Genomic DNA, 60,948 nt, shown 5'->3' on the forward strand with positions numbered 1-60,948 from the left:
AGTTTCTGCAAATTCCAAAGACAACTCATTCAGATTTCATGTGTCTAATAAAATGAACGCTAAAAGAATATTAATGGTTCTTCAAAAGATTTACCTGAAGTGAATTTGAAGTGATGTTGATACGATGGAGCACAGGACAGTTAGAGACCATTATTGATGACAGCATGATGCATCTTAGATTCAAATCAGCAAACCTGCAGGATAAATATGCAAGATTAAAAAATTTCTAAACAAGTAAGAGAAATTCTCCTCCCCAATTGGGAAGCTTTCTAGGTTTTTTCCACAAGGGAGGGGGGACTGGAAGAACATGAGCATACTTGCGACAATGTACTAGTCTAATATTCTGCAAGCGTGGAAGATCCAAGTTGACAGCAGTAAGTAGACTGCAATTGTCAAGCTCCAAAACCTACAATGAGTAATAATCAGATTAATATGTTTAAGGCATTCAGTGAGACAGCACAAAAAATACCAATACTTGAGACCAGATTTATACCTCAAGCATGTAACTATGAGATATCGCAACCATTGAAGCCGAAGTGATGCCCTCACAACTGTGAAGCTTAAGAACCGTCAACATTGGCAGTCTTACAGACTTCAAAAGGAAAACAATGCACAGAAGCATGTCAAATAAAACTAAATCCAAAATATTGCTAATAAAAAAAGGGCAGCGGAAACCATTACAAACTAACCTCAAGGGATATATTTGGACAGTATGACGCATTGAGAACATGGAGATTAGCACAAGTAAGAGCAATCTCACGTAGAGTTTCATCACTAACACATGAACAATTTGACATATCTAAAGACTCTAATTGAGGGCATGAAGTTGCCGCTGAACGAATTGCAGCATCTGAAAGCTTGTGGCAAGAGCCTATATCAACATCATGCAAAAGAGGGCTATTAAGAACAGCCTGCGCCATGTTACTGCGCTTCAATGACAGAGTTTCGAGTTGCGGACACCTGCAGAAAATCAGATTTAGCACAAAATGTAACCAAGCAGACAGTATGTAACAATTCAATTATAACTAAAAAAATCACCTGATGGATATGCGCATAACACGACATTTTGTTAATTGAAGATGACAGAGTCTATCATGGTTTATAGGTATCTCCTGGATACCATTCCCGAGAGTAGCATCATTGATGATCAAGCTTTTCAACATTTGACAGTCTGCCAAGGAATGGAAAAAGATGTCCCCTAGTTGCCCTTTACCTAGGATTAAAACCTCAAGATTCCTGAGAAACAAAAAAAAAATTAAGTTACGTGAACTGGAAACTATATAAAAGAATAAATAGAAGAGCATAAATATTTAGAAAAGCAATTTACCTCAATGAAGAGATAGCTTTCATGACAAGCAAGTGAATAGCAGGGGTACCAGAAATATTCAATTCAGTGGCATTGGGATACCGCCAACATACATCCTCAACTGTAGTTGCATATAAAATGAGTAATAAGCCCACAATTTTATATGATATTAAAATTCACACACATTAGAATTTACAAATGGAAACTAAAATTATACAAACTGAACAAACACATTAACCATGTCGCATAAACTATGAGTACTAACCACCCAACATTTAATCTAATAAATGAATACTTCCCAAATGCATTATCCATATCATATGCTATGTCATAACACAAGCAGTAAAATTGCATACAGAAAAAGAGGGTGACCCCAAGCCAACAAGGCTCCCTGCTTTGCAAGGGCATACAAAAAACCAACCAAAACATGGAAAACCATTACACATTTTAGAGGGGGAGAAGACAACATTCGGCCCAAAACACATCAGTGACCAGTGGAACAAATTCTCTACTTACTTGGCAGTTAGCACAATAAATCTTCAGTTTTTATACTTAATAGCAGTGAACCACAAAAAAAACAGTAGAACTCACATTGATCCACAGATATACTTCGATTCTCAAAATTCAGACACCTCCAGAAATCTTCATGAGCACTAGCAGATCGCCACTGCCTGCAGACTATTGCAGCTCGGCAAAGATGAATGTGGTCCAAGAAAGAGAAAACCTGACAATAAGGAGAATATGATATTAACAATAGTAATTATAATAACATAGTTGGGACCAAAAGTGATAATAGCCCTTCATTATATGCACTTTACGCGAGGCTATGCTTACCATATGTAATAGGTCATCTGTAAGATCCATCCGAACTTCTAAATCTTCTGTTTTTGAGGTGCCACTATTATCCCCTTCATCATCCTTACCACTTCCAGAATCAAAGGGACCCTCCTCACCACCATTATTAGTAGTAGTATCTTGAAAGAATGTCTCACTCTTAAATGGAACAAAAGAGCTCTGATTTATTCTGTAGTCTCTGTCTGCAGATGAACTGGAATTTCCCGCACCTGAAGACATTGCCATTGCATAATGGAAATCACTGCAAGAACAAACGTTGCGGACAATCATGAGCATCTTTATTCCCAGCTGACAATCAGATTATACTGAAACCAAATAAAAGATAAGCATATACCACATACTCATTAGGTTAAAGTAAATTATTCCCAGCTGACAATCAAATTATACTGGAACCAAATAAAAGATAAGCATATACCACATACTCATTAGGTTAAAGTAAATTATTCCCAGCTGACAATCAAATTATACTGGAACCAAATATTCTAAAACATATAAACCTCTAAACTATTAGTAATGAAACTAATCAGTTAATCTTACATCCCCAATTATTCACCCAGTAGCTATTAAAGGTCAATATTTTTGTAACCCCATAGAAAATTACCTAAAATCTACCAATCAATCAACATTGAGAGCAAAACCCACAAAAATTAGAGAGAGAAAGAGAGTTACAGTGAGAAACTCACTGATTAAAGGATTGAACTTTGGCTCGCTTACGGTGCGAATCGTGATCACCACCATCGTCTGCAGCCGAGCTACTCTCGCCTTCGGAAAGCCGAGGGTTCCCAATTGAGGCCCTCAACGACGCAAGAGCGCCAACACACACAGACTCGTCCCACTGAGCACCGCCGCCGCGCATTGCCTGAACCATCCCTTCAAACAATCTCAGATGGTCGTCACGGCCGCGCTCATTCCCCACCAGCCCCAAACTCTGAGCATTGCCGTCAATTTCGTCGCCATTCCCAACGGCGACCTCCGAATTGCCGTCATTTCCGAAATCCCCCTCGTTCATGATCGCCTTCGCCTCGCTATCGTCCTCTTCGGGTTCGTCTCCTTGGGTGAAGCATAGGCAGCACCAAATCTTCATGCACTCGAAGAGCAAACCCCTCGGGACCTCGGCAAACCCTAGCTCTCGATCCGACGCATCTCCATCCCCCTTCCGACTCCTTCCCAAAAATTAAAACCCTAATTGTCGCAGAAACGGCTTTTGAAACCCTAGAAATTTGAGGACCGTCGATTCGAATTTTTTTGATTTGGATTTTCAATACGAATTTCAACACGAATTGATCGATATCTACATTAATATACAGACTTGAATTGGGAAATTGAGAGGAAGAGAGGGAATTTCAGCGGATCTGACCGGGGATCCTCCTGAAAGTGCTTATTTGCGGCGAGGTGCTTTTTTAGTGTACCCTCGAAAGTGCTTTTGAAAATAATCTCTCTGTTTATTTTTCTACTTGGAAATGAAACTGCAGGTCTTGCAATAAGAGAGTCTTCCTTACAAAAAAAAAAAAAAAAAAAAAAAGGAAAAACAGAACTATTTATAGTGTAAACATGACGACGTCGTTCCCCTTTGTCTTTATTTTTGTAACTTTCTTATTTGCTTTTCTCTTTCCTTTTCTGCTATTAGTTGTTTGGGCCGGCTAGTAATTTTTTACAAAATGACTTTTGAAAAACTGTTTTGTAAAACGGAAACAACAAATATGATTTAAATTTTGTTGGGAATTTGTTTGACAATTGAGTCCGATAATGATTTTAGAGAATTAAAACATTGAAAACGCATTTTGTACCCAATGTCAAAAAATAAAAATAAAAATAAAAATTTGTGTTTTGTAGTAATGGTAGATGTGGTGGTAAGGATGATGGTTGAGATGATAGTGGTGTTAGTAGCAATGGTGGTTGAAGTAATGGTAATAGCGGTGACAATAAAGATCTTACTATGTGAGCAGTGGTGGGATATATAAGCGGTGGCAATGGCGGTGTAGAGGGTAATGGTGAAAGGTGCAATGGTGGTGGTGGCGGCAGTCATTGAGATGGTGGTAGAGAATGGTTGTGTTAGCATTGCTTATGAGAGACGGTTGTGAAAATAGTGGTTGAGATGTGGGGATGATGGTGGCGAAGATGGTGAAGGTGGTGGTGGCCATGGTGAAGGTAATGGATGGAGAACATGGTAATGGTGGTGGTGCCAATGGTGCTACGAGATGGTGGTGACCGCCATAGTGTGATGGTGAAGGTGGTGATGGTAATGGATAATGTGGTGGTGGTGGTGGTGGTAGTGGTGTTAGTGGTGGGTGTGAAGGTGATGGGTGAGGTACATCTGGTGTTGATCATAGTGAGACGGTGGTGATAATGTCGATACCGATGATGATGAGATGGTGAAGGTGGTGGTGGCCATGGTAGCGAGGGTGATAACGGTCAAGGATATGGTGGTGGGAGGTGGTGTTGTCAAAAATGATGGTCATGTTGGTGACATTGGTGATGGTAATGATGACATACATGATTTTATTTTTATCAGAGCTCTAACTTAATTTGTTTTATAATGTATCCTTTTTTTTTATTATTATTTTGAATGTTTTTGAAATACATATAAAATATAAAAGTAGGCTAAATATTGTTTTTTGCATTTTTCGTTTTTTGAGTTTATTTTCACAAAAGAGTCTGTTGAACCCATTTTTAATCCATAAAAAAAAAAACATTATTTTGCAAAACGTTAACAAATGTACCCTAATACGTTCATTGATTTGTTTATTTTTTTATTGTCAATTTCTTTATATATTTTCTTTTGTCATTCCATGCTTCTTACATTTCAAAAAGACGTAGAGAAATATTATCCGAACCCAATTGACTTATCTCTACATCAAACTTAAAATTCTTTAAAACTTCAACTTTAATTGCTGTTAGGTAAATAAAAAGAAAATAAAAATTAGAACTTGTTGGATGGCTTCGGCCATCAACACCTCTCCATATTTTCGGTGAACCCAATCGAAGTTCCAGCAACCATTGATGCTCTCCTTTCTCTTACTCCTTTGTCTCTTGTTTCTTTATACGAACTTAAATCCAATCAATCGGAAAAGAGAAGCCGGTATGAAGTGGAGCTATACAGTGAAAGATAACAGAACAAATTATTTAATCTCAACTCTGTAACTTGGAGTTATACATAAAAACCATGAAATTCAAGCAAGGAAAACTCAATACAACAAGAGGCAAACAACAGTTATATGACTATGTCCTTATTGGACGGGAATTGCCGAATAGGAACTATAAGAGGTCACATTGATGACTGATTGGAGTTATAGATGGTTTTGGGTTTTCAAACAGGAATTTAGAGCAGAATCATGTTGGGGCAACCGCTGACAGCGTATGGTGATTCTTATTCTTTTAAGGTATAATAGTTGTCAACAACCTTAAGGAAATTTTTTGACGACGTTTGGTTGGGTTCGCTGAAAGGAATGGAGGAGTGCAAATGTGTGGCAAGATTTGGGTTAGAGAATGGGTGTGGAGATAAAAACACAAATTATTATTTTATTATATTTATTTATTTTAAGGCCAGGTTTGACAGTTTGAAGGATAACATTATTTAATTAAATGTAAAAATAAAATAAATGGGTCCAAATAAAAATTCCCAATCGTTAATGTTTATGTGATAAGGGGGGGTTAATGCTCTATTTAAATCATTGTTCTTTAAGAAAAAGGAGAATATATGGAAATCTAATATTGTGTCCTGATTTTCCCACCTAAAAGAAAAATCATAGAAGGGATATTTGTTTGGTCAAAATAATCTGGTAGCATTTAATGAGTAAGAATATCTAATTAAAAAGAAGAATATGTCAACACAATGCCTTGAATTTGTCTTATTTCGTACAATGAAAAATGAGAAAAATAAATACTATATAGGCTAAATTTTACATTACTATTCCAAGTAAATTCTCATGTCAAACTTAATTGATTATATCAACTAATTTTTAGTTCAGTGATTCTTAATTTCTGGTATCTTACGTTTAATTCAGGCTCTCTATTTATTTGAAAAAAAATAATCTCAAACAATTTTGCAACAAATATTTATTATAACTGTGTACAATTGCTCACACAGATTTAATAAAAATTGGTGGAGCCAGAAGCAACCATCAAAATACAGGAAGAGTGTTTTGTGGGGGTAATTGGACAACACGTGGCACGACTGTTCTTCAAAGCTAGATTAATTTCAACTTTGATAATTAAAGAATGATGAAGCATTACCCATATGTGACATTGAACATAGTGATAAACTTGCAAATAGGGGAACACGTAGGCCCCAATGGACATGATAAATTGTGGCAAAAAGATGTTAAGAAATCCACCATGTCTTTAACCCTAAATCTTAAACATAACCTAAAGCTTGTCCTGCCCATCAAAATGGTAGACAACATTGGACTTGCCCACAAAAGGTTCACATTTTCAAATATCAAAATTCACTTGAATCTTTTAGAGCCCAAGCCTTCACTAGCTTAAAATTACAAAACAGGCCTCACACAAAAAGCCCAAATATTTGATGATGGGCTTGGTCCATTTCTTTAATTAGCTTCAAAATGGAAGTATTAGTTGTGGCTAATTGAAATTAGGATGTTAAATACATGGGATAGTGTCACGTGCTTAAAGGTAATCTAGGTTCAAGCGTCAAGGATTTGTCCTTGACATTTGCTACACGTAGCGAGGAAGAGATATAAGGTAGCGAATAAATGCACAGTGCTGCCCCTTCATATTTTCTCAATTACATTAGATCTACAACAGTGGTGGTGGTGCGTGATGAACAGTCATCGGCCGCTGCACTCGCTGACGCCGGAGACGGCAGGGGGTGGAGAGGTCATTGGGTTGGATCTTCTCAAGACAGGGGCGGATGCATTGAGGGGAAGGGGGGCCAGCTGACCCCCCCAACTTCGGTGAACGTCCATAGATACCTTGGTTGTTGACCCGCCAAACTTTGGTGAATGTTCATAGATACCTTGGGTGCTGCCCCTTTGAAGATTAGAGTTGGCTTCATACACCCTCCAACATCATCATTTTTGGATAAACATATTAATGGGATGCAATGATATCAAACATTATTAGTGTGTTCAAGATAAGTGTGTTTCTTTGTTAAGTATTCATATACGAGCAGTCTTCGAACATGTTAGTTACCCTCGCAAATGAAGCATTAACAGGTGTGCAATATGCCTTTCCAAATAAATTTAGGCTTACCAATACTCGATGAAATGACGATATGCATGCTATTTTTGATAAAAAAAAATTTGCGCGCTCAATGCACTATTCTTACTGACCCCTCTAATATTATTTCCTAGATCCACCACTGACTCCAGATATGATTTTTTTATTTTTTTAATCCTGATTCGGTTGAGACATATATGCTTTAACAAATCACATTCGAACATGCTAGAGCATAGATTAGCATTGGAATGGTTTGATTCCCTTCCATCGTAACAAAATAAAAGTAAATAGCCGAATATTTAGCTCTTCGATCCGTGGCTTTAGTTTCCACAGCATTCTCTCGATACTTCTCAACTTTCCATGCTTAATTTTCAAATATTTGCAGCCTTTTGCATGGTTCAAACCTTCAACGTAACATGTTGTATATATTATTGATTTTAATGCATGGTCTGAGCTTTGATACAAAACACACACTACTTTTACCCGCGGTAAATACTAAAAGTAAAACACGTGATTGCATTTGCATGGCAAGTTTACAAAGAACGTATACGATGCTTTTTTGCATGGGAATTTAATTAACCAAGGCAGTTCTTTTTCTAATCATGATGAGTTTAAATCTTTTGCATTTATTTTATGTGTAGTTTTTATGTGACATTTATTATTGATTGATTCATGTTAAATTTATGAAAATTGAGTTAAGAAGAGTTAAATTTATAAATACATGTTAATTAATAATAGAGGTCACAGAGAGACTACAGATAAAATGAATCACAAAAAGACTACAGATAAAATGAATTCGAAACGAAAGATTTGAATTCTCTAAGCACATATTCGATTGTAGCTTACAAGAAATCATGATCTTATAATTGCCTTCTAAAGCCTGATACGGGGCGCACAGTACCACAACTTTTCTCTACTTTTCATGAGAAAAAGAAAAAAAAAAAAAATTAAAGGGAGAAGAAGGAAAAGTAGAAGATAAAGAGAAACCAAGTAAGATTTGATTTTCATTGAAACCAAAACAAACCAAAGCGAAGCTCGAGGTTTGGTAAATAAGATCCAAATCGATTGGGAGAAAAAGTGGAAGTTTTTTAATTTTTTTGCATGGTGTGTTTTGATCTTTTTTGCATGAAAAGAGAATCTGATGCCCTAACTACACGCCTAATTAGCAACACTTTTTTTTTCATCTCTTTTTTGTTGAAACGAAGACTAGTGGCACTTTGGACAAGTTGAAGTCAAATCATCTCGAACTGAACATCAAAACCAGTTAAGGTTATCCTAGATAAGACATAATTAATTTTGAATTAAATCGAGTGGTTTAAAATAATTAAACAAGTTCAGCTTGTACATCAGGGCTTAAGGTTTAAAACTTCAAAAAGGAGCAAAGGCAAATTTAAAGCAAAAGAAGAAAAAAAACACATACATATCATTTAGAGATTCTTAGTTATTTTTTATTTTACTTATGTAATGAGAGAGATAAATACAATAAATGGTTATAAGTTAGAATCTCACATGATCATGATATTCGTGAGAAATATCGTAAAACTTCAGGCATAATAATCACACACATGACTTCAATGTCATGGATAATTGAGTTAACCAAAGTGATGATCATGACCACATTTCAATATATTACCGGTTCTAAAATAGAATCTCAGATTATCACGGCATTCGTGATAACACACATACGTCAATGTCCTGAATAATTGATTTAACCACACTAATGATTGTGTGATATATAAATGCTCACCAAGAAGATGTGTATATCTGATTATTAGACAAATTGTCTGCTTAACGTGGCATGTAACGTCAGTATCATGGATAATTGAGTAAACCAAAGTGATGATCATGGCCACATTTCAATAAATGAGCATGATGGTCATATATACTTCCACATTTTCATCATCAACTAAGAAACAAATAGAAAGATGATAAAAAAACTTTGCTCAAAACTAAACCTTTACATTAATTTGCTCCAACAGCTTCTTTGTCGAATGTCGATTGATAACAACGGTACTGACCCACCAGAAGCAATGAAGCAAAAAATTTAACGAAAAAAGAAAAATAGATGACAACAAAATTACATTGGACTGAACCATCAACAGAGACTATTTATTCAACTAATGCTAGGGTTGAGAACCCTCGAGAAAATTTTTTGTCCAGGAGCAAGGATGGCCATCGGATCGAAGCACATCTTCCGCTCTACAAATCTCGACCATCGATCATTTCCGAAATGTCGCTTCCAATCCTCCGAGGATATGTAGTGAGGCAAATACAACTTGAAATCGAACCCTTTCTTGGTGCAGTACTGTATAATTTCTTGGTTCTGAGCCACCAGATTCTCAGAGGAGGGGCCTTTTGGGTATGGTGGAGTGAAACGTAGCAATGCCACTATGTAGAAGATTTCGCTTTCTGGTAGCACCACGGACGTACGAGTATCCCACCTGATCACGCATAATTAAATGTTATTTAATAATTAATCAAATCTAATCTAGTTGCATAATTAGTTTATGACATCTACCAAACCACAGGGGTTTTTCTTAATTTAAAAATTGGAGCTGGAGCCAGACAAAATTATGGTGTTCATCGATATATATTCTCATTTGAGAAATATCAAATTTCCTTGTCGTTTCTGAAATGGCAAAGGATTTATGGAATATAAAATCCTCATTTTCCATAAAAAGTACAAAAAAGAAAAAATCCATATGACCAACATGCCCCTTGAAGGGCCATCCAACACATCTTGTCAGGTTAAAAGAAAAGAAAAGAAAACTAATAAAAATGGTTTGAAAATATTGAGTTTTAATTAAAATAACAAAAATGTATTGTAAGTGAATAGTATCAAAAATGATATTTTTACAGTAAAAATATTATTTTCGTTAAAAATAAATAATACCAGAAATGTTTCGTTAAAACTTCCTTAAAAAAAACCCTAAATTTACTGCACTACCCTTTAAATCCAACCTATGACTTAATTTTAAGCAATAGAAAATTAAAAGGAGAAAATTAAATTAGTATTTTTCGTTTTTACTTTGGGTGGGGCCCACTATATCTTTGTCCTGCAAGTACTCTCCTACGTTTGCTTATACGCTAACCCAACCCAAACAGCTCAACCAAACCACCTAACCCTGACGTATGTGGTAACCTCGAACACAAGACAGTTTGGCTTGTGTACGGTCGGGTGCAGAGCTAGAATAGTACAACCATCATCAATCCTTCTGATTGGGGTCCCACTTGATGACCTTACAAGTAGAAAATATTTGACCTGCTATCGGAATCTTAACCATCCGATTTAAAATGTTTCACCGAGTTAGTCAGCGTATCTGATTCGGAAAACTATGTTCATGATGTCAAAATTAGGCATAAAATGTCACCTTATTTAGTGTACCCAAATAAAGTATGAATCTTCCTAAAAAACAAAAAAAAGGAAAAAAGTATTATGCTACGATGGCGCGGATGTCATATAATTTTAATTGACATATACCAAAATCGACATGAAAAAAGAAGAATGTATGACTGCTGATGTTAACACAACTTAAAAAACTATGTGGTCTTGAATTTCCGTTAAGAATTAAAGTAACAAATGAAGATGATATCCAAGAGGTTGGAAGTCAACAAAGAAAACTCCGTCGTATCAAAATAATGAAGAAATTTTTTTAGGGGATAATCTCATTGATTGATTGTTCAAACACTCTAACAATGTAACTCAACACGCATACGACAAAATAACCCATTATGAAATCGACCCAATTAGTGTGATTAGGCTGCTGTATTGGATATTTTCTCTACCAAAAAAGCAACGATCTCAATTAAGTAGGAGTGGGGAGTGGGGACGTTGAGGAAGGGAAAAACATACTTGCTTCGCCGGAGAGGGTAGACAAGCATGGGCCCGCCGATCCCATTCTTGAGGATCTTCTTGAACACAGTTCGATCGAAATCAGCAATATCTGATTTCGACACGAACATGTTCAACCAAGGGTGAGGAGCGTCCCAGATTCCATTGGCCTTGGCGTGTTCCTCTGCGCGCTTCACACGCAATAGAAACTCGACGTAGCTGATGTCCACCTGGAACTTCAACTGCTCAACGAATCCGAGGCCTCCAAGCAATCTCTTCACGCCCTGCAAAATAATTCAGCAAATAACGTCAAACAACGAGGGTAACTGCGTCATTCCGCACCACACGAGGGACACACATGCATGATTTACAGATTCCAGAAAATGATGGCTTTTTGGCCATTTGCGGAACTGCAGGGACCATGCCGTCAGCCAAATCTCAATCATGGACGCCTACTGGCGCATATATTTACCATTTTACCCTCCCGAGAGTGTCATTTGAGTAATTAAGACGCAACATTAAGGGGCGTTTTTCATGAGCACCATGTCATACAATCCAATGGAAGATAGTAAGATACACTACTGTCGCATTGTCACTCTCAAGTCGAACCACACGACGAACGAATCAAAACTTTCTAGAAAAATGAATTATAATTTTATTTTCTCAAATTTAAAAATTAAAAAAAATATGATTTTGTAAATGGCCTTGTGAATCGGATCTCGAATTTAGCTTCAACTTACTACGTTTCTGATTTAAACTATCTTTTTCTAAATCCAGTAAGAATATGGTTTTTGATAAATAAAATAAAAATAAGTGCTGATGGCAAAGGGGAATAAGCCGTCCTTGCATCGACAAGCTTCGTACACGTGTTTCAGCAAAAAAAAAAAAAAAAAAAAAACTTCGTGCACGTGTGAGACTGGAGTGCACAGAGGGGGCGGGGCTGTTTTGACTTTTTCACTGTCCCGGTGGGACGGTTTTGCGCGGGACATCCCACTTAACCCGCTCGAGGTCAAAATTTTCGCGGCTGCGGGGCCCACTTAGCAACTTCTTAGGTCAAAACTCAGTCACCACCGCATGGGCCCTATGGATAAACTGTACTTTGTGGGACCCCCAGAACCAGCCCCATGACGCAAACTTTAATTAAAGTTATTATACACCTATCTGATAAAATCGTACGGCCAGAAATTGCGGGTGCAAAGTTATTATCCTACAGCAAGAAGCATGAGATAATTGTTGTTTGTAGTTACCGTATCGACAGTTGAGGGGTGGTCAGCTTTGCGGTAATGACGAGCGAGTTCGAGACAGTAGAGGATTGGCCCGGCGGTTCGAGGGAGATGTGCCGCGTCGAATGTCTCCTGAGGATCTAGCGGCACCGAGGGACGCCCGTCCGCCGGGTTATCGCTGTTGACGAATGCGAAGCCTTCAACGTAGTCGAACGAGTCGCCGCCGTCGTCCTGCCGAGTTACCAGCAACTCGGCGTCCCGGGTGAAGTCGTCAAACTCGTTGTACACCAGCCTTATCCATCTCACCTAATCACATAATTAATTAACCTTAATTACTTTACGTAAATGTTAATGCAGCCATTTTTAAAACTAATTTGGGAAAAATAAAAAATAAAAAATCTGAAAATACTGACCATGTCCGGGGCTGGTTGGAGAAGAACCCTAGCTTTGGTGATGATACCGAACTGACCGAGTCCGCCGAGCGCGCCGAAAAACAGCTCCGAGTTTTCCGTTTCGGAGCAGTTAAAAATTTCGCCTTTCCCTGTAACGACTTCTAACTCCGTTACGTTCGACGTTTGCGGACCGTAACGGAAAGCCTGACCGCTGACGCCCGCGTTGGATAACGTCCCGCCCACCGTCAAGCTCAAGTAATCCGTCCACGACCGCGGCGCCATCCCGTACTCGAAAACGCACCGCTTCAGCACGTCTTCCCATAATGCCCCTCCCGACACGTCAGCGTAGAAGGAGCCATCCCTGGCCCTCACAACCCGGAAATGCTCCCCCAACGACCGCATGTCCAAGACGAGGCCTCGATCCGCCATAGCCTGGCCGTTGATCGAGTGGCCGTTGCCGCGCGCCGCCACCGTTAGATTCGACGACCTCGTCGCCGCCTTCACCACCCTTGCCACATCTTCTACACCCGCCGGCCGAAGAAAGGCTAGCGGCGAGATGGAATTCATTCCGCCAAAGTCTCTGGCTGCATCCGCGCCGCAGTCGGCGACGCTGCCCTGGAGGTCCAGTGCCTTGGAGAGGCTTGAGACGCCGCCATCGGGCCTGGATTCGGAGTCGTTTTCGGGGACGAAGCACTCCACGTAAGCTATCATCTTTGCCGGAAAAATAACAGAAACAGAATTTCTGAGGCGCTTAAGCTTCGATTCCGCTCTCTCTCTAGAGTTCGAACTTTCTCTTTCTAGAAAGCTTGGTTTGTCCTGTGTCAGACAGTAGAGAGAGAGAGAGAGAGAGAGAGAGGGAGAGTAGTAGAGTAGTAGTACTCTTTTGCTTGCTTTGCTCTCTGTGGTGGTTACGGTTTGAAGTTTACGCTTAAATAGCGGCTGATTCGCGTGTCACTCCCCCTGAGAAATTAAAAATTCATTTTTTAACTTAATTATTTAAATATTTGATTTTTTTAGGCGTTTCAGCGTTTGAGAATTCAATGGAACCTATTTTTTATTTTTGCACTCAACTTAAAAATGTCTTTAGTGGAATTTCAACTTTACCATTAAATAAAAAAAAGAATTTTAAAAATAAAATTGTTATTAGCATTTTAAAAGGGAAGTATTATTGACACTCCAAAAATCTCATTCTACACTCCTCACAAGTGTATTTTTCTTTCTAAATATAAAAAGTTTGGAGTGTAGAATAAGAATTTTGGAGTGTCAATAACAATTCCCCTTTAAAAATCTCATTATATACTTCTATTTTCTTTCTAATTATAGAAAATTTGGAGTGCAAAATGAGATTTTTGGAGCGCTAATAATAACTCCCTTAAAAAATTAAAATTTGTAGGATGGCTTAGCTACCATCGGGAAAACATAGTGCAAAGGAGGTTTTCACCATTGCACCTTTCCATTTTTTAGGGCGAATGCAAGCGAAGCTCCCATGAAAATTGATGATCTCCTTTCTTTCTTTCTTGTTTCCCCATATGAACTTGGATCCAATCAATCGAAAATGGGAGAGGCTAATTTGAAGTGGGGTTAATGATAACATATTGGGGAGCCATGTTCGGCGTCTAATAGAGTATGATAATTCATATCCTTCTTGAGGGTATGAAATGAGAAGGAGAGAGAGATAAGGAAAAGAATTGACGAACAAACTCATTGGAAAAATTTGCCAACATTTGGTTGTATTTGGTTTGCAGGAAATAATGAGAGATGGGATTAGGGTTATTGGGTAGGGATAAAAACACCAATACCTATTTTATTTATTTATTTAAAGACAAATCTAAGAGTTGAATGGAGAAAATTGTTTAGTTAGGTGTAAAAATAAAATAAATTGGTCCAAATAATTTTATTAAAAAAATTAATTAATTGAAAAATTATTGAAATCAGGAGGTATAGGTCCACTTTCCTGTTTAATTTGTACATCCTCTGTCTGCCACTTTCCGCATAATATATAAAAGAATTTAGTTATTGGAATTTTGTCAATTTCGAATTTTTGTTTTGTTCCGAGCTGGTAGCGCATGATTACTCGGTTAAGTGGTTATTAGTGGAAATCCTCTTTCGTATGCCCTGTTTCATTTTCTATTATTATTGTCATGTTTTGTTTTGTTGTACAACTTGAGGATGTAAGTTTTATCTAATTTATTTATTTTTCCTTTTAAAAGAAAATCAGTTGGCAATTTTGTCACACCAGTTTACTTTTTTAGGAGACTAATAAGACTCACAAACACATTTCAATCTCTCTAATCATCATCGTGTGATTCATCAGTATCAAAAATTGAACCTAGAATGTGCGGTGTGGAATACATAATTGATATTCATCCATGTCGACATACAGTATTGATATTCATCCATGACCACTGAGTTGTTATTTATCCAATTAATTGTTGATTAGATTGACATTTTATGACACATCATCGTACTAGAATTTTGATGGATAAGTTGAGGGGATTGTTTGCTTTTGTTTGTCTCTTTGATTATAATGTAGGGACTTTAATGAAAAGTTTCCAGTACTGTTCATTTTAATGAAAAATCACATTTTTACACTAAAAAGTCAATCTTGGTACTATTCACTTTACCTTTTATTTTGTCCTTATCGTTAAAACTCAAAGTTTTCAAGTCATTTTCATTAGTTTTCCTTATAATGTATGCTTGGGCTGGTAATTTTTTGTACATACATACCTTTGATTTTAGGGAATTGTTAAGAAGATTATATTTTTAAATCATATTTTGTAAATTATATGATGTGGACGTTGGTGGTTTGATTATTTTTTTAATGGATCAAACAAAAAATCTAATTATCAACTATTACTTCATACGATTTTAAGATGCTCGTTTGAAATACTTTAGAGCAGTTCCACCGAGGAACCTTTAGGCCGGCATCCAGCCAATCCACTCCAGCTAAGCAGATAGGCTGGCACCCAGCTCAAGCTGGTCTCTAGATCGGCTTAGAATGTGTTGAGCCCTTGCCCGACCTATTTGCTTTACAAAAATAAAAAATAAAAAAACAAAATAGGAATTTGGTAAGAGAAATTCTGCGCTACCTACAAAAAATCGGGTTGTAAAATTTAATGAGAGGGTTGTTGTTATTTAATGATGCATGCATGTCACATGCAAGTTTTAATTATTCGTCTATTTTGGCCAGCATTGTAACTTTTGTTTTACACGATTAAACTGAAATGTGTAAAACCCTAAACCTAAATTTAATATTCTCAGGTCCTTTTGCCTCTTGAGTTTTAAAATACTTTAGGTTTTAGCCGTAGAAAACAAGCGTAGCGACGATCTTTAATACGTACAAACTTCCTATTTTTTTTGTCTCATAAACTATACGCATATCTGACATCCAATGATGAAAATAAAATATGGTTTTCTATTCCTCTTTTCTTTTTTCGTAAGCATATGTGAAAGTTGTAATTTTACCAGTTAACAAATATGAAAAAAAAAAAAAAAACTAAGGAATCAGGAAACTTTGGAATATGTGAAGTAAGGAAACGGAATCGTACTAACTAGTCCTACCGAGTTGATTCCTAATTTCTGGATTACAAATCTTGAGGAACCACAACATAGTGGATCAATGATTGGGTAGGAATTTTAGATCCGTATTCTATACGACACGTTATGTGTTTGATTTCTAACGCTAGTGAATCATAAAATAGTGTCCAATAGGAGGTTGAAATGCCTCTGTGAATCTTTTCGACCTCAAAAGAGTGGATTGCAATGACGAAACTACCAGCTGATCCCATTTTTAAAAGAGATTACAAATCTTGAGGGGCAACCGACATTGTTTCAATTCCATATGCGCTAGAAGGCACAAGGTTACTTAGGAAATAACTATAGAAGCACATAACTCAAGAATCAGAATGCTTCTAATGGTTCAAATTCTTATTTTGTGTAAATAAATATATATTGATTTTTTATAATAACATGATTGATGCTCTATGTATGAGATTTTATTCCGTAGTTTTTTCAGTTTATATTGTTAGCAGTGGAAAAGAATTTATCTATATAAGGTCACATTAAAATAATGCCAACTTTCGCTTATTTATATAAATTAATTCACAACTTAAGACTCTGTCACTATGCGAAAGGATTAGCAGATGGACTTGGTGCTGTATTTGGGGGACACTAGGCAGATAGTACAAGGGACGTTTGATGAGTTCAAGTTCATGAGCCAATATAATATTAACCTATTACGCATTTGCGTTTTCATATTCTATATTTAATCGCTTAAATATTTTATTTTTCATTCAATTGTTGACATTGATATATTTATATACACACATGTATATTCCCATAGTCAACAAAAGTAGCACGCCTTCCTTAATGCTTGTACACTACCACGGCTTTCGCTATAAACTAACTAACTATTATATGACGAAAGATTTTATTAGGTGAGTTTCATTTGCTGGTTTAATAATAATATAAACAAAAGTAAGACATCGACCTAAACAAACAAGTGGAGTTGAAATGGTATTTCAATGACTAAGTAATTGCAACCGAATAAATGTTTTGTTTTATTTTATTGGAATAATAGAAGAAAATTTTAGGTTTTCATAAGCTGAGCTACATGTAAACTTGTTTGTCAGATATTCAGAGACACAGGTAATTGGTTTACCTCTAACCATACCGATATTGTCTCAACTTAATCACTTATTAATAAGTGTTGAGTTTTATCATAAAAAACTTCAGTGTTATTAGGAGTGAAACCATACACTTATATATTGTATTTTATTTGTTTAATTCTCCGATGTAGGACTTATATTCAACACGCCCCCTCACGTGGGAACACTACATAGTAGACCACAAGTGCAACCAATCTCACATTAAACATTAAGCGGGGAAGCATGGTGTACCTTATCTCGATAACTTAGGTACGACACGAATCTTGACCCAGAGTCAAACCCACCCTGATACTATATATGTTAGATTTTAGAGAGACATGTCATTGACCCACTTCTAACACACTGATATTGTCTCAACTTAACCACCTATAGAAGTTGGGTTTTATCACAAAAAGCCTTAGAATTATTAGAATGAAACCATACACTTATATATCGTATTTTATTTTCTCACTTCCTCATTTAGGATTTATCTTCAACATTGCCAGGGTCCAACTTTCACGTGGCTTCATGTAATTAGCTTACAAAGTTTAAATTTAATATAGTGATTGACAAACATCCCAACCAACGAACAATAATATTTATATTCTACTTTTATTAGAGGATATTTAAAGTTCACAATATTTATTTCTGTGAACTCGATATTTGGTTGTGACACACTCTCATTCTCTGTAAAATAATCCAAATTTAACCTTTTTTCGTAAAACAAAAGCACCATTCCAATATTCTGATAAGCACCAATTGAACTTGGTTTTTGAAAGAAAAAAGAAGCTGAATTTGAAACAAAATGCCTCATGCATATGTTGTGACCATGCATTTTGTAAGCTTCAAAGTAGATGTTAAATAATTAAAAAAATGTTCATTAAGTCAACAACTTATGTTATATCTCAAATATTCTATACTTTGCAGTTTGCATAATTAAAATTGTTCATTAAGTCAACAACTTATGTTAGAGATTCATAAAGCTAACATATCTCAAATTTATAGTTGAAATCTTGGAATATTATTCAATTATTTATAATTCATTGGTTCTAATCTTTTTTTTTTCTCGAGTAATGTTAGGTGGACTATATTTGTAAACTAAATAATGTGTCACCAATAATAAATAAGTATGTTAAGCAACACTTAAGTCAAGGTAATGCTAAGGAGACCAAATGTGTAGACTAATTGTAAACTAAATGACATGAAATTTGATGATTAAATTATTACTTAATTGTTTGTTAGCGTGCTTATTTATTATTAGTGACACATCATTTAGTTCGTAAATTATTATTATTTTTTTTTAACAAACGATATTATCTACAATAAAGGGGTGGGGGAGTGGGCTTAGCTTTACAATGGGCTAGTAATAATGTGGTTCATATTCACCTTTGGCGATAATCAAACCTAAGACCTCTAACTTAAAAGTGAAGAGAAATACTACTAAACCATAATACTAAGTGGCAGTTTGTAAATTAATCTAGCTTCCTAGCAATACTCCTTAAGTAATAATTCAATCATTAATTTTCATGTCATTTATTTCACAGAAGTTAGTCTACAAATTTAGTTTCTTAGCATTACCCTTTTTTCTTTCTTTTTAATTTTGCATTAGAAGCAACACCTGTAACAAAATTAGAGGCCGAAGGTATGGAGTCGTTGCGATGGTTGGGCATTCGCAGTTAGTACATTGTACCTGTAATAACGGATTATAAACTTTGTTTTGGTCTAGGGTTTTTGTCAATACATAACGGATGATATGTTTATGCTGCTGACACATTCAAAGTCAAAACCTTCCCAAAAGTCAACTTAATTAATAAATAGTGAAGTATTAGCAGACTGATTAGTGTGTGATAATGAAAGTTGAGCTAAAAATGCAGTGGACTTAGAGGCAAATTAAATTCATATAATTAAACGAAACTCGTTAAATCATGCAGTATTAGTGGAGTAATCCCATAAAGGTCAAATATTAATTTTCTGAATGAAATGATTATTTTTATAAATTAATAATAGTCCAAATGTCAAACTGGGTTGTACTTTGCTACTAAACTATATCATTCGTTTTGCACAAATCACCGGATTGACATCGTTTTATGAGTTAGTTAATTCCATATCTTGTTGTGTTGTCAAACCCTTGTTTAATGATTTATTTTTCTATATATATTAGGAGTCAATCACCCAAATTTGTCATTGTATTTTATTTGGCATAATCTAGTCAGAAGATTTTAATAGCTCAGCCTGCACATAATTGACAATTGTTTATTCGAGTTCTATAAGCTCCCAAATCTGATGATACTTCCATTTATATTGTCAACCATTTGTTATCATATTTTAGAAACATCATATTACACCAAGAGAAAGACAGAAAAAATTAAGAGTTAAGATGAAAAAGGACAGGGAGATCTTTTATCAAAGATGGAAAGTAATTTTAACATATGCCTTAATAAAAGTGTAGTAATTTTAGCTCGGGTATTGTGTATAATTGAGATTTAATTGAAATTCAAGATGAAGAGAGACAGAGGAGAGAAAGAAGAAAAATATTGGAGTAACAAGTTGTTGTACTACAAAGAGGAGAACTGTTGAGATAAGATGAGCATGGACTGGAGTAAGCTGGCCAAATAACGCTAAGCATCACCTGCAAAACATTGTTTTTGTTGAACTTGTTATAGGGTCAAGACAAATTAACAAGGGGGACTACATTGAGTTGTTGAGGCCAAGAACACTCAATGACTCCACTGTAGCTCGCTACTAATTGTTTTTAATCATAAAAAGAGTACTAATATGATAATATATATAATTGTTTTTGCCTATTTAGCAACTATCAAAATGAATGATAAAGTTACCTTGATCGCGTACGAAGTATGCGACTGAGCTTAGCATTTCCATTATACCAATCAACAACTTTGCAAGCACCATCCGAACGTGAGTCTGTCAAACCATTTTGCAAAATTTAGTTTCAATCTCCAAAACACCATTGAATTTGAAACAAGAAGATAAAAGGATATAGTGCCTAGCTTTGCAGAGGCAAATTGATAGGATCAATATTGGGGGTCCATATGATGCTGGAAATCCCTAGCATCTCTCCTTTTATGTCACCCTATGATATTCTCAAGTTTGGCCCTTACAAAGTAGACAAAATTTTATGACTCTAAACGCCCAAAGTACACCATTTCATTTCGCCCCACACTTCAAATTCTTGTTGCGATATAAAAACTGCCACAATTTGCATTCAGGTAATGTTAGGGAAACTAAATTTGGAGACGAAGTTTTGAAAACTAAAGGACATGGAAGTTGATGATTGGTTGATTATTTAAAAGTTGATAAACGTGTTAATTCATATTGGTGACGCATCATTTAATTTGCAAATTTAATCTTCATAGCATTACTTTTTGCATTCCTACCCATAAGGCAAAACGAAAATGAGAATCCGAGGCATTATAATTAAACTTTTCTAACAATGTAGTGACCATAGAAGGGGTACGTTGCCACGCAATTCCAGTCCGAATTCTGATGTGCAGTTTTATTAGTTTAAACTTATGTCTCAAAATTAAGTTTCTCTCTTTCGGTTTTATTCTTTTATATTTTTAGAAACACGTGTCCACACTAACTTCAGTTGAGTTTTTCTCTTTCGGTTGTATCCTTTTATCGTCAACATATATTATTGATTTTTTCCCAAAAGAAAGTAGGAAAGAGGATTGTTGTTTACAGCTTAAAGAAAAAGGTTATGCGATTATTTAAGTGAAGAACTTACCCTATCTAATTATTATGGATGTTTATGTGTTGGTTTGTCGTTTATTGTTCCGCTTTTTTCTTTAAAAAAACTATGGGCGATCATTGTTAAACCCTCGTTTCCAGTTTGATATCTAAACATTGACCAAAAAAAAAATTTCGATAACTAAAATTCAAGACTGAAAGTTGTTAAAAATAAAGGAAAAGACCTTATAGGCTTACAGTGAGGGTCAACTACTACAAGTAACTCCAAGAAAAATATATTATTACAAAATAGTATATTAGTTGGTAAATCTTTTGATTGATAATTAATCTAACCCTACTCGATGTGAGAACGAAATAAAGGGGTTTTTCGATCGAACCAAGGTTTTTGTCCTCGCGTATAATTTGAATCTTAAAGAAAAAAAGAGGAACCAAGTTTTTTTTTGTTCTCATTTGCTATATATGATTAAAGTGCCGACCATTATATATAGCAACTCGTTGTCTTTTTGGACGGTTCATTTTGTGTCAATTATGATTGTAATTGAGTTGTATGCAACCATGCAAATGGCGGGGACAACTTAACATCTTTTTGGTTTCTAATCTTTAGCTTATATGTGTTTAGATGAGGGATTTTTAGAAATAATCGAGATATATCTTGGGTTTCATATCAAAATTCTCGACGATAAGAGGGACATGCAGTAGCGAAGGTAGGTTTTATATCTATCATGGTGAGTCACAAGCTTAAAAGTACATGATTTCGCTCTTAGTATATAGCTATACTCTATATGTTCTAGACCAACAGAGGAAAAGAAGAACCCTAGACATCCTCCGGTGCATAAACAGCTCTGCCACTTAATTAATTATACAACTTATTAATTTTAATCTTTAGCGTTATACTCATATATGTTTGATATACTATTGAGATATAACTAAGTTAAACAAAATATGTACCACGAGAAGGATATGAATCATCAATTAAAGTCGACTTTGGGATTTAAACAAATTATATTATATGATCTTTGACTACCCTGGTCCAAGATCTCACGGATGATAGTAATAACTAGTAAAACAAAGGTTATACTCTTTCTTACGAAGTTGGAAACACTTGGACTTGGTCATTCTAAAGCTAGCTTACTTGTTACCTAGTAACGGTCATAAACTGCCAGAGTTGCAATCTTAATCCTCGATTTTTCTTTCGTGTTATCTTAACTCTAAAACTTGTCTATTTCTTGCTTAAATCATGTACCAGATTTGCCATGGATTCTGGGCATCTTCCACTTAAATATTTATACTCTCCTATATAGCCAGAAATTGATGTGTTTGGTACTAGTTGCTATATGCCACCAATAAGACTAATTAAGTTCTTACTTGCATGATTAAGACTCATTAATCAAAGGCGGTAGTATTTTATTTCATTTCAAACCATATCTGAAATCTGAGTTTCTTTCTCTGATGTAGACTCTTGTTCAAAGAAAGGGTTTAAACTGGAGTGTTAAACTTACCTATCGAACTAACATACTGTTCAATATGTAATTAACCGCACATATATATATATATATATATATATATGAGAAATTAGGTTCTCGTCCTTCCTTTTACTATTCCATTGATTAAAATTCTATTCTTTTTCAATTTTTGATCAAGGTCCTTGGTTATTAATAACATCATTAATTATTTCAATAATAAAATATTTTTTTATTTCTAAATATATTCATTTAATGTTAAAAATGTTACAATTAGTATATTTATATTTATGACTAAATTTTTTATCATATATTTTTAGTTTTAGTTTGTACCCGTGTTTAATTTGTAATTCTTTTTTAATTTGTACCAATTTTCTTTTCAGTTTTAATTTGTACCCATATATTAATTTCTTTTTGTGCCCATATTTTTTAAAGTTTATTTGTATTTGTACCCATATATTTTTTTTATTTGTACTTTTTATTTTTGCTAAATGTACCCATGCTAATTATATGTACCTATTCATGTAAAACTTTTTATTTTGTTATATGTAAAATGTACCATTTTTTTTTATATAATCTATTCAATTTTTTTTAATCCATTTTTAAACTTAATGGGTACATTCTGTTTTCCTTGATTTTAAAATGTATCCATGTCAAGTTTAATCGAAGAAATTTACTAATGTTATTAAGCCTAATATCTTCTTTTTTTTTTTTTGGTGATTTTGAAGAATGTACCCATGTTTGGATACAATAATTTTTTTGGTTAATTTTGATGAATGTACCCATGTTTATATATATATAAACACACGCAATAGTATATTTATATTTGTATACCACAAATTATGGTTTTTCATTTAAAATCTCATTTATATAAACAATTAAAATTTCTAATTTTTAATTTAAAAAATATAGTAACGTACATAGAAATAAATTATCACATTGATTTCAGGGACCTCGATCAAAAATTAAAAACCAACAAGGTTTTAATAAAAAAAATATTCATAACTAAAGACCGCATCCAAAGTCTCCCATATATATATCTAATAATATATATACTCTGTCCAACACGTATACACCAAATCAAGTTTAAGGGTGCGTATTTGATATGTATTTGAAACCCATGAATGATTAATATTGCGAAGTCAATTTGCTTTGTGGTGCATGAGATTTGATCTTGTGATAGTTGAGGTTGGATATTACGTGTGTTAGTCTGCTCTCATAACGTGAAGGAAGTTGATTTCAACCCAAAAATCAATTGACAATATAGATTGTAACTCGTGCAATGTCTTAATTCCACGATATAAGATTCACTCTCATAATTTCAAACATCAAGCACCAGTCAGCTACTAATTATAAGCTAGATCAATATAGCTTTACGGATATTATCTTGTCCAATCTTTTTGCGTAATCCAAATCTGGAAAATGGCAACACATGAGATAGATTCGGTAATGAAAAGTTGAAAACATAATGAAGTTAGTTTCGAGGCATTGTTAAACAATTATTCATAATCCAAGTCCTTCTTGGGGAATATATATTCTGCATAAATCTTAGAAATTTGGATGAATCAAGATACTCTGACCAATTTTTAACGACAGATTTCTTAAGATATCCTTTTGGAAGGGTCATTATATGATATATAAACCACTAGCTACTTGATATTTTTGAAAGTCGATAAAATTATATGATTTTGAACGTCTGCAGCAGATCTTTCAGTTGAAAAATGCATGGCAGCTGAGAATCTCTATACGATGTCAAACTTTTTCACGAAGCTGAGGAAGCAAAAATAGGTCTTGCTTCCAGAAGCAATACGATTTTCTTTACAGCTGATGATGCGTGTTTACAAGTTGACCATTACTATTATTATCATATCTTGTAATCTTGGTCCGATTGCAACTTGTTGCCTAACCGTACTGTTTTCTTATTTCAAATTCTTAGGGCTAAAGGCTGCTCGAGTATCATTGAGCCTGTTGAGTTCCGGCACATGCCGAAAGTGATTGTTCGATGAACAGAAGGAGAGAGCTGTAGCTAGGTTTTATTGTTCTAGAAAACTTGTTTAATTTGTCAAAATAGTTTGGAACATGTCACACCAATATTACTTAATAAACAAGTAAACATGTTGCATGAGATTTGATATATATTCTGATGCAAACGTTGAGTTTTGCGGAAAAATTCTTTTGTAGAGCCAATTTTTGTAATCAAAACTAACTTTTGGTTTCAACCGAAAGATATGATTGGGGTCTATCGAAAATGAAGGCATCTTGAGCAACCTTGTGAACTCAGAAACCCTAGAATTGCCAAGTTGTTGCGTCCAATATATTTGTTTGAAGAAAATTTGGAAAGGGTTCCTTTTCAAATTTGTTAAACCAAGTTAATTGGACCAATTGTTAAAGATGGATCTCCTAGGATATTTTTTTCCCACTATCTGATGATTTTAAAGTCAATTAACATCTGATTTCGAATATTGCAGTGATCTCGCAGTTGAATATATGGCAGCTGCGAAAAGAAAACAGAGCTAATAAGGAGCAAAAACAGATTTTGCTTGCATAAGCAAATGGATTTTCTTTGTGGTTGATGATGCTTACAAGTTATTGTCTTCTTCTTTTGGATAGTAACTAGATGGCGGGATCTTTGACAATCAAAGGCTAGCTGTTTAGTTAGAGCAATACGAAAGTGATTGGTAGATAAAAAAAAGGCTGCTGTGACTTTTTTAAATGAATAACTGCTATAATCTACGGATATGTGCGTTTCAAACTTTCTTATCGAGCGGGTGGCACATTTCCCTGAACAACTTGCTGCCGACTTAATAGACAATCGCATTGCAATATTAAGCATTGAGCAAGATTGCAATATTTTTTAAGAAATAGGAACTGCAAATCACAAACTAACACATATCTTAAGTGACTAATAAAAAACAACAAAAAAAAGGTTAAAGAATGATACATGACAAACTGTGATTTTGTTTGTGAGGAGGCTACGTCGTCCAAGTTATGTTAATCGCCTATTGGGTTGTGTCCAAATTATTTGGGCAGTTACGGCCCAACGAATCCAATTTTGTGAGAGAAAAATGATACCAACTTTGGCCCAGCAATCAACTTAACGCTCAATTAACGTTCTGGTCCAGAAGAAGAAGGGCTAGTTTCCTCCCTCCAAAATCCCAAAATCAAGAATGTTCTCCCTCCAAATTCTCAAATCTTGCAGATCACTCCAATGCCACCCCCCGTTCATATCCTCATTGCTTTCTTCAGGTACTCTGTCTCAATGTTCACATTCACTTAATTACTGCCTCAATTCACTTTCCAATGATTCATTTGCAACGTGACTTGCAATCGTAACGTAGTTCACTATTTTATATAAGTTTGTTTGACATTTTTAATCTGCATATGCTTTGCGAGTTCACCCACTAACCTAATTTGTATTTTTTGCCTCTGATTAGATTACTGCTTTTACTGCAAATGTATCCATCAGTTGTTTTATATTGACTTTGTTACTGGATTTCATATTCGATCTCTAAGAGACAAAGACGTGAGATTAACGGTGATTGTATTTGTAGTATAGTTAATTTAAACTTAATGGTATTTTTCGCACATGTTGCACGGCACTAATTCATTCCCTTAGGCTAGTGAAACTGAATTGGTGGCATTCCGTTGTTGCACCAGTTGTTTTCGACTTGTCACGTACTTGATCGAGAACGCTGTTGAACTCGAAAAAATTGTTCTCCACCAAGATGTACATTTCTGGGACGTTCCCGCACAGAAGAGTATGGAAGAAAAGAAGAGGGAAGATGAGGAAAGAAATCGTGCTACCCAGCAGCTCAAAGCAAAAGTGCCTTCAAGAATTCAATTTGTATACCTTCTCTAAGCAAATTGCTGCTGGTTTGGCTTTCTTGTGCTAAAGGCTTGACAATCAAGGTTGAGATAGCTAGTCAGTTTGTTGAAAACTTGTCTAATTGTCTAACCAACACAGTAGTGACTTGTTCAAAAGAAGACTATTGTATTTTACAAGACGACATTCTAAACGGTTATAATCTATTTTGAGGGGACTTTCGAGCTTAAGTGCGACAGGATAGGCACGCTGTCTTGACCGATAACTTGCCAACAACTTTAATCTACAACAATTACTGTTTGTCCCATCTCAATATCGAGTCTATTCAATTTTGAAGCCTTTTAAATTCTAATATTTCAAATTTATTAATGAAATTGGGATCCTTGTGCCAAGAACATGGCCATATAATTGAGAGTTGCTTTTTTCACATGCCCTAAATGATGGCAATTTGTATGGTGCGGGTTTCAACTCTTGGTTTTAGATTTGTAAATTCTAGATAAATTAATGGAGCTCTGGTAATTCCCATAAGAACATTGGGTGAAACACCTGGTAATTGCTAATTACTGCGCCACATGCTGACGGGTCAACAGGCTCAATGATGGATATGACTAACTGTTAAGGATATCATTGCTGCAATTTGCAATGTAATAACATTCTTCTACTAATCATGATTATCAACTCAAAACAACTCAATTAGCATTGATCTTCGGAGTTTGAATTGCTTTTTCTATTTTCATTTCATCGGTGGTGGTTGATGTTAGAAAGTGATAATCCAATCCAAAATGTTTGAGGTATTTCTATTTCAAAGTTTCAGAGTCAGTTCAAATCGACCACTGTTACTCCACAACTTTTTATTTTGAGTTTCAGAGACACCCTTTTTTATTTGCATTTTGAGGATTCGATTCAAGTATCCTAACTCAAGACGTCAGAATTTTCGATATGTTGAACTTAATTATTTGTGCAAAGCAATGGATATGGGTTTTTGTACAAAACCCGTAATGCAAGTATTACTAAAACCATTTAATACGAGAAAGATTTAACTTCATCAGGTTTTCGATATGGGATCATGATTCAACATTCTACTACGTTTTAGAGAATAATTCTTTAATTTCATTCAATTGTATGATTTAATTTATAGAGTTATCTTATGAAACAATTCCAGCAGCTATACAATTATTTATTATGTAAACTCCATTCATTAGGATCCAACCGACTATGCTCTTCCAAAACATGTAAATCCACTACTTCTGTTAATTCTAAATAAAGAATGAATAAAAACAGTGCTGCAAATGCTCACTTTTTACCTAATCCTCTATCAAAACCACTATAAACATGTCATCTGTATTCAAATGTGTGTATGGAACTCTCTGCAGGGAGAAAAAAGAGTTGAACCTTTTTGAACTGGGAGAACCAAGGTTTCATTAAAATATTACTGAATTTGCAAACCCAACATAACCAATCCTAAAGTTCATGGTTAATTCCTAACAGTAGAGGCCAATGCAGGAAATCATGCGTCCACATGGCTTTTAAATTTTTGGAGACAGTTTTGTCAGTAAGTTTTGAGTGTCAACACCATTACGTGGATTACTTATTCGCTCATATTATAATATGTGCATGATTTTTTGAAAAAAATTGAGGTTTTACCATAAAATTAATTGGTAATATGAGAAGTAGCCCAACTTCTTATAATAAGTCCATGCAAGGTCCCTCCTCCCATCAATGTGAAACTCATTCTCAACACGCCCCCTCACGTGTGGTGAATTTTCGAGTTTAACACGTGGACAACACAACGGGGTGACATGGAGCACATGTGGCCGTTTTGCTTCACACATTAGACAACCTGCTCTGATACCATGACGAAAGTTGAGGTTTCACCATAAAACCAATTGGCAATATGAGAAGTAGCCCAATATCTTATAAGTCCATGCAAGGTCTCTCCTCTCATTAATGTGAAACTCATTCTCAACATTTTTAACATTAAAATATAAATTAAGCGACAATCTGTTTCATAACATGAAAATTAAATTTCTCTTTCAGTAAATGTTTAAAAACATGAGAGATTATTATTATAAAAGTCACAACTGAGGATGTATGCTCTCTCTCCATCTAACTTGACATGTCATAAAACGAGTGAGATAGAGAAAAGGCCATATCACTGGTTATGAATACCCTATGAATTTATGCCATATATATATATATATATGTCCTGGAGTCGATTCCCAATCTATACGAGCATGGCAGGTTTTAAGTGGGTTTCCGATGAGTGAGATAGAAAAAGAATATATCACGGATTATATGTAATATTTCATTTCATCTTAAACAGTTAGCTCTTGCCAAGTCGGCTGAAGTTCCAAATGATACCCTATGATTGCTGGAATTGGCCCCAATCTATACGTGCATGGCAGTTTATTCCAAGTGGGTTCCCTGACTTCATCAGCCATCCAAGAATATATAGAGTCCAAAAAAATGAATACCACGTTATATATGTAAAAAAAATTAAACGTCATGCACGAAAAATCTCTAGTCTAAATACAGTTACATCTTTTTTCAAGTTGCCTGAAGTTCCGAAAGGATACCCTATGATTTCATGCAACATGATGCGCTGGAGTTGGCCCCAATCTATGTGTGCATGGCAGGGTTCCAAGTGGGTTCTCTGACTCCTTCAGTCATCAAAGAAGATGGGGTAGCTGGGGTCTGTGGTTTAGTTGTAGAAGATAGAGTTCATGGCCCCTTTTGTTTTTTTGCAGTTTTTATAAAAAGTTCTTTTATGTTTCAAAATATTTTATATTACTAAATTTATAGCTGTTAAATAAAAAAATCCTTTTATTTTTCGAATAGTATTACGTGGGTTAGCGAGTATTACAACTACTTAAATAATTTTTCAATGTGTTAAGAACACGGTCCAGTACATCAATTGTCATAATACAATTTTTTTTAAGTTTCCAACAAATTGTATTATTATACTTAGTGTACTGGACCGTGTTCTCTATATATTGAAAAATCTCTCCACCAGTTGAGGGTGGTGAGTAAAAATACAACTCATGACAAAAATTTATCACCACAATGAATTAGGCAAACAAAGTAGATAAAATTTTATATATATTCATCTACAACAACTATCATTATCTATTGGTTTTGTCATCTTCCTCCAAAAAAAATATTTACTATAGAAAGAGATGTTCGACCCCATTTGCCCACTCATAGTATGGTAGATAACATGTTTTACTTTAAGATAGTAAGCAAAATTTACAAACTTAATTATCTATACCATTAAAATTAACTTTTGCCTATATAATTCTTCAAAATAAATTTGCTTACTCAAATACCTTACCCTTAGCTAACTGTCAAAAATCTCGCGGTATATACTTAAAAATCAAATTTTTTTTTTAAAATTTTTTTTATGCCCTAGAATGTAGACAAACAAAAACAGAATAAAAAGGCATGATTAGGCACAGAATTTGGTGACATGAAAAACATATTTGGGCCATGTGGGTTGGAACTTGTAAGGACATGACATATGGGACATCATACTATTTCTGAGAAAAATAAAAGAATCCAACCAATCACTGCAAGGGTATGAGTCCTCCCACTTTAGGGTTTGTACTTTATTATTCCCTTCTCTGATTATAACCTAATTTTTTATCATGCATTTGACTGTTTGTTTTGATCACTAAATTGACCCGCTTGTTGTCCTAATTAAGTTTGAAACCCTAATTCCCCTTTCAATACTGTCATCATTCCTTTGTCGTGGCCCACTTGGATCACATGCATAGTGTTTGTATATTGCAGTGCCTCAGTGACAATTGCCTCCAACCATGTCATCGTATCATCTTAACTATGCTAAAACCCTATGCATCTTCTTAATCATGCATGATTGTACAACTTGGGCCGTTTGATCAGAAAAATTCTTATTTATTTTAGTTGTCATGGGTACGAGAAGATTGTCACTGTAGCAACATTACAAATTAATGAAAGAAAACTAAACATTTAGCATCAATATAAAGCTTTGGAATACCGTTATAATAATATTCGTGTTGTATATATGTTTCTTCTAACATAAAATAAAATTTGTATATGATTTTCTGATTATGACAGCTATTAGATTAAATCAAAATACAGGAATCTCCATGATGATGCGGTTGGCTCTCACACACAAATTTTCTCCTTCAATCATTTATCCACGTCGACATCGTGGGAAAGATATGTACTGTCTTACTACAGTCCTGCTCTCGAGTCTCCACATGTATAAATACAAAGGTAGCTGGTGTAGAAATCTTCCAAGGAAAGGTAGCTAAGAAAAAGAGGAAAAACCAACCTAAATACACCTCCAAAAACTCAGTATATACTTTCACCTCTCTTACTTTGTAGGCCTCAAATCATCTCACATAAGAGTGTCAATGGTTCCAGTTAGCAGTCGAAGTTCTAAGAAAGAAGTAAACAGAGGCTCCTGGACGGCAGAGGAGGACCAAAAACTTGCTCAAGTTATAGAAATCCACGGTCCGAGGCGTTGGAAGTCCATTGCAACTAAAGCAGGTTTTCGTATATTTAACGCTCATTTGATAACCATTTCATGTTTAATTTTTCTTATAGGCGTAGAAGGCTTAAAATGTCATTTTCTTTTTTGCAGGTCTTAAGCGATGTGGGAAGAGCTGCAGGTTAAGATGGATGAACTATCTTAGACCTAATATTAAGAGAGGCAATATTTCAGACCAAGAAGAAGACTTAATTCTTAGGCTTCATAAGCTTCTGGGAAACAGGTAAGAGTGCGGCGCATTGCCTTGACTAGCGGACTTAACTTACATTTACAATGTTCTTGTGTTTGTTAAACATTTAGTTACAGTTTTACTTGGCTTGCTTATGAATATAGGTGGTCGTTGATTGCCGGAAGACTACCTGGTCGAACAGATAACGAGATCAAGAACTACTGGAACTCTCATTTGAGCAAAAAGATGAAGCAAAACAGAGCAGTTTCAAAGACAGTGCAAGGGTCCACAGAGCAAAAGAATATCAAAGCAATGGACGTGAATGCTTTAACAATTGAAAGAGAAGACGCCTTCAAACGTGAGGAGAACTTCAACTTCGGTTTCAATGGCGACGAATTCTTCAACTGCTCGAGCAGCGAACAAGGGCCTCTGAATTTGGAGTGGATGAATAGATTCCTTGAAATGGATGAGAGTTGGTTTACTTTGCATGACATTTGATCAATGTTTTTATTTTTATTTATTACTTTATTTGGAAATTGTTATTAGCACTCCAAAAATCTCATTCTACACTCTAAACTTTTCATATTTGGAAACAAAGATACATTTGTGAGGAGTGTAGAATGAGATTTTTGGAGTACCAATAATACATCTCTTTTATTTTCTGTGTTCATGATAGTTGTTAGGGATGCATTTGTGAGGCCCTTTTTGCTAATTTTAGGAAAATCCCACTTCATGTTTGATCCTTTTGTATGTATTTTCAATTGAGGTTTATTTTCCTTGAATTAACAAATCATGTTTCGGTGTTACAATCCTTTATATATTATGCAGATATTTTAGCTTTTTTTCGTCTGTGAGTGATTGAATCTAAGAAATCTTTTAGAGAAGAAAGTGGTTGATTTATCGAGTTCGGTCAGATTTATTCTTTTAATTTTATTGGGTTGCAAAACCAGAACTCAAGATAGGTTTTTGGAAAAAGTGAAATAACTTTCACTGTTTCAAACATCTTGAAAGGTGATAAGACGAGTAAAAGCTGCATAAAATGTCGGCTACATCTTCCTTGCAGAAATTCTTGGATACAGCTGCGATTACCACATCACTCATATGCTCAAGACACACAAGAGCTAAAGGTTACACTCTTCTTGTGTTAGTCTTGAATGAACGGGTGACATGACCTGAGCTGCTCTACAAAGGATCTTTCATCACACTGAGACTTGCTATAAATTCATATCATAGACCTTATTCACATTATTTAATTGATCAATCCGGTAAAAGAGAAGTGACTTTCGTGCTTTCAATTTCTTTCATACACTTCTTTTAGAGACTTAAAATTTAAAAATCAAAAGGGAATTAAAGGAGAAAAACAGTGAAATGAGTACAGAGTAAGAAAATGAGATCACAATCACGATAACTAACATAATTTTAGACTTAATTTGAAACTAGTTTTATTATAAGAAATTGCAGCGATTCTGAATATTTTACAATCATTTTTGCATACGATATTAAATATTAAATATTTTACAATCGGCACTCAGTTAAATATTTTAACCATCTACACTCGATATTAAATATTTTACAATCTTTTGTGCACTCAAATTACTTGAAGATTCAACGTTTAGTCGAATCTACTTACTGGGCAACAATTTCAGCATCTTATATCCTGTGCAGTATGATTGGGGCTCCATGTTTTGGCTTAACGGAAATCGAGATAACAGGAGCATGAGTGTAAGAAGGTGAGAGCTCAAGTGAAAAATGCTGAAGAATCATCGCCAGAGCTACCTTTCCTTCTAACATAGCAAAAGTTTGCCCTAGACATAATCTAGGCCCCCACCCAAATGAGAAAAATGCAGTTTGATCCTTGGATGCCTTCACAACTCCTTCGGAAAATCTTTCTGGGTTGAACTCCTCAACATCTTCACCCCAATATTTTGGATCGTGATGTAGAAAAAGAATCGGAAACACGAAATCAACCCCAGCTGGGATGGAAAGGCCTCCTACATTTGTTTTCTGGTGCGTGTGCCTAAATAGAAGAACTAGAGATGGATATAGCCTCAAAACTTCGGTCAATATCATCGACACCTGCAAAAAAAATAAAAATATGAGTAACGAAGTAAGACATTTATTGAGCACATTGTGAATCGCCTTTGTAAGAGATATGAGTTGCAAATAATTAGTAAATGTAGCATTACTCGTGCAGAGAAAACTTACGATTTTGAGGTGTTTTATGCCATCTAAATCAGGTGTTTTCTTTCCAAACACACGGAGGACTTCTTCTCTTGCCTTTTCTTGCCAGTTTGGATGCATGCATAATAGAATCATCGTCCAAGTCAACAAGGTGGCTATGCTTTCTTGGCCAGCAAAGTAGAATGATTTGCATTCCTCTATGACATCATCAATTGTCATGCTATTTTCCTCTTGTGCTTTGCATTGTAACAGTAAACCCAACAAATCATTATTTGCACCCACTTCACCATTTTCCATGGCTTGCTCTTTCTTCCTGATTGTAGCTCTTAATATTGCTTTGATTTCATTGTCCACCTTATACCTCAACCTGTTCTTTTTGGTGGGTATGAATCTGCACAGAGAACAGAAAACTAGCTGCTTTATAACAAAATCCACATCCGCTCTTCTTTACTAAACACAAAAACAAAGCGAAAGAAAAATAAAACACTACTAAAAATACCATCCATAAACCCCAAACTATGTTTGATGTTTGACATAAAAACTTAAAATTGCTTTGAGGTTGTACAAGTATTTTCTAGAGAAGCATTTGTACGTCCTTATTCAGAAATCACCTTCAAGTGTCTTTTTTGAGAAAGCACTTGACCTCTTGATAAAAATTTCTGCATATTTATAATAAAAACATTACTAGCAAAAATGTCAATCAAACCTGAAACCTGGGAAATAGAAACCATAATAGGCTTCACGCGATAAAGCGGCTTGCTTTTTCTGAAGCTCAAATAGCTTCCCATCTTCAAAGCTGCTTCCAAAGGCCGTTAGAGCTATAACTTCACTAATCAATTTTTGAAATTCTGGTGCCACATCTACTTCCCTTGATCCTTCAACACCAATTAATTTTTCCCATCGATCGATCATGTCAGAACAACCGGTTACAAATGAAGCCTCCATACCCTGTCACAGTTTCTATAACAATCAAAATGTAGAAATAAAATTTCACATATGACTTTATAAGGGCAGTTTCTTAACATTTTTAGCTTTCATTTTTCAAAAACAAAAAACTTAACTTTAATAAAAATAAAAAAAATGAAAAACAACATAATTATGCTTTAGATTTTACCATTAATTTCTCAAGGTGGAAAGCAGGATTGACGATCCTTCTGCGTTTGGTCCATTGCTCTCCTTCCAAGGTTGCGACGCGCAATTGCAGAAGTTTCACAAGTGGATTCAGTGGTGGCATTATGAAATGCCCATTTTTGTTTATTAATATATCCTTGATTAGCTCTGGGTCTGTTACTATCAGCCTTGGCCTTGTTTCCATCCACCCCAAACTCACTTTTCCTAAACCAATTAAAATATATGGGATCACACAGTATGTATAAAGTTTGTTTGGAAAGTGAGTTTCACGAAACACTTTCCAAGTTTTTTTTTTTTTAACAAACGATAGTATCTATAATAATGAGGGGTGAGGGAGTGAGCTAAACCTTACAATGAGTTTGCCTTAATAATGTAATTTAACTGCATTTTTAGTTACAAGAAAAAAAAACTTACGATCATTAGCATAAATTTTCACGAATTACCATATTTTTGAATCATTTGATGAAAATATGGGAGGACACGTGGAGCAATCTGGTGGTTGAGTGACATGGGTTTGGACCATGCTTCTCTGCTGGACGTGCTCATCTCTTTCATGTCATCATGGAAAAGCTTGTAAGATCTGCCTCTGATGCCTTGCTTTCTCAACTGATTCTCTAAGCTTCTGGGTCTTACCCAATAGACATGAACAACTCTCATAACCAAATACAGAATTACAGAAACCAAAGAAAATACCAACATTTTGATCAATAAGAAGTAACCTTCCATCTTTGTTTTCCCGCTATTGCTAGCTGGTTGAAGGAACTGAAACCAACTTGTGATGAATTTATAGGTCCAGCACAAGTGGTACTAAAAAATTTATGGGTCCAGCACAACTTGTGATGAATTTATTGGCTGAACTGCATTGATAATCCCTTGACGTTAGATTACATATTAATTATAGTCCCTTAATGTGACACACCCCGACCGAAATTAAGGCGTGCTGCCCGTCATCCGAGTCTAACCTGAAAGCAGCTCAGGATCGACAAAAGAGTCTAGCAAACAAGTATGCCACTGATCGGGTGTGTCATAATGTGTCCTTAATTCAAATTAATTAATATGTATATCGAATGCCTCCCATTAGAGATTTGAATTTATTAACATACACATTTTAATTTATTTTTTGACCCAAAAAAGTCTTTTTATTTTATTAAATTTACTTAACATTCTTCAAATTGGAAAACTCAATTAATGTATCTAAATCTATGTGCCGATATGTATTCTATTAAATTAATGTACTTAAATGTTTGTATTGAAATATATGCACCAAAATGTATTAATTGAATTAATGCACCTAAATGTATGTACTGAAATGGATATAATATAATATATTAAATGAATTAATGTACCTAAATAAAGAAGACAAAGTAGATCGAAATATAATTAATAAATTAAAATTAGAAGAAAAAAAAGTGAAATAATTAAAACATCAATATATAATTAATAAATAAGGTGATTAATGTATCAAGGGACTAAAATTAGATTTTGAACTTACTTATGTTTTTAGTCTACAACTCATCTTTGCTAAGGATTAGAATGAAGATTCATATTTTTTATTCATTAATACAAATTTTAAACATAAATTTTAAATTATAATAAATGCTTTAAACCAATAAAAAGCACTATTAATCAATAATCACTTTTAATAAATGTTTAAATCAATAAAAATTAATATAAAGCATTTAACAATTAATTAAAAATTATTAGAAGCTAGGATCAAATTTGACAGCAACCCTGGCCTCCTTAATTGCTGCCAATCCATATCATGTCACATAAGAATTGACATTTCGGTTGAAAAACACTTATTTTGTTTTTTTTTTTTACAGTTATTGCTGATGTGAATTTTTTGAAATGTAAGAAAACAAAACTACATAGACCAGAATGCAAAACTAGGTAAACGAAAGTGAAAATTCAAACAAGCAGCAAGACTATTGTTGCAATTTGGCCCCCTCAGATATTGCCATATTGGTACAGAAAGTCAGAATAATCCACTTGGTTTTTATTTTGAGAATTGTTATTAGCACTTCAAAAATCTCAATCTACACTCCTCACAAGTGTATTTTTCTTTCTAATTATAGAAAGTTTAGATTGTCAAATGAGATTTTTGGAATGCTAATAACAATTTCTTTTCTTTTTTATTATTTTTTACCCACCTTGTACGGATATATAATATATATGCATGTATTTAGTATTAAACTGACCGACAGCAACAATAATTATGTAACAACAAAAAAATAACTTTGTTATTAACGTAAACAATCATATCCTCCCATCTTGCTTTGTAAATATAACATATATATGAAGTCAACTTAAATGTTTCTTTCAGACGAAAAAAGAAAACTATATTGTTTCACAATTTGAATCATAGCATCGTGTAAAATAACATAATGTCAAGCTCACTTTAGAAAATAGTCTTATTATAAGTATAAAGATGTGACAACTTCACCGTAGTAGCTGCTTTATAAAATGTTGAGATATTGAGTCACCTTAAATCGCTTATGTCAGGCACGGACCCATGCACACGATAATTTGGGTTATAATATGAGATTTTTATTTTATTATTTTTAAAATTAGCAAACATAGCCTTTTAAGTTATAAGAACATCTTCACAAGTTAATGGAAGGTAATGACAATTGGAGAGTGAGGGCAACGAAATTGCTCTCACCATTTACTCTAAACAATAATTATCTTTGTGCAAGTTCACCCATTTGGAAGGAGGAAGGGTAAGGGTAAGGGCAATGACGATTACTATTCACGAACATATTTTTTTAATGTTTTCTTCATCTTAACGCCACGTATCATTATTGTCATAGATTTTTGAGTAATTTTAATTGTTTAATTTGCAAGTGTTTTGAATTTTGTAAGATTTTTAAAGTGTGAACGTTGTGAGTTTTTGAATATTTTAAACTCGTTTTGGTAATTTCTATGAACTTTTTTCAATTTTTAGAGTTGGATATTCCTAACCGTTGAATTGGACAATTTTTCGAATTCAAAGGCTCACAAAGGGCTACGTGGGCGGGGGAAGTGGCAGGTGCTCTAACGTGGGGAGTTGCAAACGGTTTGGGGAAGTAGCGGCTGCTTTGACGTGGAGAGCGGCAAATAGCTGCTGGCCTTCATGTTGTTTTGTGGTTGGGGGGGGGGGGGGGGGGGGGGGGGGGGGGTTTGTTTTGGGGGGTTGGGGGCTGTCTGCTGGGCTTCAACTCGGGCGCAAGCCCTTGCAATTGTAGAAGGGGCAACTGCAAAATTGGCAATTGCCTCTCATTTTGTGGATTGCTGGGGGAGTTTTTTTGAGGTGAAGGGTAACTTAACCCAATTGCCCTTGCATTTGGTTGCTGGTGTAGATGCTTTAAGAGCTCAGCCATGTGTAATAGCCCAGCCAAACAATAGAAAAGAGCTTGTCTCACCCTAACCAATTCTAAATCTTAAATCTGTATGTACTAGATGCATTTTGAGGGTAAGGTTCATTTTGTCCCTTCCCAACTAGGTATATTTATTTTCTTTATCAATAAAATTCACTACTATTGCCAAGGGTTTTTTTTTCATTGTACCTAAGGTAAATTTAGCCCAGATGACTTTGAAATTTTGAACCAATCCCTGCATGCTGCCATTGTTATTTAGGTAAAACAATATTGAAGCATGTGAAAAATCACATTTACATGAAGGATCCAACCTTGTAATTTACGTAAGGAAGTCTTATTTATAGGGAACCAGTTTCAGCATCTTAAATTCTGTGAAGTGTAACTGTGGCTCCATGTTGTGGCTGAAGGGTAATGCCCATAACAGGAGCATGAGTGTAAGAAGGTGAGAGCTCAAAAGAAAAATGCTGAAGAATCATAGCTAGAGCCATCTTTGCTTCTATCACAGCAAAAGTTTGCCCTATGCATATTCTAGGGCCCCAACCAAATGGGTAGAATACAACTTGATCCTTTGGTTCCTTTACAACTCCTTCAGCAAATCTCTCGGGGTTGAACTCCTCAACGTCTTCACCCCAACATTTTTTATCATGGTGAAGAAACATAGTCAGCAGCACAAATTCAACCCCAGCTGGGATGGAAATGCCTCCAACATTGGTTTTGATTTGGGTGTGCCTGTATAGAGCAGACACAGGTGAATATAACCTTAGAACTTCCTTTAGTATCATCGACACCTACACACACACAAAAAACCCGATTAACGAATTAGGGTTTAAATTGATGTTCACATTCATTAATCACATTGTTAACCACATGTGTTATATTAAAGATGAAGACTTATTTTCTACATTATAGTAACTAGTAAGTAGTTGTGGTACATGTAACATTAAGCAGGAAACGACTTACAATCTTAAGGTGATTTAGAGCATCTAAATCAGGTGTGTTCTTTCCACACACACGTAAGACTTCTTCTCTTGCTTTTTCTTGCCAGTTTGGATGCATAGATAAGACAATCATAGCCCAAGTCAGCCAGTTGGCTGTGGTTTCTTGGCCAGCAAAGTAGAATAGCTTGCACTCCTCTATGACATCCTCAATTGTCATGCTTGTTTGCTCTTGTTCTTTGCACTGTAATAGTAAGCCCAGCAAATCATTTGCACCCTCTTCACCATTTTCCATGGCTGCTTTCTCTTTCTTGCTGATCATACCCCTTAATATTGCTTTGATTTCGTTATCCAAGTTGTACCTCATCCTGTTCTTTTTAGTGGGTATGAATCTGTGCCGAGAGAGAACTAAATGTTCATGAAATTTAAAGACATGCTCTAACAAAGCAAGAACGGAATGCTGCTAACCTAAATAGTCATGTGCAAATAAAAACTACATAATAAAGTATTGTACCTTTTGCCTGGAAAATAGAAATCATAGTAGGCTTCAAGCACTAGAACAGCTTGCTTTTTTTGAAGCTCAAATATTTTCTTCCCCTCTTCGTAGTTGCTACCAAAGGCTGTTCTAGCTATAACATCACCAGCAAGGTTTTGAAATTCAGGAGCTACATCTAGTTCACATCTTCCTTCATGTCCAACTAAACTTTCCCACCGATTGATCAGACCAAAACAACAGGTTACAAATGCAGGTACCATTCCCTGTATTTTATTTATTTATTTATTTTTATCCAGCAACCAGAAAGTAGAAGTTAATCGATTAAGTAGCATAGGTCTCTGACGACTATAATTTGCAGCGAAAGAGGAAGGACTCTTTGCATATAAGTAGCCAATCAGTGATGTAAGATTTTGACCTTTAATTTCTCAAGGTGGAAAGCAGGTTTGATGAGCCTTCTGCGTTTGGCCCATTGCTCTCCTTCCAAGGTTGAGATGCCCATTTGTAGAAGATTGACAAGTGGGTTCAGTGGTGGCTTTGTAATCTGCCCATTCTTTTCGGCTAATATCAACTTGATCAGCTCTGGGTCAGCTATAATCAGCCTTGGCCTTGTTTCAATCCACCCCAAACTCACTTTTCCTAAAAACAAAATTGAAATGTCATTGAACATTGCATAAGTAGAATTTAGAGAAAAATACTTGCAATTTACATGTAATGACTAGTCACTTCTTTTGCAACGAATAACAGTTTGGCACGTGTAAGGACTTTTGTTTTTGTGATTTTTGATGGGTTACATTAAGTTAGAATTTGATTTGCATATAAATAGAAATGACTTTTCACATGTAAGAATCGTAGCAAAATTCAAATCTAAAAATGAGTTACTATTGACTCTACAGAAAGTCACTAAATACGTTCCTCTCTTACAAAAAAATAAAATAAATGAGGAGTGCAAAATGACTCGTTCCATAGTTTAAATTAGAATCGTGCATGAAAATCTCAAATTGGTATGGGCAAAACATGCACATATTATTGTTTATACCATAATTCTGCACCATTTGATGAAAAAATGGGAAGATACGTGGAGCAATCTGGTGGTTGAGGGACATGGGTTTGGCGCATGCTTCCTTGCTGGACATGCTGATCTCTTTCATGTCATCCTGGAAAAGCCTGTAAGTTTTGCCTCTGATCCCTTGCTTTCTCAACTGCTTCTCCAAGCTCTTGGGTCTAAACCAGTAGACATGAACAACTCTCAGAACAGAAACGAGAATTACAGAAACCAAAGAAATTACCAACGTTTTGATAAAAATAAGATAATCTTCCATCTTTTTAGTTTTTGTTTTGCTAATTGCTGCTGTGAAAGTAAAGCTAGTTGAAGGAACTGAGACAGAGTAGTGAAGAATTTATAGGTCCATCCAGGCATGCAAGTTTGTGTGGTGCTCGGGAACTCACAGGCCCACGTTTTTCTGTACAAAAAGTCAGAAATATCCATGCAGGTATTCGTTTTCAACATTGATGCCCCCACCATTTTATGGAATCATCAATCATGGACAATATTTGAATTAGAGTCGATTTTCTCTTTTTTCTTGACGACCAAGTTTCAACGAATAACAAAAGTTCTTTCGTTTTCAATAGGTGACCCACGTCAGAAAATTAAAGCCGACTTCGAAGACAAGTATTTGAGACACAAGGTTGGGGAATTATATTTCTTTTCGGTCAAGTATGCTTGGCGCCCAAGTTGTGTTAACCCTATTTATATGAGTTCTTTGTAATAGTTTAGGTCATTGATGAATTAATGAAATTGAGTTAGATTTCTCTTCTTTTCCTTTTTTTTCGGTATTCTTGCAGAACCAACGGATTTATGGATGCTCACATTTTGGCATGCTCCTTGTGATAATCAACAAGATCGAGGAAGGTTGTGCTCGCTTTGATCTAAATATAGTTTCACCCGCTACGTGCTGCATAACTCCCCTTTTTCAATTAATTTGGATGCATACCCATTAATGCAGTTAAAGCTTCGACTTTCTGCCTAGTGGCATTACATAATCTTTGTTGCTTCAAGCTTTGACCTGCCCCTTTAAACTTCTTGATATAAGCAGTATTGAGGAAATGAAAATTTAAACACTCAATTTTTCAAATGTAAAGAATAAAAGTTCTTAATTACTACGCTGCAAGTACTCTCTTAAACCTATATTTTAACTTGAAATAAAGATGAAGACAGAAGAATGATGAACGACCATGCAATGTGCTTGCCAATCCATGTCCTATTGTCTCCTTTAGTGCAGATTCGCAACAAGTTCCGGGATAGCACGAAAAAGATAGCTTGTCTTAGGAAATACCCCAGTAACATCAACGGCTCGAAGATAGCGTGAAAGATCAAGATAATGACTTACTCAAGTGAAGTGTGGTATGGAAGCTAGAAGATTATCAGGTTACATGAAAGAGAAGGGATTTGCATGGTTGCATGGCATTCTTTGCTGGATAATCTGGACTTTTCTAGGGTGATAGTAAGGTTTTTAATGACTGGGATGTTTGATGCAAAGCTATGGAAATTACTAAGGTTTCATGGATGGTGATGCTTGAGGCTTGTGTATGCTTCTGGGCTAAATGGAACTTTCTGGGCTTCTTCTTGGGTGGTTCTCTCTCACTACGTTTTTTCTATGTCCTTCTCTTTGTTAATTTGAATCCCCTTCTAATGGCTTATCTCTCTCCTTATGTAAGTGAAGGTTTCTTCTCTAGGTTTCAAGGGAATATCCCTTTGTGGTTTGGTCTTCCCCTTATTTCTCGCTAGTTATCCTATTATTCCCCTTTTGGTGTAAACTAGTAGCACTGTTGAGACCTGCATGTTGCTTATTCTCGAGGCACAACTTTCTCATAACGCTAAATCTGGTAGCGCTTGATGGCTTTTGCGCGTTGGCTGTCTGTGCAGGCTAGGAAGGGAAAGTCAGTATTAAATGCTTGACTTGTTGGGTTTATGTAACATCCCACATCGACCAACGAAGAGGGGGGTGATGTGTCTTATATGTACATGCCCACCTCCATATAGCATGAGGCCTTTTGGGGACTCACTGGCTTTGGATTCCATCAAAACTCCGAAGTTAAGCGAGTTTGGGTGAAAGTAATCATAGGATGGGTGACCCACTAGGAAGTTCTCGTGTGAGTTACTAGAAACAAAACCGTGAGACCGTGGCCCAAAACGAACAATATCGTGCTATGGCGAAGCCGGTCTGGGATATGACAGAATGGTATCAGAGTCACTCTGTCGTGTGGTGCGAGTGTGCCGTCGAGGACGTTGAGGGTGAATTGTAACATCCCACATCGACCAACGGATAGGGGATGATAGGTCTTATATGTACATGCCCATCTCTATATAGCACGATGCCTTTTAGAGACTCACTAGCTTTGGATTGCATCGGAACTCCGAAGCTTAGCGAGTTTGGGTGAAAGCAATCCTAGGATGGATGGCCCACTGGGAAGTTCTTATGTGAGTTCCCAAAAATAAAACCGTGAGGGTGTGGCCTAAAGTGAACAATATCGTGCTACAGCAATGCCGATTTGGGATGTGACAGTTGCATTTAATGCAATAATCTAGTTTAATCCTAACTAAGGGGGTTGGCTTGCTAGGGAAATGGATAAACTAGGCTAGTTCTCTCTCAATGATGCCTGCATGAAATACAAAAGGTATGGGCTTGGATCTTTAGGCTCCCAAGCAGCCCAAAGTCTTCCATGACCTCAATTCCACGTAGGCCCGATAACCTTCCGTAACCATCCACACCACAATCCACTTGGCAAGCCCTGAATATGTGACTTGGGCTTAGCATGATTTGTGGCTAAGAAAGCATGCCGTGATGAATGAACATGAGCATGGTGGGTCATGGCATGTTTGTAAATATATTCCTCGTCGATGACGTGTCTTGGCATATGTTTGGGCTTGAATGTAGGCTTTGCATGACAATTGGGCATTGAGACTTGGTTGTGTTGGTGTGTGACATTTTTGGGCCCCAATAAATAATTAATTTAAAAAGTTGTCTAAGTACCTTTTTGTACAGTGGATTTTTTTTTTCTTATAATAAGGCCTAATCCGAAGAGAGATCCCTTTCATAAATTCTCAAAGGCACAAGGCTTAACCAATACCTAAAAGGGGGTGTGGAAATAGTTTTCAACCATGGATGCACCTCGGTTATAACCTCATTATCTCAAGTTCTCCAAGATTAAGGTTGTGAGGATGTTGATCGCCTAAATGTTAACGATGATGTTCCATAAGTTGTTGCCAATGGGCCAAGCTGTCATCAAAGGTGATCTCAATCCAAGTTCAATTTGGTGAAGGGTGTCGAAGTGTGTAAAGATGAGTGTATTGAGATTTTTTTTAGAGAATAGAAAGCGAATGAGGTAGAGAAATGTGGACTGGCATCAGAGGTGATTGCAGGACTGGGTTTTTGGGTTGACAATTTTTTTTATTAACTATTAAGTTATTAAGCCTATTTATAATTTTTTTAAATTTAATTAGACTTGTGTGACCTATTTATGTGTCACATCAGCATATAACAAAATTTTTGACATAATTATGACGGAATGACTACATCGATTTGAGACACTTACTTGAGGGACTACATTGATTAATTTTTAATTTCAGGGATCATTTTAATGTTGTGAGTCAATTTCAAGGATCATTTTGATGTCGTGGATCAATTTCAAATATCATTTGTGATAAAAATAAATAAAAAATAAAAAAAAACTTTTATTTTTTATTCTTTTCTATTTTGGTGAAATTTTGAAAATTATGAACAGAACTAAGCCCACACTCATCCAAGTGGGTTTTATTTTGGTGAACAAGTTGGAACAAAATTACAAAATTGGGGGAAACCCAAGGAGCAACTTGAAGAGGAGTCTGGCAGAGCCCATACCCGACTGACTTTTTCTGTCGAGCACCTAAATTTAGAACCCAACTCAGCTATAGACCAAAATAGATGAGTAATTTAAAGGTTTGTGGTTACTTCCGAATGCCTATAACAACTCCATCGTTGAATGAGTTTTGTATAACACAGCTCGTTTGAGAACGATTATATAGGTAAGCCAAAATCACTTCCACAGTATTTAGTAAAAAATTATGCTTCACATGGCAATAATTAATTGAAAGTGATACCAAATCACTAATGAATAAAAAACCACCTTTAAAATAAGAAGAAAGATTTCCCTAATACATATATACTAACTTCATGACATCTCGTGCGTTAATCATAATTTCATATATAATTAACACGACATTATATAACTAACGCAAAAATAATAAAATAACAGTATAATCATGTCATAAAATATGCTCTCTGAACGATAACGGACTATTTACCGTCGAGATTTCGGCATTCGTCTTTTGACACTGAAAAGGGTGAGAGAGAGTCGTATGGTGGCGTATACCAATAATGCTATGCAATTGTCAAACTGAAGCTAACTTTGAATACTGGCCGTTGGATGGGATTCTACATCACCACCGGTCATTAGAATTAATGATTGATAGACAGTCGATAAGAAGGCCAAAATGTACTCTCCTCTTCATGTGCACATACATCGTATGCTTCCAAAAAGGGTGTTAGTGTCACTTCCTCTCTCATGTCGAACGATTTGGACGCGTGTCACAGTGTGTATGCGACTATGTCACCCATCATGAAGAGATAAGGAGCAAATTCCCTCAAAAGACCAAACCTAGATATTGAATAGGAACTAGGTACAAGTTGTAATGGTGTTCTCAATTTGTTTTGTTCAAATGTGGCGGTAAATATTGACCTAATTGTCTTATGGAGTTACAAAATATATGTCTCTCAGTTCATTGAAAATCGATTTTACGAGATAGACGTTTATGATCTCTTTTTTTATGTCCTGTGGGTTGTAGTAATGATTTTTTTGACATTATGATCCTTATTACAATGATACTATCTTATAGAAGCAAAGATAAAGGTTCTAATTATTAAAGTAATTCATTATATGCAGTATTAAATTAACTTTAAAAGAGTCATAAAGTGTGTCACAATCGAACTCACTTGATTCAAATTTGATGATAAAGATTGACCTAATGGTTGATTAGGTCACAATTAACTTTCTACGTATAGTAAGTGAGTGTCAGAAAAAAAAATTTAAAAGTCACGAGACGTGCCACAACATATACTAATTTGATTCAAATTTGACAATAAAGATTGATCAAACATCTAATTGTGTGACAAATAACTTCTCACCCAGAGTGAACGAGTGTCAAATAGAGTTTAAAAAGTAACGAGACGTGTCAGAACACAAATGACTTAATTTAAACTCGACCACAATGATGAGTGCAATGTGTACTCTTGTCAAAAAGAACATTTTGTGTATAATAAACGCGTGTTGAAATAAAATAAATCGGAAATTTTTTTTATCACATTGTTAAATACACATTAACAATAGCTATTGTGCTCTAACAACCCAAAAGAACGTTGTTAACTTAACTTCCAAAAACAATATTTAAGAATGAAAAGTGCTAGTGAGACCTTATTTAGACCTGGTTTGGTACTGAGGTGATTCTGAAAAAAGCTGCTATAAAAAAAAGCTAGGAGCTGTTTTTGTGTTTGGTAAACACTCAGCTTCAGTTTTTTTTCACAGTTTTGGATGAAAAAAAGCCAAAAACAAGAAGCTGCAAAACCCAGCTTTGAAAAACCGGCTTTTTTTCACATCTGTTTTACATAAAAGTTTACCAAACACTCTAATACTACTTTTTTTTTTCTTTTCAAAAGCACTTTTACAAAAAAGTTTACAAAACAATCCGCTGCTTTATTTCACAGCTGCTTATTCTCACAGCACAGCATAAGCAGGTTTTTTTCAAAGCACAGCAATACCAAACCAGCCCTTAATACCACGGTTGATGATTGAAAACTTTTTTTAATGATTTAAACAAAAAATTCGATTATAAACAAATTTATCATTAGACCCAAAAAAAAAAAAAAAAAAAAACTATTATATCATGTAGTATTTAAATATATGGTCTGACAAGATGAATTCTGGGAGCTCCAAAATCTTATCCTTTCCTACTCTCACTCTCTGAAAGTTTCAGTCTGTTATGCGTATGAAAATTGAACCTTTCAGAGGATCTTTCTGTTAAGATTTCTTTCCCTTTCTGTTAAGATTTCTTTCCCAATAAGAACAAGAACAAAAAAACAACCCTACTCTCCCCTGCTTCAAATATTTCAAATTACATTGCTTTCAAATTTCAAATTTTCAGTAAAACATTTCTTTCTTTTTTCGATTTGAAAAAAAAAAGATATGCAGTCGAATTTTGGAGCCGCAGAGATTGGAAATCAGCACTTCATGGATTCTAATTCATCAGTTTTACCAGTCTTCAATCCTCAGAAGCAAAACCAGGACTTTTTGCATCAACAATTTCATCAGCAGCAGCCGCAGCCATTTCATCATCTCAGTCAATTAGCTCATCCGATTCCGATTACCCACGACTTGTTTCAACGACAGAATCAGCTCCAATTCCAAGCATTGCTGCAGCAGCAGCAGCAGGCACAGCAGGAAGAAGGCAGGCTGCCATGGCAGCCGAGCCCTCCAAGTTTCAAGCTTGGTCTCAGTGAAAGCAGTGGACCACATAACTTAGGATTCAAAAATTGGAAAACCCAAGAATATTACGGGATTAGAAGAGAATCAATGTGGTAATTTTGATCGATAGTGCAGAAATTTACGTGCTTTTCTTGTACTTGTTCTGTGTTTTCTCTGTCTTTCATGCTGCCTTTGTTTTTACCTTCCACGTGTTTGTGCTAATGCCGCAGTTGGAAGCCTCTTGACGCGGTAGTCGCCGACACAACAAACAAAAGGCAGAGGCAGGAAGAAGGGGAGAGTTGCAGAGACTTGGAGGGAAAACACAGGCTTTATGGTGAACTTGAAGCAATCTATAGCCTAGCAAAGATGGGGGAGGCTAATCAGAATCAAACCGGCTCTGGCTCTGCGCTCACCGGGGAAAACTGCTCGAAAAATGTGGAATTTCCTGTGGTTTTTGTTGATCCTAATGGCCTTAATGCTGCTCCAGCTGATAATGTTAGGGTGGATAATGTGTCGGAAGCGTCCATTGGAGAGGAGCTTTCAGTGGGGAAGATTCAGAAGAGGAAGAGAAAGAGGAAAATGAAGGAGCAATTAAGTTCAATGACTAGGTTTTTCGAGAACTTGGTGAAGCAGGTTGTGGATCACCAAGAGAATCTTCATAAAAAGTATTTGGAAGTGATTGAAAAAATGGGGAAAGAGAGAAGGGAGAGAGAAGAGGCATGGAGATATCAAGCGGAGGAGAACCATAAGAGAGAAACCATGGCCAAACTCCATGAGCAGGCTCTAGCTTCAAGCAGAGAAGCTCTCATTGTTTCATACATTGAGGAAATCACTGGCCAAAGAATCAACCTTCCTCCTAGGCAAACCCCACTGTTGTTGCAGCCTGATAATGTAAGCGAACCCCAAACCGCAGAGGAATTGACACCCTCCCAAGCTGTTCGCACAAATAGCAGATGGCCTCAAAGTGAAGTCGAGGCGTTGATTCTAGTGCGAGGTAGTGTAGAATCGAAATTTGTGGAACTGGGGTCAAAAGGGCATGTCTGGGAAGAGGTGAGTGCTTTAATGGCTTCAATGGGCTATCAGAAGAGTGCCAGAAGGTGCAAGCAAAAGTGGGAGAACATCAACAAGTACTTTAGGAAAACCAAACACACTGCGAAAAAGCGTCCTCTTCAGTCGAAAACTTGTTCTTATTTTAATCAGTTGGGTCAGCTGTACTCAAAAACCCCGACCACCGTCCCTTCATCTTCATCTTCGGTTAGCACGGATGTTAGCATTCAAAGGCAAGGTTATTCAGAGCTTTTAGAAGCCTTTGTAGCAGGGAGAGAGACAGAAGTTACACATAATCTGTCTAATGGGAATTTTGAAATCTCCGAAATGGGGTTCAGTAGGTTGGATTTCAATGGCATTAGTAATGGTAAAGTAGAGAATGTGCAAGGAGACCGTGGGAAGGAGAAGGAAAACGACGAGGATGGCGAGAACATGGACGAAGGGGAAGACACGGATGGTGATGATTCTGATGAATAAGGTAGAGCATTGCCATCGGACAGAACTAGGAAGGTACGCCAGTTAATCATGGCGTGTAGTTCTTTTGTTAACCTAGCAATTTTGATGTGTTTTTGGCTATTAGCTTGAGTTTCAAGCTTTTTTAAGTAGTTTTTGTTGCTGACAAAGTTTGAGGTTGAATTAATTCTCCTTTTTAGATTAACATATATATTCATGTTGGAAAATGTTGGTTATGTCTACTATCTCATCGAATTAGTAATTCGTATTCATGTATATGTTGCTTTTTTCACTTTAATTAGGTCATAGATGCAATGAAAATGACAAGTAACCATAATGATCTCTCAGTTAATCTGAACCGGTAACACTAAAAACAGTGTCCTATTTAGGGCAAATTCCGACAGACCTATCCTGTAAGCTATCTCCCGGGAAAAGGACGTGTAGTTTCGAAACTAGACCAAGAAAGCCTGGCAAATTTTGCCCTTTGTACCATCACAAATGGTAGTTGCCATACATGGGAAATATTGGATGAAGGATGCACGATAAGCACACATACGAGGCCATTTTAGTTCATATTGACATTCAAAGGAAAAGAATCAAGAACCCAAATAAACTTCAGGGCTGACAAAAAGTCGTAAGCTTCCCAATCATTTAGCATCTCCTCCAAATGCGAAGGAGCTTCGGTGGTTGGGGTTGACATTAATGACCCGTTTCTGCAGCTATTCGTGCAATCAACAATCATCGTATTCAGTTCACAAAGCTTTGAGAAGTCGGTATGGAGAAACTCAGATATGCTAAGTTGCCGTGTGTTGAGATCCATTATGAAGATCCACCGCATATCACTGTCATTAGTGTTTGGTATAAGAATCCGTCTCTGGAATCTGATTCTGCTTCTGTATTCTTTGCTTCAATTCCATCGCTCGGTTGTCTGAGTTCTTTGGTAAAATGAGAGTCGGTTTCTAATGATGATGCAGCCTCTTCAGCGAAGTCTTCGATGGTTTTCCTGTCAGTTCCAGTAGTTCTTGATCTCATTGTCTGTTCGACCTGGAAGCCTTCCGGCTATCCATGATCATCTACATAAAACACCCATAACTAGGACATATTACTTAACGAAGCTTACAAGGTTTAAGTACTAGTAGTAAGTACCTGTTGCCTAAGAGTTTGTGGAGCCTGATAATCAGGTCTTCTTCGTCTTCTGTAATGTTGCCTCTCTTGATATCCGGCTTCTGATAATTCAACCTTCTAAGCCTACAACGGTTCCCATATCTGTCCAGACCTGCACCGAATAACGCGTATTTTATAAACATTCATGCATTGTAACTAAGAAGGTCGTACGTAGAATCGAAACCAACTCACCTGTTTCGCTCGATAGTTTCCCCCATCTCCCTGACATACTCGAGCAGAATTTGGTCTTCAACATCAGTCCAAGGTCCTCTTCTCAGTCCATCCTTCTCACAACTGGAGCTTCTTCCCATCTCTCACTCGCTTGATTCTCTCACTCTGTTTCCTTCTGAATTGCAGTTATCGCGCCATTGTCTTCGGAAGTGAATGATTGTATATACAAGGTACGTGCAAAACCTTTCATACATGTAATACAAATATCAGGATTCTTTCTGTGATCTTCATCTTCAATTTTTAGTTGTTTGATCATATTTAACTTCAGAAAAATTACATAGTATATCAGGAAAAAAGGGATCCAAGATCAGTTTTACATATTCTTTTTTAAGAGAATGGTGATGGAAAATGGGTGAAACAAAAAATCTGTAATACAAAATCGTACGACTTGCTGACGAATCGTTGGTTAACACGTATGAATAAGTTTTTTTTTTTTTTTTTGGTTTTAATGAGTTCTTTGCATTAACTTTTGTAGAGTGACTTCCACTCCCCTCTTCAATTTGTCCCTTGATTTTCTTTTGATCCGTTACATTCAACGGTAAAGAAAAAGGGAGTGCATGAGGTCAATGGGGAAATGTAGGGATCACACTCATTTAGCATATGTGTTAGACTATAATGTGCAAGTAAAAGATAAATGATTTTATAACGGTAAAAAAAACCATGTTCAAATACAAAATTATTGGTATTTCCGAACTTAATTGGGGATTAGTTCTACTTTTCAGGGTGTGAGATAACTCAGGTTTTAGCAAAAAATAAAATAAAATAATACAAAACTATTGATTTGGTCGTAGTTGATCCGGCGTCATCAGTTGAACTGATGTGTTACCTAGGTTCTGACAGGTATGGATTATGCTTAACTAATCTCTAATTAATAGTCATGGAACTTTGTTGTATTATTAATTACCTTACTTAGTTGTCACTTTGGCACCCGCAATGCCACTCTTTGAAGCTACAAAACAAAATGAATTTTAACAAAAAGCTCCCGGTATTATTCACTTTAACGAAAAATCACATTTTTATATTAAAAAATCAATCATGATACTATTCACTTTCCCCTTTATTTTATCCTTATCGTTAAAATTCAAAAATTTCAAATCATTTTTATTAGTTTTCCTCAAAACAAATTAGGGCCGACTTGATTTTGATTCTCCGGCCCTCAATGGGGAGCGGAACCAAAATACTTTTTTTAACTGAAGGCCTGGAACCAAAACAAATTTTTTAACTCTCACTCTGTCAAACGGTGAAAGAAATGGCTAGAAAACAATGAAAGTTGGTAGGGTTTGTGGCTGAGAAGATAAAAGGAATTTATTCCCCACTTGCAAACGAGCGACCACAATTCAGTGTTCTTCGATCCAAGTCCACCAGGACCACCGCAGCACAGTTGTTTCTCATGTTCGAGTTGCATTTGTTTCAGAAAACCGAGGTTTGGTTTATTAATTTATTAGATGATCGATACCTCATTGTTTTGGTATTAGGTTGGTTATAATAATCTTTTTTTTATTTATTTTTATTTTAATGACAATGCGATGTTCAAACAAGGATTTCATTGAAAACAAGAACGATTTGATGATTATATTCATAAAACACAATTAGCTAGACTGAAGAGAGTCCTGTGGACATTACATAGTTAAAAATATATCGTCGACTTATTGACATTGAGCATACTCTTCTGATGATAAACTTTGAAATCTAGAAGTTTTAAAAAAAGTTTTCAATGGAATTTAACAACTTCCGAAAGAAATGATGAGAAATTTTGAATCAATGAATTTCCTTCGATTTATTATATATATTTGACTACTTAGTTACATTAGGAGTTTTTTTTAACTATCTAGTTGAATTGTTTCTATCACATTTTTGTTATGGACAGCGAAATTCTATGTTGATTTCCATCGATTAGTTCACACGTTATCAACATAGAAGAATAGTTACTTTGAAATCATGATTAAATAATGTAAACTAATTGAAATAATTACTCTAAATCAATAAATTTATCAAAGTAAATATTATATGGTGGACAATAACGTTCAGAATCAACTGGTACTATATATATTTAATTTGTTCTAACTAAAAGAGTAATGCTAGAGAGACTGAATTTGTAGACAAAGTTTTGAAACTAAAGGACATGGAAGTTGATGACTGGTTTATCACTTAAACGTTTATAAATGTGCTTATTTCTATTGGTGATACATCATTTATTTTGTAAATTTAGTCTCCAAATTTATTTTGTAAATCTAACTAAAAAGGCCCGGAAAGTTGCTGAGCAGACAAGAAAAGCATAATTAAGAAGGTTTAATTTTAAGCCTATAGTTAGGGGGCATGGTCCAGTGCTCTATAATTGGAATCTCGCTGTTCATTTATTTCCACAAGACGATCTATACTTCTACGCATCCGTTGCGGTGCAAGTACTTTTTTAACCACGCACTCTATGTTCGGCTTACTGATTTTTTATATTATTCAATATCTGAGATAAAGTTCAAGACAACCCAGTTAAGTGCATGAGATTTCGGAAGAGCCTATATATATATATATATAGGGTAATGCTAATTAAAGAGATCATCCAGAGTCAACACTGACGGTTAAAAAAGTCATCTCTCATCCAATCCTTGAGCATTTCCTCTGAGAACAAAAGAGGTGCAAGCGATGTCGATGACGGGCATCTGTTCTTCGAGCCACCATTGTTAGTGTTGTCTTCCAACTGCTGACATATTTTCCAGAAGTCTGAATCATCTGGAATATCATTATTTTCAGACACTAAAAGTTCCCCCACATCAAAATCCAACATGCTATCTTCTGAAATGGTAGTAGTAGTGTCTTCTAACAACCCATGATTAATCTGATGATCAAGCAGTTGGTCCGGCATGACCAGAACCTTGTTGCACCTTGATGCCTTCGTACGGATAACTGCAAAGCTGTCGGACTTCACCATGGCCCGTGGTTTGGTTTTATTAACAGATGGGTTGGTCTTCTCTGAGTTGTCTCTCTTCTTCTTCTTCTTATTGTTCTCATTAACCTTATTTCCTAATAGCCTTGGTGTTTCAGCACCATTCACTTTTTTTCGCAAGTATGTGTTCCAATAGTTCTTTATTTCATTGTCTGTTCGTCCTGGAATTCTTCCTGCTATTAGTGACCATCTGCACATCCACATACAAATATAAAGCCAAATTAAGACGAGGAAAATACTTTGTTCTTTGTAGCCATTCCTACTTGCAGAAAAATTAAAATTTGACATCCGCTGTTTGTGTGATTGTATTGATTTACTCTCCCATATGTGTTAAAATGTGACTTGCAAATAACGAAGACTATCTACTTATGATTATAACACGTTAGGGTTAGAAATAAGTGAGAACCTGTTGCCTAGTAGCTTGTGGAGCCTAATGATGAGATCCTCTTCCTCCTGAGTAATGTTACCCCTTTTGATATCAGGTCTAAGATAATTGAGCCACCTCAGTCGGCAGCTCTTTCCACATCTCCTGAGACCTACATCAAATTCATCCACAATAAACATTTTTTAATTTGTGCAATTCATGATTTTTACCGTATGGGGTCAAGATGTAAAAATTGTGATTTTTTTTAAACGAAAATAACAATGTAAAGTTAGACAGTAGTACATTCATTCATAATTCAAAGTAAAAATAGTTGTTCACGGCGCTTCTTTATATTTTGAAAACATTGCATTATAGTTTCATTGTCACTACAAAAAAATTTCCTCTTGTATCCGTAGACCCCCCGAACTAGCTTATGCAAATTTCCCTTTGTAATATAGTTCAATAATTTCACAATATCAGTTAAAGCACACATAAGGACCAAAGTTTAATTACCTTAGTTAAGCAGAATCTGCTAAGTAAGAAACAGAAGTCACAATTAAACACTATGAATTATCAACTGCAAAGGTGTTTGATTTTGTCGTTATTATTATTATTATTTCTCAAACCTGTCCCAAAACAGAGTCGTTTGGCCAGGTTGTTTAAAAAAAAAAAAAAAACCTGTGCGCTAGGCAGCTGCCGAGTTTCATTCAGCATTTCGTCGAACACCCTTGTGCACGAACTGCCAAAAACTCAGACAGGGTCATCGGAGGTGCTCCCCTCCCCAGCCAGCTTTCCGGCCTCCACGGGGTCAACTGACCCCTTTGGATCGGTTACTGCTAGTCATATATTTATATCATCGTTTTTCTCCAAGAAAAATTACCAAACTAATTAAACTACATTTTATATATATGCTACTCACCAGCTTCCTTTGGAATCCTTCTCCATTTTCCTTCACCATGGGTTTTGATGTAACCTGTGAGAATTTGATCTTCCAGAGCAGTCCATGCTCCTTTGTTCAGTCCCTCCTTAGAGCAACAAGGACTTCTTCCCATTTTAAAATTTTGGAAAATGGCAATCTTATCTCTCTTTTTCTCTCTCTATATACGCAGTAGCTGTCTTTCTCTTCCCTCCTGGTCCCAAGGAAAGATGGCTTTCTTATATGGGGACCTTGATGCCTATTGGGAAGTGACAGATCTTGGTACACAACACCCCACCCACCCTTTATAAGTGCAGTGCATTTTTCTCGCCATCATTTAATATGGTGTATGTTTACTATCTTATTTATCACCGTTAAATGAGTTTGAATTTTGAAATTTATGTTTATCTACTACACGAATCTCGAAATTTAAACTCATCTAACATAATAAATAGGGTGGTAAGCATATACCACACTAAATGGTAATAAGCAAAAATACTTTCTTTATAAGTGAAGCTTTCTAAGTACTTTCATTAATAACTAAAGAATTACTGGCACATTGAAAATTGAAATTGAAAATTGAATAAAAACTAGCAAGTCAGTGTTGCAATTATAAACTATTTTGACTGCATTGGTAATGCCTATGAGTAATTAATCAACCTTTTTTTAAGAGACTGCTAAGTTGATTAAGAAATGTGTTCAAGAAAAATTTCGAAACTTTCTTCATATAATTTCAATAAATTTAGTATAAAATATCGCTTCTATAAAAAATAAATTGTTTTTATATCCTTAAATGGTATACTAGTTGTAATTAAATGGCACGTTTTATCGCAGTAAAAGAAAGAAACAATGTCTATGCATTATAATGTGGGTTCGATTCCTACTAGCTTCCCTCTCAGACTCTCCTAACATTTAACAATTTAACACATTAACGCTCTCGTTTGTAAAAAGTAAAAAAAAAAAAAAAAAATGCTATCAAATGCAGAAGGAAATAGTAGTTGATCGCACTAAACTACTCCCACATGTAAAATAGCAGCGATATATAAATATAGTCGTCCCTACATCCATGCTGCTGTGTTACCAAAACAATTTAATTTCATGACTCAACGACCACCGCTACTCCTACATAGATAGAATATGGTGGATGGGGATGGCTACGTGCCTTAAAGGGCTTGTGCGTTTACGTGAAACTCTAGGCCCTGCACATCTGCCTCAATGGGCGTGACAATATTTGTATGGTATTCATGCACGGTAGTCAGCATTTATCTGCCCCATATATGAGCCAGGTCCATATAAACTAAATTTGTCCTTAAAAACTATAAAATATGAAGACCTAATATAGGAGTCAGGTCCATGTAAATAAAATTTTCCTTGAGAAACTATAAAATATGTGACCTAATATTTTGGAGATGGGAGGAGCAGTTTCTGTTTTGTTTTCGGGTGAGTTATTATATTTAAAGGTTGGTGTCTGTATAGCAAAAAGTTGGAAACGACAGGAAGGGAGATGATTAGGGACGACCTTTTGCGATGAGTACCGTGTTACCCAAGAAAGTTATGACATGGTTTTGACGAAACTGGTATTTGTATGTATGTATGTGTATATAGGAAATGAATCCCTTCCGATCCCCAAAAACTAAGCATCCTGAGCAATAAATCGTAACCATTAAAATTTGATCAAATGGTTACAATTATTATAATTTTTAAAGGGGCTTCGTGTTTGTAGTCGTTGGATTAAATTTTAACAGCCCATGATCATTGCTCAACAGCCTCAGTTTTTGGAGATCCGGACGGGATCATGTTTGTGTGTATATATATATACACACACACACAGAGCTAGGTCCCTCGGTATTGAATTCCTCTAGATTAATTGTTTTCACATGATTGACTTTCCAGGCTTTGCAGATCTAGCGGTGAATTCACTAGTTCCTAATTAACAAGGTAGGTATTTATTCCTTTCTGAAACTGCCACTTCTCTCCCACACTACTCCATTAAATAAATGTTGAAAAGCCACAGTTCGATATCTCTAACTCTATCTCTGACATTGGTTCCATCGGAATATGCTGTTTTTTAATTAGGGTTTTGGGATGGGAAAACACAGAGTCTCCCTCTAGAATCTCTCTAGTGTTGGTTCCATTGGTCTATGCTGTTTTCTTGTTAGGGTTTCTCTAGCATCTCTCTAGCGTTGGCTCCATTGGTCTATGTTGTTTTCTAATTAGGGTTCATGTGTTAAAGTTTCAAAGATATCACTAATCGCATCGATATTATCTTCACGTGATTTGTTTTGTAAGATGACCAATGTAGAATTTTAACTTTAGTCATCATTAGGTAGGGGAACACGCACTCTCTATCTCCATTGGTCCCATTGGTCTATGCTAGGGTTTCGGGATGGGAACCCTAATTGGAGTACAATAATGGAAACAAAGTTAATCAAATCCACAATAATATACCAGAAAACAAACGCAGTACAGAAACCAACAACAAAATTTGTTTATCCAATAAATACGCATAATTAAGAGTACGTGTGTGAAAAACTTTCCACATATTTTGGGGTTACGCATCGATCACGTCGTTGAAGGATTAATTATGAACTCATGATCGATGTGGGTTTTGGATTAAGAATCATACATTAATGAGCTAGAAGGCAAATTCAAATTGATTCGAAAGAGAGAGGTCAGGCAATTATTGGTACTTTCTTAACGGTTTAATGAAGGGATCGAATAATTGTAATATGATTACATAATAATTCATGTATAATACAGTCTATCATCCAGGCCTATAGACTTACTACAACATGGGCTGAGGCGCCTGTTACTGCTCTTATTATACGCAGTAAGTACGGCGGCCTTTGATTAATATGCTATGAAAGCGAAGGACGTTGTGGCATTTATAATAGCTTCAAAGCTTGGTGTGAAGTTAGGATTTGTTATTGGTTTTGGTTTTATGCACTCAATAGTTGCGGGATGTGAATGTTGCCTACGAATACTCAACATCTCGCAACAATCCCACAATTATTCTCTCATCCAAGAACTTATCTTCAATTTGGAATTGGAGCATAGAACTTAGGATGCAAAGAATATATAAGTACAACCTTCTTGCATTTTTAATTTTCTTAGCACAAGCCTGAAGCAAAATCCTAAGCAACTCCTTTATTCAGTACTGCAATACACATAATTTCGATAATGCCATTAGGCAATACATATTTGTTATTTACTCCATAAGCCATTATTCCTCAGCTATCAGTGAAAACCCAGTGGAGGTGGAGGTCTACATGATAATTTAATTGTGTCTGAAAACTCAGTGGAGGTGGAGGTCTACATGATAATTTATCTTCCTGTTGTGGTGTCTTACATAAATTGTTATACCAGTAATTCTTGACGTCATTGTTTGTTCGTCCTGGAACTCTCCCAGCTATTGGAGACCATCTACACCAATCACAAAATTTAACCCGAAGTAAATTAGTAATCAAATTCAACACAAATTAAAGAAGAAGAAAAAAGAACTTGGTCGAAATGATCATTTATCAAATTCCAATTCACGAAATTGTTAGTTTTGTATGTCGATAATTAATTAATTTTGGTTAATTAAACAATTGAGATTTAATTTTTGATATTTTAACGTATTTCCAAAAAAAAAAAAAAAATTATATATATATATATATATGAAGCAATTAGGACAAGACAAGGCCCGTTGCCTAAGAGTTTGTGGAATCTGATGATGAGATCTTCTTCATCTTGTGTAATGTCCCCTCGCTTGTTTGGTCTCAGATAATTTAGCCACCGCAGCCTACAACTCTTCCCACATCTCTTCCGCCCTGCATCATGTTTCCGATTTCAATCAAAGAACGCATGAGTTCAAATCTGACGTATGACAATGGTTGATAAAACATAAAAATGAAAAACGACGTCGACCATGATATTCACCTGCATGTTTAGGAACATTGCTCCATTTTCCTTCACCGTGTGCTTGGATGTAATCTGCAAGCATTTTGTCTTCAAGAGCAGTCCATGGTCCTCTCTTCACTCCTTCCTTGGAACAACAAGGATTTCTTCCCATAACTGGAAAGCTAGCTACTACTGCTGCATCTGCTTACACCCTCCTGTCTCTATCTCTCCACAAGAGTTTGTGCTTTGGCTTTGGGTTTTTGCAACTCTTTTAGTCTTTAGCGACAATCACGGATTTGTTTCCTATTGTGTGGGGGCAGCTGCGTCGTGTTGTGTTCATTCTTAGGCATAGACCACCTTGTTCAATATTTTTCAAGATTCAGCATAATTTTATATATAAATAATTGGAAACTTAATCAGTTTCATCATGTACACTTACACTGATTGGTGGAGAGGATCTAAATTAAAGCTCATAATGATCCACCTGTCTGCTGGAATCACATATTCTAATCATAGTAGTTAATTACCAATACCTGCTTTGAGGAAAATTTCTGTGTGACAGTACATATATTGTGTTTCTCATTTTCGTGTTTTACTATGGGTGAATGACAGAACAGGTATTTTATGAATTTGGCGGTTTAATATATATCTTAATGGATAAGGTGTTGGTTTTCGTCAATGCATCTCGAATTCGAAATTTTCTTCTTCTTTAAATTATCGTAATAGTTTCAACTTTTGAATCTTCTCCCTCTCCTTAATAATAATATTTAAAAATATATATATTTCATGAGTTACGTATAGTATAAATAAGTGTTATAACAATAAAAAAAAATGAATAACAACGTGACTGTATTGCGATTATAATGAAAAATGTTTTTCTACCTAGCATTACTGAAAAATGTATATACAGTGGTTCAGGTTGCATGTACAGTAAAGAACCAAAGAGATCTTACTCTAACAATGATTGACTGTAGTATGTGGAGAGTAAGTGTTGGTTTTGTTTAGGGAAAAGAATCCTCACCGGATCATTTTCTTGAGGATTTCGAGGATCGTGTAATTATATTTGTTTATCGTATATTTATATTTAATTTTAAATTTTAAATAATTTTTAACCGATGATGTATGATTAACATACATAATTACACGATTTCCAAGATCCTCAAAACAAGGATGAGGCGATGATTATTTTCCTTTGTTTAGTATTACATTTGAATTATAGGTAATATAATAATTAACCATGCGTCATGTGATCATAGATACTAGATAGCACACTGATCATGTTGGATTAATATTTATATTGTCTTTAAAGTTTAAGACAAGTCTTCAAATTCTTCCACATTCAAGATTCAACCACCATTCCTATTTCCGAATATTATTTATTCCTGGGCCTTCTTCAATCTAACTTTCCCAGTACCGTCTTAGAAATTTGAAAGTTTGTTGCCCTTTTTCCTCTTACATCTTTATTTAATTATCTGCCTTTATTTTTCTCTCGTGTGAACAACAAGAAGGAAAAGGCCAATGGTATGAATATTAGGTACCAATTATTAGTGCAAGTACAACGTCAAAATCAAATATATCCCCTTTGCATCTTTTTAATTTTCAACCGCGGCTCATTATCATCATCATCAATTAAGAAACGTGTATGAATTTGGTTTTTCATCAATGGAACGTAGATGCCAGCTAAATAATAAAAATAAGATATATGTTTTGTATCAAGAAGTTTACGTTTGTTTTGTTTGATACAACTCTATTGGATATAGAAGTTGGGTTAAGCCAACCACTTAGTTTAACGTCGAACTTGCAATTCATATGAATGAAGGATAAAACCTCACATTTACAAATAATAAAAAATACTACTCGATTTTTCTACCAGTGACATAAATTTATAGATGTTTAATGAACGGGAACTATACCCATAAGATAAATGGAGTCAAATTTATTGATCACATTAATAATTACGTTTCCCATTTCTTCTACTGCATTTGGATCGTCGCAGTACGTCCATAACTGTTTACTATGCTCAGCTACCAATCTGCATTGTTTTTGCAAATTTTTTTCGTTGACGGAAATTACTCCAATATGATCGATCGACGATTCGATCCCATTCACAATAAAAGAACGAGCTGAGTTATCAACTGGCACTTACCAAGTAGCAAATATAGGTTGTTTCACATTTGCAGGCTTGCAGCTAATACGCATGAAATAAAAAGATGGATGTAATTTCGATATTTTATACGCATATGCCATTCGTTATTGTCTCACCATGCAAGAACCCTGAAATTACTTGCAAGTTGCAAGGGGGGTTCAACTGTACGTAATTAATATTATTGGTGAATTGTTTGATTTTTATCATCAAGTACTAACTTTTATTGATGATGGAGAAATTTTTTAAGTGTGGTGTTCATACCGTTGCATGCAATCTAAATATTAGTAATTGTTCTTGTTCATGCCAGATTTAAAGATGATAGTTGGATTCAATTCAATTTCTCACAATCTTTCGAAGGATCGATGTGATGAAGTACTTAAATAAGGCATGATTGGTGAAACCTCTTAATATATGGGCCATTGCATGAAAAGGGTGTGGGGTTGATACATATTCATAGAATCATATTAAAGTTATTTTACTTTATTGTAAACTATGTTGTAAAAGATGGGTTAGTTAATTAAGGTTCTAAACGAAAAGTTATAAAGGATTAGGATTAAAATTTCGAGCCAAAAAAAATCACATGGACAAAGGCTAGAGTTGCGCATGTGAAGATATCAAAAGTTGGTCCTAATTAAAACATTAGCAGTGTGGCGCCATTTGCCTAGCTCCATTATATCCGCCTACTTCTCAGCTAGAAATTGCTAGCATGGTAAGCATCGATCTCATCCAGTTCTAAGAACCCATTCTTCTATTTGGCAACTTGTTGTTAGATTAATCCCCCAAAAGAACACAACAGTAATTAATTAAAATAAACATGTGTTACTAAAGAAAGTGTCCTACTGCTAACTCCAAGGGTAGGTTTAGTGGAAGACGAACAAAAGTTTAAAACCTCTGAAATTTAGATTTGGAACTTTCACATATGTATTTTTTGGGTCACTAGATTGGATTTGGAGTACTATTTGATTCGGAGTTTAAAAATACAATGCAGCATGCTATGGTACCAAAACTACATGGGAGAGAAAAAT

General features: G+C 35.5%; 7 protein-coding genes and 1 pseudogene across 7 annotated transcripts in view; 2 read left to right on the forward strand and 6 right to left on the reverse strand.

Moving 5' to 3' along the window:
• The window catches only part of LOC137732666 (F-box/LRR-repeat protein 15-like), a 6,621-nt gene extending 2,972 nt beyond the window's left edge, over positions 1-3,649 (reverse strand). The window contains exons 1-10 of the mRNA XM_068471966.1: positions 2,845-3,649; positions 2,141-2,402; positions 1,898-2,030; positions 1,328-1,427; positions 1,039-1,236; positions 690-960; positions 494-592; positions 318-406; positions 95-194; positions 1-5 (exon numbers count right to left, since the gene is read on the reverse strand). The exon at positions 1-5 is cut by the window's left edge and continues 166 nt beyond it. Coding sequence (XP_068328067.1) covers positions 1-5; positions 95-194; positions 318-406; positions 494-592; positions 690-960; positions 1,039-1,236; positions 1,328-1,427; positions 1,898-2,030; positions 2,141-2,402; positions 2,845-3,245 — 1,658 coding nt within the window. The 5' untranslated portion in view covers positions 3,246-3,649. The remainder of the gene's footprint in view (positions 6-94; positions 195-317; positions 407-493; positions 593-689; positions 961-1,038; positions 1,237-1,327; positions 1,428-1,897; positions 2,031-2,140; positions 2,403-2,844) is intronic.
• Positions 3,650-9,195: 5,546 nt separating this feature from the next.
• Positions 9,196-13,673, reverse strand: LOC137749339 (cytokinin dehydrogenase 7). The gene is made up of 4 exons (XM_068489439.1): positions 12,808-13,673; positions 12,419-12,700; positions 11,193-11,455; positions 9,196-9,780 (listed from the first exon to the last, which is right to left on the reverse strand). Exons 1-4 carry the CDS (start codon positions 13,495-13,497, stop codon positions 9,453-9,455), a joined length of 1,563 nt encoding a protein of 520 aa, XP_068345540.1. The 5' UTR covers positions 13,498-13,673; the 3' UTR covers positions 9,196-9,452.
• A 17,107-nt stretch (positions 13,674-30,780) lies between these two features.
• Positions 30,781-31,861, forward strand: LOC137718826 (transcription factor MYB114-like). Its single transcript, XM_068458365.1, has 3 exons — positions 30,781-30,956; positions 31,051-31,180; positions 31,291-31,861. The coding sequence occupies exons 1-3, from the start codon at positions 30,821-30,823 to the stop codon at positions 31,622-31,624; spliced, it is 600 nt and encodes a 199-aa protein (XP_068314466.1). The 5' UTR covers positions 30,781-30,820; the 3' UTR covers positions 31,625-31,861.
• A 915-nt stretch (positions 31,862-32,776) lies between these two features.
• LOC137718817 (cytochrome P450 CYP72A616-like) lies at positions 32,777-35,164 on the reverse strand. The gene is made up of 5 exons (XM_068458357.1): positions 34,882-35,164; positions 34,422-34,642; positions 34,014-34,255; positions 33,332-33,698; positions 32,777-33,202 (listed from the first exon to the last, which is right to left on the reverse strand). The coding sequence occupies exons 1-5, from the start codon at positions 35,162-35,164 to the stop codon at positions 32,777-32,779; spliced, it is 1,539 nt and encodes a 512-aa protein (XP_068314458.1).
• A 2,857-nt stretch (positions 35,165-38,021) lies between these two features.
• LOC137727639 (cytochrome P450 CYP72A616-like) lies at positions 38,022-40,567 on the reverse strand. Its single transcript, XM_068466466.1, has 5 exons — positions 40,262-40,567; positions 39,641-39,861; positions 39,244-39,488; positions 38,755-39,121; positions 38,022-38,582 (listed from the first exon to the last, which is right to left on the reverse strand). Exons 1-5 carry the CDS (start codon positions 40,542-40,544, stop codon positions 38,157-38,159), a joined length of 1,542 nt encoding a protein of 513 aa, XP_068322567.1. The 5' UTR covers positions 40,545-40,567; the 3' UTR covers positions 38,022-38,156.
• Positions 40,568-46,276: 5,709 nt separating this feature from the next.
• LOC137716820 (trihelix transcription factor DF1-like) lies at positions 46,277-48,526 on the forward strand. Its single transcript, XM_068456194.1, has 2 exons — positions 46,277-46,892; positions 47,010-48,526. The coding sequence occupies exons 1-2, from the start codon at positions 46,501-46,503 to the stop codon at positions 48,301-48,303; spliced, it is 1,686 nt and encodes a 561-aa protein (XP_068312295.1). The 5' UTR covers positions 46,277-46,500; the 3' UTR covers positions 48,304-48,526.
• Positions 48,527-48,844: 318 nt separating this feature from the next.
• On the reverse strand, positions 48,845-49,754 carry LOC137708793 (transcription factor MYB15-like; annotated as a pseudogene).
• A 2,483-nt stretch (positions 49,755-52,237) lies between these two features.
• On the reverse strand, positions 52,238-54,094 carry LOC137717124 (transcription factor MYB1-like). The gene is made up of 3 exons (XM_068456431.1): positions 53,899-54,094; positions 53,022-53,151; positions 52,238-52,805 (listed from the first exon to the last, which is right to left on the reverse strand). Exons 1-3 carry the CDS (start codon positions 54,029-54,031, stop codon positions 52,238-52,240), a joined length of 831 nt encoding a protein of 276 aa, XP_068312532.1. The 5' UTR covers positions 54,032-54,094.
• Positions 54,095-60,948: the final 6,854 nt, after the last annotated feature.

This window comes from Pyrus communis, chromosome 1 (genome assembly GCF_963583255.1).
Source record: "Pyrus communis chromosome 1, drPyrComm1.1, whole genome shotgun sequence".
NCBI classification, from domain to species: domain Eukaryota; kingdom Viridiplantae; phylum Streptophyta; class Magnoliopsida; order Rosales; family Rosaceae; genus Pyrus; species Pyrus communis.

Coding starts and splice junctions, on each gene's coding strand:
- LOC137718817 (XM_068458357.1), bottom strand. CDS start 35,164: ATGGAAGGTTACTTCTTATTGATCAAAATGTTGGTATTTTCTTTGGTT. Junction 34,643..34,881: donor TCAAATGATTCAAAAATATG/GTAATTCGTGAA, acceptor TAATTGGTTTAG/GAAAAGTGAGTTTGGGGTGG. Junction 34,256..34,421: donor TCCACCTTGAGAAATTAATG/GTAAAATCTAAA, acceptor AAACTGTGACAG/GGTATGGAGGCTTCATTTGT.
- LOC137716820 (XM_068456194.1), top strand. CDS start 46,501: ATGCAGTCGAATTTTGGAGCCGCAGAGATTGGAAATCAGCACTTCATG. Junction 46,893..47,009: donor ATTAGAAGAGAATCAATGTG/GTAATTTTGATC, acceptor CTAATGCCGCAG/TTGGAAGCCTCTTGACGCGG.
- LOC137727639 (XM_068466466.1), bottom strand. CDS start 40,544: ATGGAAGATTATCTTATTTTTATCAAAACGTTGGTAATTTCTTTGGTT. Junction 39,862..40,261: donor TCAAATGGTGCAGAATTATG/GTATAAACAATA, acceptor TTTTGTTTTTAG/GAAAAGTGAGTTTGGGGTGG. Junction 39,489..39,640: donor TCCACCTTGAGAAATTAAAG/GTCAAAATCTTA, acceptor AATAAAATACAG/GGAATGGTACCTGCATTTGT.
- LOC137749339 (XM_068489439.1), bottom strand. CDS start 13,497: ATGATAGCTTACGTGGAGTGCTTCGTCCCCGAAAACGACTCCGAATCC. Junction 12,701..12,807: donor TCCAACCAGCCCCGGACATG/GTCAGTATTTTC, acceptor TTATGTGATTAG/GTGAGATGGATAAGGCTGGT. Junction 9,781..11,192: donor TACCCTCTCCGGCGAAGCAA/GTATGTTTTTCC, acceptor ATGCGTGATCAG/GTGGGATACTCGTACGTCCG.
- LOC137718826 (XM_068458365.1), top strand. CDS start 30,821: ATGGTTCCAGTTAGCAGTCGAAGTTCTAAGAAAGAAGTAAACAGAGGC. Junction 30,957..31,050: donor GTCCATTGCAACTAAAGCAG/GTTTTCGTATAT, acceptor TCTTTTTTGCAG/GTCTTAAGCGATGTGGGAAG. Junction 31,181..31,290: donor CATAAGCTTCTGGGAAACAG/GTAAGAGTGCGG, acceptor TTATGAATATAG/GTGGTCGTTGATTGCCGGAA.
- LOC137717124 (XM_068456431.1), bottom strand. CDS start 54,031: ATGGGAAGAAGTCCTTGTTGCTCTAAGGAGGGACTGAACAAAGGAGCA. Junction 53,152..53,898: donor AAGGATTCCAAAGGAAGCTG/GTGAGTAGCATA, acceptor AATTTGATGTAG/GTCTCAGGAGATGTGGAAAG. Junction 52,806..53,021: donor CACAAGCTACTAGGCAACAG/GTTCTCACTTAT, acceptor GTGGATGTGCAG/ATGGTCACTAATAGCAGGAA.